The following is a 70,104-nucleotide window of genomic DNA, read 5'->3' as shown; positions in this document are numbered from 1 at the left end:
TATTGATGATCATGCCACTCTAGTTAAAAATATATATGACTAATATTTTATGCAATAGGTTTTTGGAGAGGTTAAAGTCTTATTGTCACAACAAATGCTATCCGAAAGGTTCTATTGCTAAAGGATATTTAGCAAAACAGTGTATGACATTTTGTTCTCATTATTTGGAAGATGTTAAAACAATATTTAATAGACCATTGAGAAATGTTGGTATACAGTATGCTAACTCTGCCTACAGTTATCTTTTTAAAGTTTTGGCCAACCAATAGACAAAGCTGAAATAGAGTAAGATGATAAATCTTAGACACAAGCACATCGATATGTTCTTCTTCATCATGACTCTATTGAATTGTTTCACACGTAAGTTTTTTAGCAAAAAAATTATTCATTACATTAAGCATAATTTATTGTATTTTTTTTATTGTTAATACTTTATCATGATGCTTTATAATGAGTATAGAAATTTAAGAGCTCTTGCACATTATTGACGATCAAATCTTTGAGAGTTTGATAAGTTGTTCACCAAAAACTTTTAAGTAATGCCATACTTCACATTATGAGAAATCTATATAGAATGCTTACAGTATAACTAGCATTAATAACATATATATATTTATTTCAATTTTATAGGTTTAGAATGGAAGGCTTATTAGTGAAGAGGTGAAGTGTCTTTCACAAGGTCTAAACAGGATTGTGAAATGATACAAAGGTTTCATCATCAATGAATTTAGATTTCACACTAAATCCCGTGAAAGATTTAGAAGTACATAAAATTCAGAAGTTGTTGTTACTTCATCAACTACAAGTCATGCTAGCGCTAAGGACATAAACCTTTTAAAGAAAAATATTGACTATTATGGCATATTAATGACATCATTGAGTTGGATTATTATGGCAAGTAGAAAGTTATCTTATTTCGATGTGATTGGGCTAATATGGATGTGCAAATGGTATTAAGAAAGATCAATATGGATTTACACTTGTGAATTTTTTTCAATTAATTCACACTAGACAACAACTCATCGATAAACCTTATGTTTTTTCATCTCAAGTCAAACAAGTTTTTTATTCTGAAGATCCCAAAGAATTGGGTTGGTTTATTGTTCTTCAAAACAAACCTAAAGACTTATTTGGTATAGGGTTAGATACCAGAGATGGTGTTAAACATGGAACTGAATGTTATCCTTTTGCTAAACAAAACTTGGATGAAAATATCTCTAGTTTCTACGTTCAGTGAGTCCACGAAGATGTTAATGAAGACATTTGTGAACCATGATAGAACATCTATATTTTGTAATTCAAATATTTAGACATAATGTAGTAAATGATTGTATGTAATTAATGTCGCATTGTTATTGTATATTTATTATATTGTAAATCATATATTATCTTTTGATGTAATTAAATCAATATGGTTTTTATATATTGTAGGTTATGATTTCTTAACTTCTTAATGTCTTTATATATGTTCTAAACTAATATCTTTTATATATTCACTTTTATTATGCAGGTAAGCTATAATGCGGAGGAGTAGATTAAAAGAAATACATATAAGAGATATTAGTTCAGATCCGTCTACAGCACCTACTGATATCGACTATAGACTAAATCTTTTAGAGGGAAATGAACATATTGTTGAATCTAACTCAATCACTTCTAACCCTTCAACTAATATTGGATCTAGCAATACGGGAGGTCTAGGTTTAGATAATATCCCGTCAATTGATTATGCTTTAAATTTGAATACAGGTATCATATAACCCATATTTAGAATTTAATTATAATGATAAAAGTATTGCCATTTTACAAATTTATTTTTTATTTTTTGTAGTTGATAGCAACGATCAACAAAGACCAAAGGCCAGACAACTTTGAAAGAATTATTTGCACTACCTCTAAATGAGTGTATTGTAGTATCTGCAAATTCTGATAGGCAACCAATTGGTGAAGAGGCTCAATTGTTGGCTGGATTTCTAGGCATGCTTGCCCATAATGGAATAAAATTACCTATTCATTATGAAACATGGCATAAAGTTTTAGCAAAAGTTAAGGCCGATGCTTTAAACTTTATTGAGGTATTGGTATAATTAATTACATATAAAAATATAATTATTATACATTTTGTTTACTTATTCAAACTTTTCTTATTATATTATTACAGTCAAGATTTGTACTTAAAATACCAACTTTATTTGTGCTTAAGTCATTGGGAAAGAAATGAAAAGATTATAAGCATAATTTGAAGAATAAGTATTTTAATTAAAATATTATTGTAGAGGCGATGATGAAAAATCTATCCCGTAATGTGATTAGATGGTAATATGAACAATGAATTAGATTTTGGTTCTTAAAAAGATGAGAGGTACTAATTTATAACTTTATATAGTAGAATGAAATAATGAAAGTGTTTTATGCTTTAAGTTGGTAATATTTATATTTTTATTATATACGTAATTATTTTTTATGATAGGAAAGTGAACAAATTAGGATTGGTAGTAGAAAGCAACTGAAATATAGCCATATAAGTGGATTAAAAAGTTTTGTAAGAAAACAAAAAGAAATAGTAAGTTTATGATTTTAAACTTATTCCAATGAATGAACTTTTTGTGCCATTAAAAGGTAAATATGCAAATTAACAATTATTGTTCTATTTTAATAGTTTTGATAGTTTCAATACATGATATTAAACTTATGAAAAGTTTTGAACTTTGTTGACACGGATGATATGTATGAAAAAGTTATTGTTTACATCTATTTAGGTAAAAATACAAATTTGTTGTTATTGTTGTATTTTAATAGTTTAGATAACTTTAATACTTGATATTAAACTTGTCTGATTGATTGAACTTGGTTTCTATGGTTGATATGAGTGAAAAAGTTATCGTTTATATCTATTTAGAACTATTTTTGCCTTTTGCCTTTAAAAGGCAAAAATACAAATTAAACTTTTGGATGGCTTTCAATAGTTTAAATGGCTTCAATTCATAATATTAAACTTGTCCAAATAATTGAATTTGGTTTTCATAGTCGATATGTGTGAAAGGCCAAAATACTTTTATTGTTTGCGTCTATTTAAGACTATTATGTTGTTAAGGGGCCAAAATACAAATACATGATATTAAAATTATTTGAAAATTTTGAACTTGATTGACAAGTTTGATATGCATGAATAAGTTACAGTTCATATGTATTCTATCAAATAACATATGTTTGTGTATAAGAGATTGAGATGGGTAGTAAAATTAGACGTGTGAAACTTTTTCGCTTAACACATACAAAAAAAGATGGATCTTATATGAATGTCGAAACACAAGAAATTAAAGTAATTTGTAACATCTATTTTAATAAAAAGTAAATATTTACTCTTTTTAACATATTATCAATTAATCATTAAACTTGTAGTTGTATAGGACTAATTTACAAGAAAAAGCGAAAGAGAAAATGGCTGTTGAGATTAAAATAGCATATGATGATTCTCTCAATATGTAAGAATTGGAAAATCAGATATTCATAAAAGTTGCTAGAAAAGAAAGGCATAGACGGGTCCGAGACTTTGGATTGGATCTAACACCATCTACCTACTATAGAGTAGCTCTAAGCAATTTACATTTTTAACAAGTCAGTCTTTGCAAGACATTTCAATATTGAGAGAGGAGTTACAAATAATACAACAATGTTTCTAGCAAATAAAAGCAGAAACAGAATAGGAGCATGCCAAAATTGAGGAAGAACATGCTAGAATAGAGCAAGAGCGTGCAAAATTTAACAGTTGCATGATCGATTTGATCATCTTATGAATTTTTTGCAACAATAATTTTCAAGAACTGATCTTAGTGGTCCACCAACTCAGGTATTATATTTAGTAAATATTTATATTTTTTAATATAAAAAAAACTTATAATGAAGTGTTAAAAATTGTATGGTATTATTCAGTAGGTTCATGAGCACGCTAGTGACTAAGGTGAAAAAATTCCTTCATCAATTGGCAACCTTCAAAATCTATGCAGTCATCAATTTCATACATTTTAATTTTTATTTTGTTAATGTATTAAAAATTTTGAATGTTATTATACTAATTATTAAACTTTGTGTTAATTAAATGCATATTTGAACATAAATTAAGTTTATATTTATTTTAGTTTTTGAATTTAAGCTCATTTATGAAAATAATAAATATTAACAAAAATTTTTTATTTTAAAAAATAATTTCTTACTTTCATGGCGTTTACGTTCAAAAATGTCGCTAAATAAATAATTTAGTGGCGTTTGTACCATAAAATGCCATTAAAAGTAATGGCGTTCTTATTAGAAAATATTGCTAAATTAGTGACAATTTTTTGATACAAACGCCACCAAAATAATGGTATTTTTCTAAAAAAAAATTACTAAATTAATGGTGTCTCAAAGATACAAATGCTGCTAAAATAACGACGTTTTCCAAATACAAATGCCGCTAATATAGTGACGTTTTTCAAATACAAATGCCACTAATATTAGTGGCATTTTCCACATATAAACACCGCTAATATAGTAGCATTTTATAGAAAACGTTATTATTTTTCGTGACACTTGTATAGCCAGCACTCTAATTGATATTTTTCGTAAATACCGTAAATCTTTTAATGACATTTATAAACATCATTAAACGTTAAAAAAAAATGTCACTAAAAACCTAAACCCCTATAGTGTTTGAACTTGGCCAACAAGTTTTGCTTTTTAATTCTTAATTGAAACTTTTTCTAGATAAGCTAAAATCTAGATGGTCAAGTCCTTACGTGGTCACCCGTGTATTTCCTTATGAGAGCATTAAGGTTATGGATAAGAATGCAAATGAGCCATTTAAGGTGAATGGGCAGAAATTGAAGCATTATTTTGCTAAAGCTATTGATTACCTCAAGTCTGTAATTCTACTTTCTGACCTATCTTGAGCTTTTAAAAAATGTTAAGCTGTAGACTTGATTTCAACTATTTTTGAGAGGCAACCCAAGTTTTCTATCATTTGTTTTCATTTTTTCATGATTTTTTTTTAGTTTATGTTCATTGATCCCTTATTTTCTGTGCCTTGTAGACATGAATAAAAACACCTTTTGGACTCACATGATCATATCCAAAACATTAGAGAGGGGTTTTTAAGTTTTTGCAATTTACATTATGTTTTTACTTGTTGCTTTGTTTGATGTTCTGTTAGGTTGTTGTGTTTTGTTTGTAGCAAAAATAAAAATTGATCATTGGAACTTCAAGAAAAGCCTTGGCCAACTAGAGGAGTATTTTTCATTTCATGTGCTTAAATTTATATTTGCCTACACATCAAGGACAATGTGCATTTTAAGTTTGAGGGTGAAAAAAAAATTGAGCCAAAATTTCAAAAATTTTCAAAAAAACAAATTTTAGGCTTAGGCTTAGTTAACTATTGCTTTGAGTTTTTGGTATGTTTCCCTTGGTTGATTGTTATTGATCCTATGATAGAAACCATGATTAACCTTGATTATAGCTTTAGGAAAAGAATAAACTTGGGTAAAGTATGAAATGAATTTTTTGAATTTGTTTATCATTGAATTACATTTCATTTAGCAATTATTATGTTAATCATAGAAATTGCATTTTATTTTTGAAATTGTGCTAATGTTCTAGAATTTTTCTAATCACTTCTCGAGGTGAAATTCTAAGCTACTATAAATTAAAGACATGACCTAGGCCATCCTTGGATGATTGAGCCTTTCAAGTTGACCTTAATGTATATATTCGTAGTCACCCCTTTTGAGCAGTATAGTACCCTTTTTTTGTTAAGCACCTACATTAACAAGATGATACCTTATTTTGCATTTTCATGCTCGTTGTACCTACCCTACGTGCATAAGGACCACACATGTTATAATTAGAAAGTTATATCATATTTGGGATTAAAAAAAAAAAAAATAAAGAAAAAAAGTGTTCAAAATAAAGAAAGTGAAAAAAGATCAAGTTTGGGGATACTATTAGTGTTAAATAGCTCTTTAATTGATTCTAAGATTGTAGTGCATGATTAAGGTACTTGAACTTAAACATTGTTTTCTATCCTACCTCTACGCTAGCCTAATATTACAAACTAGCAAAGACCTAAGGACCTTAAGTTTAGTGTTGGCCAACATTAGTGGAGTAAAGTGTGAAAGGCAAACCTATGGAATGTATGTACACTTTGATTATGTTGTGTTAATTTTATGATTGCACACTCATAGCTAGATGGCATGTGATATGTGATGAATGTTACAAACAATGAAACTAGCCCTTATTTAGGATTTACCTTAAGCTATAATCATTATGCAATTTTTGAGGAAACAATTTTTAATTAATCAAAGGAAATGAAAGTGGACTTTTAGAATAAGTTGATTTTGCTTGAGGACAAGCAAAAGTTCAAGTTTGATGGTGTGATAATTTTATTCTTCATAGAATTATCATAAGGTTTTTTTTTTTGTTAAATTATAACACTTTTATACTTGATTTTTGATTGAATTAATCCTTTTTCTACCTAAATATGTTAATTGTCCTAAATGTAGGTAAAATGAATGATTAAGGAAATTAAATTAAAAATACACTTGAAAGGGTAAATTCAAGGTGAAGTGTTGAATTAAAGAGCTAAATGTGGAGGCCAAATGGGATGCAAAATACTAGCCAAAGACTTGAAGAAAATAAAGCATCAAGTGGTATCAACATTGGATAGAATTGAAGACTAATTTTGAAGGCCATTTGTAATGATATTTGCCTTGAGTTCAAGGCTGGTTTTGAGCTAAGTTGGAGCTGCATTTGAAATGTTATTTTCTAGTTTAAGTTGCTGATTTGATGAGTTAATTTTGGAAGCAAACATGGTGCAAAAGCTAGCTAGAAATTCAAGTTTAAACAAAGCATCAAGTGGCATCACTTGTGGATTGGTTTTTGGGTTGATTCTTGCAAGACTTGAAGCTATTAAATGAGTTGAATTAGAGCTAAAATTAAGCCACATTGGATGACATTTAAATGTTCATTTTATACCAAGAAGAATCGATAAAAAAGGAGAAAGAGTAAAATGAACAAAGTGCAAGTCAACAAGTAGAAACATAATAAATAATAAAAGTCAAGCATGGTTGCTAGTTTGCATAGCTCAAGAAACCATTATGAGCTAAGAAAGGACCTAGGATAGGGCTGGAAAATAGGACATTTTGAGGAGACAAATGGAAGGGTCAAACTTGTCATTGCTTGGAAAATGATTTTTCTGTTGGCATTTTCTTACTTCAACGTGATTGGTAGGCAGCCTTTGTGAACCTTGTCTTGACTTTTAAGGGATCATTTTAGCTTGTTTTCATGTATTTATTTTGAGCTTTACTTAAGCTTTAAAGGGGACTTGGGAGGAAGCTTTGAATTTTTGACATTTTGCTATTATTTTCTTGACCCTTTTGGCAATGACTTTTCAGCTTTCATTTTTAGTTTTTTCTAGTTTTGGTTCTTTCTATTTTCTACTTGAGTTTGTTTTATATTTGAGCTTTAAAGTAAAGGAAGAGGATAGTTCAAGATATCCTTGGCTTCAGAAAATTCTCATAGGGGCCTAAGAGACTTGATTCTTTCTTTTTATTTTCAATTCATGCTCTTTCACTTTGTATTAATTTCTGCCCATTTTTCTTTTTGTTTTATGTTTTGCCTTGTGGTTTTTGGTGCATGTTTTTATAATGTTTTTTCATTGATAAGATGATAAAAAAATTATTGGTTTATGTTTGGTGAAATGGTTAGGGTGTAGTTTTGGTTTCCATGCATTTTCATGCATTTTGCTTTACTAGTTTCAAAATTGTTTTGAATTCATTTTTGGTTTTGTTTTTGAAGAAGTTCTCTTGCATATTTTTTGTTCATTTTCTTGTTTATTTTAAGATTTTAAGCTTAGATTTCCTATTACATTTATGCATTTTTTTTTAAATTTTGGGTAGCATTTAGCTTATTAGATTTTCATTTTAGGCCTTTAGTTTGCTTTCAGTTTGAAAATTGCTATGCTCATTTTTTGGTCAATTTTAGGCAAAGCTTTCCTACATCTTGTTTGCTTGTTTTAATGTCTATTTTAAGGTATTAAAACAATTCTATAAATTCCTTAAGTAAGATTACATTTGCCAAGCATTTTAGTTTATAGGTCTTAGCGTCCATGCATTCTAGTATTTTCGTTTGTATTTAATTTTCTGCATTTTGTGTTCTATTTTAAAGAAGGGTCACATACATCTTTTTGGTTCATTTTTTAGTCTATTTTAAGGTAGAAAAATGTTTTTTGCAAATTTCTTAGGTATGGTCAAATTTGCATACCATTTTAGGCCATAGGATGTATGCAGTGTGCATTTTAGGCCATAAATTACATGTAATGTGCATTTTTTGGTTTAGTTTTACATTTTTTGTTGGTCTTCCAACTAGCTTTCGTACATCATTTTTTGTTCATTTTAGGTCAATTTTTATTTAGTTCAATTAGTTTTTATAGTGCCATATAGATTACATCTTAGTTTTATAGTGCCATATAGATTATATCTTAGTAATTTTCATTCGGTAAAGTAAGTCAGGTTACATCTTAGTTTTAATTAAGGCGTTTAGCAATTTTTATTTATTTTATTTGTTGTTTTACATTTTTATATGTCATTTTCATTAAAGATTAGCTTAAATTTAATTCTGGTTATATTTTTTAGGATTTAGGTTAGTTAATTAAAAAGTTTGCATATAGTATACTAAGTCTTTGATGAAATGCCTCATATATAGTATACTAGGTGTTCGATGAAATGCCTTAATCAAAATTGATAGCCATTTCATTTATGATTTTAGTTTAGCTTTTAGGTAACCTTTAATTTTTATTTTGAGCACATCATTCCATGCATTTCCATGCTATTTTCATATTTAATTTTTGTTCCATACATTGCATGCATTATAGGCTAAATTAAGATTTTTAAATAAGTTCATTTGTAAATTAAAATGCTAATTATACTTTTTATATTTTGTTAGGTTAATTTTACTTTTTATTGCTAATTTCAAGTTCTGTTTTCCATCCCTTTGCTCTTAAATTTCAAATTTAAATTATACTTTTAATTATGTTTAATTTAAATTTCAATTTTGTTACTTTCCAGTTTTAGTGACCTACCATTTTAGGAAATTATTTTTTTTTGTAATTTTCCTTAGAGATCTTTAACCTCCATAATTTGTAGTTAAATTTAGGTTTTAATTATTTAGTAATTTTATTAGGTTAATTAAATCTTTAAAAATAATTAAAAAAATTTCATAGGATCAAATTTACCTAAAAGGTTGAATTGGTAATTACCCCTATGTTTAAAACTCCCAGATCCTTGAAAAGATGATATCCGAAATACTTTCAATTTTTATTACTTTTGTAACTTGTACACTTATGGTACTCTTCATGGGTAGCAGCAAGTTTTTGGCACTTTTACCGTACATTTAGGCTAGGGTTAATATCGGTAGAGACATGTTAAGGTGTAGTTTGGTATTTTTTAAATATTTTTTAAATATTTTAATTTTTCGTGTATTTTTTTTGTTGCCCTGTAACCCCATGATTGGTACATGCGTAAGTCTAGGAGTCTCAATCTTCTACCTTTGGACCTAGAAATAGAAAAGACTCCTAAAAACCTTAAGAAAAAAAAATTTGGCAACCCTATCCCTAAACAACCCATGGCCAACCCATCTGATCATAGAACTTTGCAAGATTATATAGGGCCCAACATTGATGGATTCCAAGCTAGTATTAAAAGGCCAACAATCCAAGCAAATACTTTTGAAATTAAGCATGCCATCATCTAGATGATCCAAAGCTTTGTCCAATTTGGGGATTTAGCTAGTTAGGACCCAAACGACCATCTTGGGAACTTCTTTGAAATCTGTGACACCTTTAAGTACAATGGTGTTTCTGATGATGCCATTCATTTTAGGTTGTTTCCATTTTCCTTAAGAGATAGGACTAAGAACTGGCTTATCTCTATGCCTCTTGGATCAATCACCACATAGGATGATTTGGGGCATAAATTCATGGTAAAATTTTCCCCTACAAAGATAGTAAAAATGAGGAACGACATTACTACTTTCTCTCAGTAAGAGTTTGAACCTCTATATAAGGCATGAGAGAGGTATAATGAGTTGCTCAAAAAGTGTCCTTATCATGGGCTTCCACCATGGCTTGAGATTCATATTTTTTACAATGATTTTTTGAGACACCATTGATCCATCGTAGATGCTGCTATCGAAAAAGCTTAATGAGCAAATCCATTGAAAAAGCTTATGTGTTGATTTGAGGAGATGACTGCGAACCACTATTAGTGGACATCCCAGAGGCAGAATCCTTAAAACCCTATTGGCATGTATGAGATTAATGCCATTACTTCTTTGATTGCTCAAATAATAGCTCTTACTAAGAAATAGACACTTTAAGATCTAACCATACTCAAAATTCAGTCCATTCTGTCAACCCAATTCAATCCATTAGTCCATTCTCAAGCTATGAGATGAGTAGAAGCGACCATTTAGTGGATCATTGTCCTATTAGGATAAAGCTTATCAATTCTTTCGCTCAACCTAGTAGGCAACAAAATAATCTGTACTTCAACACATATAACGCTAGTTGGAAGAATCACCTGAACCTTTTATGGTCAAATACTTAGGGTCAATCCTCTAGTTTTAAACTCCAATACCCTCATAGTTTTTCCCAACTCCTAGTGCCCTAGTACCCACCATATCCTTCCCTACCTTAAGAAAAGAAAAATTCCTTTGAAAACATGTTCTCTTCCATTCTTCAAAACCAAAACAACATGTTGATGAATTAAGCTAATCTCATCCAAGGGCAAGCCGCTACACTCGAGAGTTAGGCAATTGCCATGAAAAACTTAGGGTGCAAAAGGGGTGGATTGCTAATGCCCTTAACACTCGCCCTTAGTGTAGTTTTCCCAGTAACACAAAAACCAATCCAATAAGGGAAAAAAAAGAACATTACAAGGTAATTACCCTCGAAAATGGTAAGCACTTAACTGATCACACTACCACTACTATAGCATCTTCTAATTCACCTATCCAGCCTATCATTGTTGATGAGAATGAGCAAAAGAAGAAAGGATAATCAAAGAAAAAAGATAATATGGGTGATGGTGTGATTCTTTAGATTTCTCTACAGAGTAGTGTGTCTGTTCTTTCACCTAATAAACCAGACACCTATCGACTTGTGATACCATTTCCCTAAAGATTTCAAAATTAGAATAATGAAAAGCAATTTGTGAAAATTTTGGAGATTTTTAAAAAATTACATATCAATATCCCTTTTACGAATGCGCTCGAGCAAATGCCTAGATATACAAAGTTCATGAAGAAAATAATTTTAAGAAAAAAGAGGTTGAAAAGATTATAAGACCATTGCATTTACCAAGGAATACAGGGCCATTATCCAATGCAGCATTCCTTCTAAACTTAAAGACTTTGGTAGTTTCACTATACCTTGCACCATAAGTAATCTCTTATTCGATAAAGCACTCTATGATTTAGGTGCTAGCATTAATTTAATGCCCCTTTCCATCTTTAGGAAATTAGGCGTCTTTATATTTTAAATTTTCATTTACTTTTATTTGAGAATTTTTTTTAGGAAAGAATTTGAACACAATATAATTCAACCCTTTATTGATTGTTATCTATACTTGAATTAACAAGTTAATTAATTTTTAATAATATTTTTTAACTAAAATTACAATTATAAGTAATTAAGTATCTTTCTTTTTTTTATTTGATTTAAGATGATTTAAATCCATCCTTTTAAACAAAAAAAAGCATGCTCTAAGTCTTAAGTTAAATTTGTTCAAGTGCATAAGTAAATAATTGACTATATACTATAAATGGAAGTAAATGTTAAAACTTAACTTAATTGATCATTGATTCTAAGTTTAAAACCCTACTTAAAATTATAAAATTCAAAATACAAAATGATTGAAATACTAAATAGAGAAGTAAATAAAAATTTATTAAATGAAATTTGCTAATGAATGCCTTTAAATCACTTTTAAATTTAATAAAATTATAATTTATAATAATGTTTTTATATTAAATGTGATAATGATAATTAATTTGATGAATTTTAATACTTTTGAACAACTATTATGTGATATGGTAACATTAAAAATTTAGATACAATAATGAAAATTTTTTAACTAATATAATAGAGAAAATAAAGGATTATGTAAAGTTTTTCCTAATAAAAGAGTTTCATATTAATCCTAAAAATATTTGAAATCAATATATTTGTATATTTTTCATTGAAATACTATGTATCACTAACATTTTTTGTCATATGGAGAAAATAGAGTTATGTATAACTAATTAATCTTTTATCCCTTTTTTTTTTTGTTTAGGATAATATTTCATTCATGTGCTTTCACCAATTCATTGTAACTATATTCTACCTACTGATAGTTTAATTTTTTTATTTGAAATTTTTTATTATACATAAATTTTTATTATATAAAATATTAAAACTACAATTTTAAAATTTTTAAATAAAATAAATTCCTAACCCTACTACTTGTCACATTTTTTTCTTAAGAAAATTCCAATTCTCATAATAACGAACTTGTTTTTTAAGTATTTATATTGTTAGCCTTGAATTGATCCTTATTTTGAAATGACAAAACATTAAAGCTAAATAAACTTGATCAAGATTTTCAAAAAGGATTTATTTAGTACATGTTTTTTAAGTTTTATATTTTGGTACTAAATAAATAATATGATTTTCAAAGCTTAAACAAACCTTTCTTTGTTTTCATATTTCTCAAACCAAATCTAACTTTAAAGATTATTTATTTGAGCTTAAATGAAAGTTCAATTGTTGTTTTTAAGGTGAACTTATTAATTTTGGACTTAATACTATTTTGATAATATTGGTTTTGAGAAATAGATTAACTTAAGAAAACTGTTTTACAATAATAAAATTTTTCAACATTGAACTTGTTTTATTTTTCTGTATTAATTCACAAAGTCTTAATATTTGAATTTTGTATGGTTGGAAAGCACTTTGAGTCTACTTTCTACTGGATTAAGCAAAATCAAAATCCAAATTTTCTAAGAAAAGATTTTGAATTTTTACTAGACACTCTGTAGTTGTTAAAAAAATTGCATAAGGTGTAATTTTGAAAATTCACTATAATTCGTACACAATGAATTAGGTGATGAACTTTATATGGATAGAAAGCCCTTTAAGTCTAGTTTTTAAATATTGAAATGTTTGTGATTTGGATTTGTAAAACATAAGATATATTCAAATTAGTAAGTAGAGTGCATAATAGAATATAACCAGCCAATCACTGACAGGATCGATCCCCTCATGGAAGGGATTGATCGGCTCATGATTTTCAAAGGAAAATTAGTTCAAAAAATGAACCAATCGACCTCTCAAGGAAGGGATCGATCGGTTCTAGGCGAAAACACTCCAACGGTTACTTTTTGGTGCTTCCAACGGTTATTTTCTTCTCCCAAACACTTCCACAAGCTACCTCTTCAAATTTTCTATAAATTGAGCACTCCAACACACCAAGAAGATAGATGAATCAAGAGAGCAAGAGCCAATAAGCCACATTTTCATTCTCTCAAAGAATCAAGAGTTTTTAGAGCTTCAAAGTCCATATCTTTGTATTTATTGTATCCAATTTGTATTTTTTGTTCATTCATCATTTTCTTGTACTTAAACTTAGCAAACACTTAGCCTTAGAGAGGTTGTTCTATTGTTTGCAAAATTATCTTTGATATATAAGGGTGGAAGAGAACAAGAGGTGAGATATCCTCTTGAGAGCTTTGTAGTGAGATTGGGTAAAATACTACAAAGGGTAGAGGCTTCTATCTTAAGCCTTAGAAAGAAAAAGATAAGTTGTATTTTCAATTCAAGAATAGTGGATTGAAGCCTTGGTGTGGACAACCAAGAAGAGAGGACGTAAGTGCCTTGTGGAGAAGAACCAAACCTCTATAAATCATTGTGTTTGATTTCTCTATCCCTATCTCCTTCCAATTTATTGTTGTTTATATTTGATTTTAGATTCATTAATTATTATTGTTTGCATTACATTTTCATCAAACGTGCTTATTTTTTTAATTTTCATTCAACTATATTGAAATCATTTGTTTGGAAAGAATTTGGAGAAATCCAATTCACCCCCTCTTGGATCACCATCTAACCTATAAAGCTAACATATACAATTTATAATGATTTCATTTTCAACATTAATAATACTAATTTTCTAGAATGAATATAATTGTGGCATAAACACATTCAAAAGATAATTAACCTAAAATTTTCACACGTTGAAAAATTCACCAAAAACATTTAATCTTACTTCATTTTATAATTATCTACTTAAAATAATTCACGTTAGGTTATTCAATCACCTAGATGATAAAGAAGTAAGTAATTTAATACAATTGAAAAAAATTAAATTATCTTGAGATAAAAAGTAGTCAAAGTCAACAATTCTTATGACAATTTAGTCCTGACCTACTGTTAGCTCTATCACTCTTGAATTATCTAATTTTCTAAGTGAGGAGTCCAATTGAAGTATTCAAAGTGTTAAATTAATCACATAGTGTTAATTGTCGATGGAAGCTTTGCAATTGATTTGTATTTGATATTTTGTTTATAAAAATAACAATTATAAAATTTTAAAGAAAAAATTACAAATGAGAAATTAATTATAGAGGTTATTTCAAACTATAAGAATGATATATACTAAAGAATTATTTCAAGTGCTTAAAAATGATTTAATTATGTTATCAATGATCAAATGGTCAACTTATAAAACATACAAGCAATAAAATCATTAACATACATATATAATTAGTAAATCAATTAAAAAAATTGAAAGGCAAAAAATAGAAAAGAAATAAATATGCTTTAATAACTTAATTATGATTGTTTTTAATGAATTTATTTATCAACATAAACTACATCTACAATTGTTTTATAACAATAAAGAAACAAACTCGATATAATTGTCTTATTCCTACACACATTAATAAGTTTTGATATCATTATAGTATTTTTCATTTGATGTTGTTAGCCTTGAATTGATCATTATTTTGAAATAACAAAACATTAAGCTAAATAAGCTTTATTAAAATTTTGAAAAAGGTTTGTTTAGTATATATTCCTAAATTATATTATTTTTAGTACTAAATAAATACTAGATACATTTGAAATGAAAAATATTTTGGAAAATGATTTTAGAATTTGAAAAAAAATTATTTAGTACATGGTTCTTATAATTTGTTGTGTTTGTACTAAATAAATAATATATTTGAAATAAAAAATATTTTGGAAAATGATTTTGGACTTTGAAAAAGATTTATTTAGTACATGGTTCTTATGATTTATTATTTTGGCATTTAATAAATAATATGTTTTTCAAAATAATATTTGATTTGCTAAAACTTGGAATAAATTGCTTTGAATTAAAAAAAAATTTCAGCAATTTTTTCAAATGAAAAATGTTTTATGATAAAAAAACAAACTGTTTTCCTTTGTTGAAACACGTTTTATACAATTTTGGAAAGAAATGATCGATCCCCTTGTAGATAGGATCATCCCTTGGAAAATGAATCAATCTCTTAAAAAATGGATCGATTGATTTTTTTAGGCAAAAAGTTTCCAAGTTTGAAAAATGGAAAAATGGATTGATCCCTTATGAAAAGTATCGATTGGTTTTATGATTTGAAAAATAAATCAATCAATTTTTTTATACAAAAAGCCACAAGATTTCAAAAATTACAAAATAGATTAATCTCCTGGCAAAATGGATTGATCAATTTTTGCCTAGATAACCCCAAATAACTAGTTTTTCAAAAGAACAATGGCTATTTCCATTGTCTAAACTTCTCCAACAGCTATAAAACTCATTTTCTCTATAAATTGGGTATTCCAACACATCATTGAAGTTAAGATAAATAGGAGAGTAAGCACCAACAAACTTTACATTCATTCTTTCAAGAATTGAAGAGCATCCTTAAAATTAGAGTTTTAATTCTTCCCATTCTTGTATCAGTTATATTTGTTATTCATTTATCATTTTTTGTACTTAAATTAGGTAAACACTTAACCTTTGAAAGGTATTTCATAGTTTGCAAAAAGCCTTTGTATTCAAGAAGACTTGGTGAGCAAAAGGTGTGGTATCCTCTTGAGATTAAAGAGTAAGAGGTGTGATATCCTCTTGGGAGTTTTGTAAATGATTGGGTAGAATCCTAAAATGGGAAAAGATTGCTATTTTAGCCTTAAAAGATAGGAATTGTTTATTGAAAGAGATTTTCAGTTAGTGGATTGGACTTTTTGGCAAGTGGGGCTAAAAAGAGAACATACACGCCTTTGGAAAACGACCAAACTTCTATAAATTTTTATGTTTGATTTCTCTATCCCTACTCTTTTATTTTCATTGTTGTTTATTTATGCTTCAATTTCATATATTTCTTATATTTTCAATTTCTCATTTACATTTACATGAAAATAAATATTTGAGAAAGAATTTGGAGACAATCTAATTCACCCCCTATTGGATTATTATCTACGTTTGAGTTAACAGATGTTAAATTTATATTTTTTGGGTCTTAATGTGAGTCTAATTATAAAAAAAAAATTTACTAATGGTATTTTAATCAATCACTTTTAACAAATTTTAAATTAAAATTTTATTAAATGTATTTTAGTAAATCATTTTAGCACTTTTGAATCTAATTATAAAAATAGTATAATAATAAAAAAGAAATTTCATTTAAATTAAATTTTATATAAAAAAAATTACTTAAGGTATTTTAGTCAATCATTTTTAACACTTTTAGAATTAAAATTTTAAGTAATTTAATTTCACATAGACTATTTTAATTTTAGTTGATTTAAATTAAACTTAAATAATTTAATAAAAGTTAACTATTTAAAGATATATTTGTTAATTTAAAAATTCATAAGGATATTTTGATCGATCACTTTTAGTACTTTTAAAGTTCACCCTTTTCTATATAAATGATATCATTATAATTACAATCTCTAAATTCTTCCATATTCTATCTTTACTCTTGACCATTTTGAATTTGTTCCTCGGAGGATGGATAATGGTGCCCACTGCCCATCCTTCTATTACCCCAATGCTTTAAAAGTATAATGAACTTTGCATTTATTTTTTATCAGTAAAACTAATCGATATTAAATAGTATTTTTTGCAATCAATTTCTCTCTAGCTCAGATGCCATCTCGACAAAGTCACTTATTTTACACATTCTCCTAGTTGGGTTTTTAAAGTTCCATCGTCGTACTCTTTCATGCTTAAGCCTCACTATTTTAATTTGTCTACATTTATTTACATCATTCAAATATCTTCAAAAGTAATAAACTTAAGACATTTAAACAGTTGTGTAATGGTAGGTTTGCAATTTATTTTGGTTTTTGGTTACCATATACTAGTATGCTTTGCTCAAGATGACATAACATTCAACACAATTTAATTATTTATTTTTAATTTAACTTGGAATAAGTTTTAAGTTTAGAGTTTGCATACCAACTATTAGATGGAATGCTTAGGGTTGTAAATGATACATTGATGTTCGCGAGTTACTTAGGTTTAGTTCGAATAAAACTCAAATTCAACTCAATCATTGTCAAATTGAGCTAAAATTCAAATAGCTTAACTTATCAAGCAAGCTGAGTTTGAGCATCTTAATGCTCGATTCGAGTAACTCACGAACCTAATTGAACTTTTATAGTTTCATATATATTTATTATTTTAATTAGAAAATTATTATTTTAACCTCATATATCAATTCTAACTAAAGTTCAAGTTCAAACACAAATAATTGAGTTTGAAGTCAAGCATCAGAATTGAGCTCATTTTTTATTTAATAAATAAACCTAATCAAACGAACTCGAGTAACTTAATTTTTATCTCGAGTCGATCTTGAACTTAAAAATTAAAACTTGATCAAGCTCAAGTCAAATTTCAAGTTGAGCTCGAGTTCAAGCTCAAATTGTATCAATTTTGTTTGACTCGATTACACTCGAATGCTTATGAAAGTTTATTTCTAAACTTCAAGGTTGAATGATTTTTAGAGTAATTTTGTGTGTTCATTTTTGAACTTTATTTAGTTGAAACGTCTAATCAAAACCTCCAAATTGTAAATGATTTGTAATCTTGTTAATTGTAAATGTGCATTAACTCAATCACGACCTTCAAATTCAAAGCTCAATTTTCACACGAGCTTGTCAACCAAATGATTCTAAGTTTCAAAATGAGTACAATGAGCCTTTGTAAAAAGAAAAAAGAAGTAGGTGTTGAAGAGCATTATAAAACAAAAAAAAATTAAAAACTTAATTTAATAATTTTAAACACTATAGTAATATCATATGAAAAAAAATACATATCTACATAATTTAAAATTTTAACAAAATAGTTTATAAATTTGATAAAGATAAAAAAAAATTTTATTTGATATTTTAAACAAATTATAACATAATAATTTTTTATATTTGACACAAATTAAACTTAAAACAAACACAAAATTACTAAATATAACACAAAATTACTAAAACAAACACAAAATTACTAAAATTTAACTTCCTATCTACCTGAGTATAATTCTAGGAACTAAATAACAACCTAATCACCTAAAAATCCAAATCCATTAATATTTAATAGTTTAGATTATATAGTAAAAAATCTTGATTCTTCAACACTCCCTTTCAAGTTGGTGTATAGATATTAATCACATTGACTAGTGCTTTAAAACTAGGTCTAGACAAACTATTAGTTAGAATCTCCATTGCTTGTTGCTTTAAGGACAAATGGCATGTAGATTAATCCACTTCTAACTTCTCCTTAATGAAATGCCTATCAATATCGATATGTTTCATACAATCATGCTGAACTAAATTATTACCTATGCTAATTACTGCTTTATTATCACAAAACAACTTCATAAGAGGTTCTGATTCTAGCTTTAGTTGTTCAAGAACTCTTTTTAGCCACTTAGCCACATCATCTTACATACTTCATTAACCATAGCTCGAAATTTTACCTTTACATTGCTTAGGGCAACAATATTTTGCTTTTTACTCTTCTGAGTGACTAGATTACCCAAAAAAATGTACAACAACACAAAGTTGATCTTCTACTAGTGATTATGCCTACCCAATCTGTATCTATGAAACTTTCACATTTTTTATATGATTTTTCTTGAACAAAAATCCTTTTCTGGGTGTATTCTTAAGATATCTGAAAATTTTTTGTACTGTCTTAAAATGTTCTTCAAATGGTGAATGCATAAATTGGCTTACAACATTGACTATGAATGTCTAGCCTTGTGTAGGAAAGATATATTAGTTTTTCTACAAGATGTTGGTACCTTCTTTTTTCAACAACACTCTCTCAATCTTTCTTTTTAACTTTTGGTTCGAGTCTATTAGTGTATCATTTGGCCTACAACCACTAATTCCAATCTTTTTTAGCAAGTTTAAGATGTACTTCCTTTATGGTACAACAATTCCCTTTTATGATCTAACAACTTCCATTTCTCAAAAGCACCGTAATGGTGCCAAATCTTTGATCTCAAAATTTATTGCAAGGCATATCTTTAATCTAGCTATCTCAACTTCATCACTTTGTATAAAGATTATGTCATCTACATAGACAATCAAAATTGCAATCTTCCTACCATTAGTATGTTTCATGAACATTGTATGATTTGTTGTCCTTGACTATAGCCTTGATTCTTGACTGACCTTGTAAATCGCTTAAACTATGTCCTTAGAGATTATTTTAAATCTTATAAGAACTTTTTAAACTTTCATACTTTAGACTAAAATTGTCTTCAAATCTTGGTGGAGCATCCATAAAGACCTTTTATTCTAAGTTACCATTAACAAGCACATTCTTAACATCTAATTGTTGTAATAACTATTCCAAGTTCACAACCATGGACAAAAGCACATACATTATATTTAATTTTGCAACTGGAGTAAACATTTTTGAGTAATCAATTCGATATGTCTATGTAAAACCTTTAGCTACCAACCTTACTTTGTAATGCTTTAAAGTCCTAATTGATTTGGATTTTACTATGAACACTCATTTACATCCCATAGGCATCTTTTCTTTCGGCAAACTAAACTTTTTCCATGTGTCATTCTTCTCTAAAGCCTTCACCTTCTCAAAGATAACCTCCCTCTATTCAGAAACAATTAGAGCCTCCTATATATTCTTTGGAATATCCAAACTAGATAACTGTGAGGTAAAAACAAATAATAAGGGTGATAGATTTTTATGACACATACTTGGAAATTGAATGCTTAATACTTGTTTTATCACATTTCTTAAGAGCAATCACAATATCTACAGAATTAAGAATGTTAATTTTTGAAAGATCAAATTCATAAGAGCTACTTGGACTTGACAAAACTATATTATTTGAATATGGCTTCGTATTACATGTTTGGCTTTGTAAGGTTGTGATGTCATTTTTTTTTAATTTGATTTTTTCTTAAATAGACAATAAGTTTAAAACCTTTATTTAGTTCTTGAATTATTCTCTATTCTATTTTCTATTTCATTTTTAGGTAATTAAGTAGGTTATCGCATTTCCATATTTGAAACTCTAAAATCTAAACTCATTAAAGTATTTTGTTGTAGGACAAAATTTGTGTTTTTACCTTCAAATTCAAACAACAAGTCTTCATAACTATTCTATCTCTGAAGAAGAGTGTCAAATAAACTTTAAGATTAAAAAAAAAAATTACATTTATAGTTATAAAGAACTTTTTTGTTTAAGGATGAAAATAATGATACCCTTGTTGTGTTAAACAGTATTCAAGAGAAATATGTTTTATAGCTTGGTGGTCAAATTTACAGAGATTATGGTCATGCATATACATGAAAGCAACAATTTCAAATACTTTAAGAGATAAATCAAATAATAAACGTGACATTGGAAAACTTTTTTTAAATATTTTTAATGGTGTTTGAAAGTTTAAAACTCTTGATGGCATTCTGTTAAACAAGTAAGTAGCAGTAAAAGTAGCTTCCCCCATAAATATTTAGGTACTCTATTTATAAATATTAAAGACCTAGCTACTTCTAAAATATGTTTATTTATTCTTTTTGCTACTTCATTCTATTATGGAGTGTCAATAGAAGAGCTTTGATGAATAATCCTTTTTTCTAAAAACTATGTTCTAAGAATTTGATTAAAGTATTCCTTCTTATTTTCCAAAAACACTTAAAATTTTTTCTTGAAATTGTCTTTCAACCATATTATAAAAAGTTTTGAAAACATGTTAAACATTTTATTTTTCTTTGAGTAAATAACTTAATAAATCCTTGTATGATCATTAATTAATGTTAGAAACCATCTTTTTCTAAAAGTTCTTGTTATTTTACATGGATCCCAGACATCATTACGAAAAAGAGCAAATGGCTTAGAAGACTTATAATGCTAAATAAGAAATGTGCATGATGATGCTTAACAATTTGACAAATATCACAATGATAGATTTTTATTCTTAAATAAATCTAGAAAAAAGTACCTTAAATAATGAAAGTTAGGATGACTTAACCTAAGATGCCACAACATTATGTCATTGTTACTAGAGACAGAGATTGGCCAAAGAGAAGTCATTTGAGTTTTTCCACACATGGTACTTCCATCTTAAAAATAATATAGTCTATCACTTTCCTTAGTACTGCCAATCATTTTTCTGGAGTCCAATTCTTGAAATTCATATTGGGTTGAGAAGAATTTAGCACAACATTTTAAATCATGAGTTAATTTGCTAATAGATAGCAAATTACAATATAGGTTTGGAACATGGAAATCATTATGAAAAATAAGAGTTTTTAAAATAGCTATTGATCCTTTTCCAACAATTGCCAAAAGGGAACCATAGACAATTTTAGTTTTTTTATTTTCAGCACATGAGCTATAAGAAGAAAATAATTTAAAACTACCTATCATATGATCTGTTGCACCAAAATCAATGATCCATGGACAACTAGTAATGGAGGACACATCAAAAGTAATAACTTGAAGATGATTACCTTTTTAAGCTAAAGTATAAGAGGAAGACACATTCTTTAAGAATTGTGGATTGAAATAGTTTATACAGTTAGTCTAATTGTTCCTTACTAAAAAAAAAATACCTTTGTGATTCCTCTGGAACCATTCAGATTAACTTGCTCATCGACACCTATTTGAAATGCTTTTGACTCACAATTAGAAGATATTGATTCACATGCTTTGATATCATGTGAACAAAACAAATGAATAAGAGAAGATAACTTCTTATTGATTAATATAAAAGTTATAAAGATTTAAATAGACTAGAATTTAAATTTTAAAATTTAACTCCTTTTTTACTTGAGCATAATTCTAGAAACTAAATAACAACCTAATTACCTAAAAATAAAAATATGTAACTATTTAACAATTTATATTTTTTAACAAAAAATCATGATATTTCTACATTAGATATATTTTAAATATTAAATTTAAAATAATATTTTTATATTTTATGGTAATATAATTTTTTAGTTAATTTTTTATTTTTAATAGAAAATAGATTTTCAAAAGTAAAATTAAGTGAAACATTTTAAAATCTTTTTTTAAAAACTTTCGTATCATTTTAAAAAATCTATTTCATATCAAAACATTTTACTAATAAATCATAATAAAAAATTATTGTCTACCGAAAAATCTATTTTCTATCAAAAATATTAAATATCTTTTCCTTTTTCCCTTTCAAATTTATTTTATAAAAAAAGGAAAACAAAAAGAAAAATAAAAATAATTAAAGAAAATTTTAATTTTTTATATTTTAAAATATTACAATTTAAAATAATATTTTATTTTCATTATGAGATGATTTATCAATAATATTTTAAAAGAAAATAAATTTTTGAAAAATTAAAATTAAGTTAAAAATTTAAAAATCCTTTTTAAAAAAATGTCCTTATCATGTTTAAAAATTAAGTAAAAGTGTTTATATCAATTTAAAGAATTAAATAAAAAATTAATATTGCTTAAAAATATTAAGTACAATTTTCATATTATTTTAAAAAATAGATTTATTAATCTTCTTTTTATAGAAAAAAAATCAATTTTGAATTTATTTTCAATTAAAAAATCTCTATTTATATAAAACAAAAAATATTATTTTGAATTATTTGATTTGTTCCCCTTACCGGATTGACGAAGGTACGAGCAGTTATAATTTTTTTTTCATTTATTATAAATATAAAATTTAAATAAAGAATATATTTAAAATTGGTTAATAAAGAATAGATCTATAAAATTTGTTATAAATAGATTAATAAATTGATCTATAAAATTTGTTATAAATAGATTAATAAATTGATTTTCTTAAATGATATGAAAATTTTTATTTAATATTTTAAAATGATATTGAGTTTTTTATTTACTTTTGAAAATCATTATAAAAATTTTTACTTAATTTTTTAAAATGATATGGATTTTTTCAAAAAGATTTTGAAAATTTTAACTTAATTCTAATTTCTTAAATTTTATTTTTTATTGAAAACAAAAGGCATTTAACTAATTAATTGTATTAATATAAAGAACAGAAAATATTTTTCTAAATTTAATATTTTATAAAATATATCTTAAACATAAAAACTTTGAAATTGTGTTATATTTAATTTTTAAACTTTGAGCCAAATTTTAGATTAATCCCTCCGTGTGTTGTGAAAAAACTAGTTGATGCTATTCATATAAAATCAGTTGATATTTATTATCAATTTAAAAAATGTCGTAGACAAAAAAATAAAAATAATATTATTTGGAAAATTAAGATCTAATTAAAATTTTAAAAAAAAAAGAAACTAAAAGAAAATTTAGTTAAAAAAGCTTAGGAACCCGGCTCTTATTAATCTATGTATATAAAACCGTCATAATGACTCGTAAGCATCTTCCCAAACCGGTGGCAAACCACCGCAAACAAAAACCGCCCGTGCAATCAAATTTTCCTTTTTAGCGTGCTTCTCACGCGCATAAGCCCTAGATACTGTAGATTTTTTATCAATTAGATCGAAATTGGGCATAATCTTTTTTCAGCAAAGCATAAAAAATGGTGAAAGTGGTAAGGAGATGCATATAATCAATATTGAAGCTGGTGGATTCAGTTATAGGAAAGGTTGGTATGGCTATGATTCTGTACGCAATTTGGTTAATTAGGGCTTGGCAAAGAGAAATTGGGGATTGGCCTTTTGAAGGCTCTGATTATGCAGCTCCATGGTATGTTTCTCTTTCTTGGGGTTAATGGGGAAGCCTGGGATTTTGGAAAGGCAAAATTTTGGGTTTTCCTAAGGAATGTGTTTTGCATTTGACTTGATGAATGTTTGGTTGTTTGCTTTGTTTTTGAATTATTACTTGTTTCCATTTTCTGTTTGGTTGATGGGAAAATGAATGTAAGTAAAAAATATAAACAGAAACTTTTAGTTATTCAGTTAGTTTTCTTTTAATTATCTCTTGTTTTGGACAGACCACAATTGGATTTTACTGCTAAAAAGAAACTACATTCGTTTGGGTGAATTGCAGGTTTATCCACACTGTCCTTGGCCTTGGTGTTACTTTGTGTGTGATCACATGTTCTGGGCATGTTTCTGCTGAAACTGCAAATGGCTATTGCCTTTATTTCGTATCCTCTTTCTTGAGTCAGTTAAACTAGATATCACTGTCCCCTTCTTATGATCAATCTTACTGAAATTTTGTTCTGAAAATCAATATTATTGCGGAGTGTTTTATTCAGGGCATACAGTTACTTATTATTGTATCTAACTATCCCTTCTCAATGTTTTTGTTATTTGCTACTACGGATAGTGAATCTGTTGTACTGTTTCACAAACTCAAATCACAAGTTAATGGGATGGTAAGTTTGTTGTTGACCTTAAATGCAATTAGTATATGGCATTCATCTTTTTGCTTCTTATGCTGGAGGCTGCAGTGACCACTTATGTATTACTGGGAAGTGTTGTGTCACATACACGAGAAATTATCTAATCCACTGTCGGTGGAGTTTTTACACGTCACAAATAGGGTTAGTAGGGTAACGAATAGGAGTACCTTTTAAGGGTATATTAAAAAAGAGTTAATTAAAAAAATTAAACATTTGGTATTTTTTTAATTTCACTTGTGGACTTAAAAAATTGCACTGTCACTATATTAAAAAATAGCTCGACATACTAAAGCTTATAATTTTATAACTTTTACACGTCTTACAAAGGTACTGCTTACTACATACGTACACAACACTTAATGTGGTTTATATGCTAATTTTATACCAGGAATTTCCAGTGGATCCAAGTGGGGGTTTTAACAGGTTTAAAGATTTCGTCAGGTCAAACTTTGATTTTTGCAAGTGGATAGGCTTGTCTATCATGTCTGTACAGGTATGTCTCTTTCTTGGAATCAAAGCGATGGTAAATATACACTGCAGTTCACCTATAACTAAAGTGACATTAGTATGTTGGGTTGCAGGGTTTAAATATGCTGTTTGGTTATTGCCTTGCAAATGATTTGAAATGTCTATAATTGGCCTGTATGTCACATAGACAATTAACGTGTTACTCCAAGAGTGTTCTTAACTTTATCGATGCTGTTTCACTGATAGAAGCAATTTCCTAAATGCTTTTTGTTAAGTTGGAAAATGAGTCGGAATCGTATGCTTCGGGTGCAGTTGAGGGTTTATATTTTCATGGTTTGTTTTCTTCTGTGCAGTATTGTTTTCAAAGCCTCCCTCCCTCTTGCCTCTTTCTTATTTCCCGTTGCTACTTACTGCTTTGCACCTAAGTATCAATATTTATGTTGGGGTAATCACTTAAATTTTTTATAATTATTATTTTGATTATTAATTATAAAAAGGTAGTGATTTAATTACTCGCATTAATAATATTATATATTTTTTGTCAACCTTAAGAGCAAACAAAATAATGATATGGCTGGACACATTAACAAACTTTAGCACTTGGCATTCTCATGTCAGCTCATAATTGACATTACAACTTTGATTAATATATACATAATGTATAAACCCAAATTATAAAATGATTTTTCTTTTAACTTTCTTTTTTTTTTCTTCTTTCATTAGCACATCTTCCTCTCCCTTTCTACCCCTTTCTTCAATTAAACCAGCCACCACCAAATCCAAATTCCCTAAGGTCACTTTAGCTGCCGCCCGGAAAGAATAAAAAAAAAAAAAGAATAATTTGTTCTATAGTCGTAATAGATTTTGTTATATTTGAAAGTGAAAACTTGTTTGCGTTTCTTGTTTGGGTTCTTATTTACTTGGGTTTGGGCATTGCTTCTAGGTTCTACTTCTTTGCTTACTTTTTCTTTTCTTTCTCACTCACGTTGCTTATGCGGTTTCTATTGATTTATGGCTGCTTTTTTGGTTTTTAACCTTGATATTAGTTGATCGAGTTGTTGAATTAGTCGAAGAGGTGTTTGATTTCTTGTTGCTTTTTCAAGTAATTGAGTTGTAGAACAATATATATTAAAATAATTTTACAATTAGGCTAGAGAAGGGAAGAGGGGCTAGTGAAAGAAAAAAAATCATTTTACTATTAGGGGACATTTGGTTAAGGGGAATCCACATTTTTTTTTTTGAAATCTTGATGGTGAGTATTTGATTCTCACGTTTGGTTCAAGATAATCCAATTACAGGGGAAAATGACAGATTCTCAACAATACCCAAAGTCCTAGAATCACAAACCCACCTCTTCCTATGGTATTCTAGGATTCCTGAAAAAAAAAGTTACGTTATTTTCAAATTTGACATGAATAAAAAATTATGAAATAGACGTTACCCTTTTAAAAAGTATTTCTAGAAATAACTACAACTCAGTTGTAGATTTTTGCTACTAAAAAAAAAAATTATTGCAATTAATGGCATTTGGCATGAAGAAACGCCTTAAATAATTCATCATTTAAGGCATTTGGGTTGAATAAACGCAATAAATGATGATCATTTAAAGTGTTTTCCCCTCAAAAACACTTTAAATGATCATCAAATATGGCGTTTTCTTCTTTAAACACCCCAAATAATCCTTATGTAAATTATTTAAGGCGTTTTCCCAACTGAAACACCTTGATTGATAATTTAAATCTTTTTATTTTCATAGATAAGAGTGTTATGACATGATCATCTTTTAGACACGTCTATAAACAAATAATTAAGGCATTTGTATGGAAAAACTCCTTAATTGATTATCAATTGAGGCGTTTCTTCTTACAACTACCTTAATTGCCCCATATTAAATTTTTTCCCTCTTGATGATTGTGTTCTAACAATATGAACATTCTAACATCTAATCATGAAGCAGAAGAGCTTACAATTTATATATATATATATATATCAAATATGGTGTTTATATATATGGAACGCCTTATTTGATGTCTTCATCATATTTAAATAACTAATACGTTTCTAATTTATATTTCAACAGATCTTAGCTTATAGCATTTACTTTTCTCTTTGAAAAAATTTCAACTTCCTCATCCGTCATTTAATCTTTATCCTGTTAAGTTTGTCTTTGTTTTTTATACAAAACGGTGTGAATGCTTTCTTATTTATATTGTATAATTGATGTTGCCTTCTAATGAACTTATTTTTCATTTTTTTAGATGTCGTTTAGATTTGGATTTATGTTTTTGATATAAACGCCTTGTTTTGTAGTTAATTTGTTTTAACTCCTTCTACTCTTTCAATGTTTTGTTTGTGATTTATATTTTATTTGATGATGTTTGATAGATTCCATTTACCATATGCCAAGATTTACTTTTCATTATGTATTTGAACTTTAACGATATTCTATCTTCTAAATAGTTATGACTAGTTTACCATTAAGAAAGAAAATGCAATTGGTTACATTGCTTATAATGCACTTGAACCATATGGAGATTTTGTTGCATATGTTATATTTTGTTGCTATAACTTTATTAAATATTAACGTAGGAAAACGACGTAAACTATCTTATGATGGAACATCTTATGATAGGCTACGTATTATAGAGTGAAACTTAAATGTAATGATCTTTGATACGATATAGTGTTTAGATAATACTAGAATGGATAAAAAAGTTTTTACAAAATTATGTTATTTGTTTAAAACAGAAGATGGATTATAATCATCTAGACATACATCAATAAAAGAACTAATAATTATTTTTGTCCACATCATTGTTTATCAGACAAAAAATTGGGGTTATGAAGCTTTAAGTGGTCAAATTTAGAGAGATGATTAGTAGACAATTCCATTCTGTGTTGAATTCTATTTTAAAATTGCATATGCTGTTGTTTAAACAACCCAAACCCGTACCAAACAATTCAACAAATATTAGATAAAAATAGTTCAAGGGTTGTTTATGTGTCTTAGATAAGACATACATCATAGTCAATATAGACGCAATTGACAGGTCTAGATACAGGATTACGAAAAATGAAATTGCTACCAATGTCCTTAGTGTTTACACTCTAAATATGTAATTCATATATGTTCTACCAGGATGAAAAGGTTCTACAGCAGATATATGTTCTACCGGGATGGAAAGGTTCTACAGCAGATGGCAGAGTGTTAAAAGATACCATTACATGTAGGAATGGATTGAAGATCCCACAAAGTATTATTTTTATTATGTTCGTGTAATGTTAATAACGAAACACCTTATTTTCATATTATTAATGTTGTTAAGCGTTCTAATAGGTAATTACTATTTGTGTGATACCAGATACACAAATGAGAAAAGATTTTTGACACTTTATAGAGGTCAACGATACTATCTTAGTGACTGGAGGGCAAGATTCCAATTGTCGAATCCACATAATATTTCAATATGAAACATTCTCAAACAAGAAATTGTATCGAGAGATGTTTTGATTTATTGAAAGTTGGATGGGCAATTTTAAAAGAAAAGTCATTTTATTCAATTAAGGCACAGTGTAAAATAATTTTTGCTTGTTGCCTTCTTTATAATTTTATTAATTTTGAGATGATTTTTGACCCTATTGAAGGGCATATTGCTGAATGAAATATTTTCTAACTAGATGAATCTGAACATCAAGATTTGATTATGCATGTTGAGCATCTGATTGTTGGACTCAGTTTAGAGATAATCTAGCTAATAAGATATTCATCCATTGGTTACAATCCTAAGGATAATAACATTATAGATATGTTTTGTATTTTATTATTTGTTTCCCTCATGATTTTTATTGTATGTATCATATGGTTGAGTGTAGAATTTGCTTTATATCAATGTTGAATATATGTTTACAATAAGGCATTCTTGAGTGTCCAATAATATTAAATTTTGAAGTACATATTTTTTTGCTTTCTTTTCATGTGTATTTGTTTATTTCATTCTCTTGATTTTTTTTATTTATTATATTGATATTGTTTCATAATGTTTAACCTTGTGGTTAGAAATTGAACATGTCTTCATCGCATGTCAATCTATCTCAATCTGTTCGAGGCATATTCTGAAAAAGATTGGACAGTTTGGGCATTGGTAACTATTTATGAGCTCGAGAGGAAGATTCCAATTTGGTTTAATGTTTACACTCGACTGAAGATTCTAGATGGAGAGTGGATAATGGGATATTTCATGTTAGATATCTATGTTATATTGAACGAATACTAAAGCAACTCATTCTTACTTTACAACTTAAAACTATCCCTTTATCGAATCCAAGGTTAAGTTGCTTAAAAGACAATATCACGTAATTTGTTATATGAAAAATTCTAGCGAATTTGGGTGAAATGATCAAGAAAAATGTATCACAACTAAGAAAAAAGTATTTGATGAGTGAGTATGAATAAGTTTTTTAAGATTATATTATGGCTTATCTATCTTTTTTATGATTTTTTTATGGGTTTCATTTGATTCGTATTTGCTTTAATTTATGCCAATCACACCTACATTTAAAAGGTTAAAAAACAAATCTTTTTCATTTTTTGATGATTTTAAAGTGATTGGGATCTTATAAAGCAATCAGTCAACGAGCTGAAATAGCAATCGATGTGGTTAAATTATTGAATGTCAAAGAGGATGCTTATTTCTCTTATGAGTTTGATATCAATGCTGAAGGAAATGCAGAGAGAGGAGACAATAATGAAGAAATTGGTTTTGCTACTCTAAGCAATGCTAGGACGACGTTGTTAGGTAAAAAGTGTTCAAAAGCGAAGATGGACCAATCGTTAAGTTGGTGCATCATATTGTCAATATTGGTGCTTCATATAATAGGGCTGTGAATGTGATGGAGGGTATTTCAGCTTACTTTCAAACATAAGTAAAAAATATGGATAGAAGAAAATCACTTTTCAATGAAATAATGCAATTCGAAGAATTCACGTCTAATGAAATACTTGTTGTTGGTGAGTATATATTGAAAAAAAATCACAAAGTTGAGTTTTTCTTTACATTGTCAGCTATATTGAAAAGTAATTACGTTAGGAAACAGTTAAACGAATGTAATACATATGGACCATCATTTGACTTTTCTCTTTTAAAACACATATAGATCGCATTACATTTTATATACAGATTCATTGTATAATTTTGTAAACCTATTTATTTAATTAATGCAAAAAGAAAAATATTGTAAATATGCAAATTATGTGGCACGTTAAACATAGGTTTATTTATAACGGATATTATACTTGTATGAATCAAATATATATATTTGTAATACTATGAATTTTATTTTTGTATTTAAATTACGAACATTATAATACTTCAATATTATGCCACAATTTGAATTTATAACTATAACATTGACGTATAAAAATACTTTTTACAAATTGGTGTTTATCGTTGTATATGTCTTTATATAATGTGATTGATAAACAAATATATATATATATATCAATAATAATAAATTAATACTCCAATCAAAAATTTAAAAAATCCAACTAACATGCCTTTGCAAAAAAATTAGAATCAATGTAATGCATATATTTACAGCCAATCAACATTCTCCAACCTCAAGGTGTAGCAAATGATAAAACATAGTCAGACCACTCTTTATGGACTTTATCATATTCATCTTTCATGAAAGCTTCCTTTACTCCCTTACTATAAACTAAAAATCAGAAGTCAATGTTATTAAACGAGTACAAAGTTTAGCTTTTTTTATTGAAAGATATTCTTATTGTATGAAATTAATGCTAACCTTGAATAATGTGCTCAAAAAATCATATAAAACTATCTTCATCATAAAATGAAAGACATAATATTCACATTTGGTAACCCCGAGTTGATGATGTATTTGAAAAATAGAATTTAATGGGTTTAAGAAACATTTATCTAAACAAACTCAGTATAAAAAAAAATATTTCACATTTACTGATAATAACACCCAATTTATCTTTCTTTTCTTATCAATTACAACCGTTCCCTTAAATTGAATAGAAAAACAATAGTAAATGCAAAAATAAAAGTAATTATGAAGAAACACAATATAATCTAATTACCTCTTATTAATAACATGTAATACCTCTTTATTAAATTATTAATATCAAGGTTAGGCATCGCTATTGGTTTAGCAGAGTTAAATAAGTGTGACGTCTAGGAATTGGTATCAATTGCAATAAGCTACCAATGATACTTGCAAAATAATAGGCATGATATACAAATATTAGACATCATCTTAGATATCATAAAAGTTGGAATTTTAGTTGTACGAATAAAACTTATACAACATTATAAGGCACCAGAAAATAATTAGCCCATTTTTGCATGTACTGACCCACATGACGATCATGAATAATGACAATGTCACTCTCTTGACTAATCACATTTGGGTAAACGAATCTGAATCTATGGGTCATTTGTCTTGTCTTGATCTCTCTATATAGACATCATCTTAGATGTTATAAAGGTTGGAATTTTAGTTGTACGAATAGAACTTACACAACATTATAAAGCATCAGAAAATAATCAGTCCATTTTAGCATGCATTGACCCACATGACAATCACTAATAACGACAATGCCACTATCTTGACAAATCACATTTGGGTCAACGAATCTAAATCTATGGGTCATTTGTCTCACCTTAATCTCTCTATATAAGAACTGCATGATAACACTCAATAGTACCAGTTAATAATAGTACCAGTTAATAATACACCCTAATATGACTTATAATAGATATTGACTTTGAATATTTAAATTAATTAATGAGTTAACCTCATATAAGCAATAATATTATAAGCTGATAAACAAGTGTGTGAATACTTACAAGATTATGTTTGACATTTGCATAATTTTTTCGATGTTTAATGGTGATATACTTATTTTGCCCTGAATGTTCAATTGTTGTTCTTTGATTTTTTGAAAAAAAAAAGAATAAGGTAAATCACATATTAAGATATCAAATATATTACACAAAATATTATAAATAATTAATATAATGGGTATGCATATAAAAAATTCTTTTGATAGACAATCTCAAACAAAATGCGTCCACTCTTGATAATTGATAACATTTGCATATGACGATGGAGGATTAGTCAACAAATCACTATTATCAGCGACGTAAAATATATTAAGTTGTCAATATGCTTTTAAAAGTTTTTGAATGTTTTCCTAGTTAATTGTAACACAAGCTTTTTTATACTTATTTGAGACGTCAAACCGTTCCTAATAAATTTAAAACAATTAGTATGAACACATTATTTCAATTAAAATTCCAAATTAACAAATTTTTTGGTATTGTTGAATAAACATACCATAAACCAACTTTCATATATGATCCTTTTGATCATCAGAAACTCATCACTATTTATGGTATGTAATAGAAATACTACTACGAACAATTGCTCCAATGTGATTAGCCAACTTGGCAGTTTCATCCAACACAAGCTGCCTATTTTGATTAAGTCAACATGAATTTTTATATTAGTCGCTTTAATTTGTTTACCACATCCCTTTGCTTTTTTTTTTTTTCATTACGGGTTTGTCTTTTTTATGTTTAGTAGCAGGAGACATGTTTTTCAAATTTTATAATACTTGCGATTTTGATCATAATTATATGAAATACACCAAACTATCTTTCTAAATATCACATAGTAAACAACCAATATCCATCACAGTTACTAGACCAATATACATAAGCATCCTACAACCAATAATATTTTATATGTACAAGTCATACTGTGATTCCCATCTTAAATAAAAGTTCTATGCAAAATAAATGATGAGTACAAATATAACAACTAATTTCTACAAAAACATCTAAACAAACCACAATACTTAAACCAAACAATGAAGAAATACCATACATGAAATGGAAGGAGGTTGGACCACGTAGGTGACGATGGAATATGCATAAAAATACAAATATATATAGTAAGGAAAAAATACTTATATCAAAGAATATAAATGGTACAAAAAAAAAACGTACATACCAGTAAAAAAGAGGTGCGATAGTGTTGAGTGATTGATGAACGACAGTGATGAGAGAGATGAAGAAACCAAAAGGCAAACTAAATGGGTTGATGGTTTAGGGGTTTACACGTAATACACCTTTTTATCGTTCATTATATTAGCCATTTGGTTTTTAAGGTTTAATAACGGGGAATGAACCTTTAAAAATGATCATTTAAGGCGTTGGTTTATAGAAAAACCTTAAATGATCCATTTATATTTTAATAAAATGATTATTTAAGGTGTTTCTGTATGGATAACGCCTTAAATAATTCTTTTATATTTTGATAAATGGAGTATTCAAGGCATTCAGAAATGCCTTAAATAATCCATTTATAAAAATATAAAAGGATTATTTAAGTCATTTTTTAACTAGAAATATCATAAATAATCCCTTACAAAAAATATTATAGGATTATTTAAGGCGTTTCTGGTTGGAAAACACCTTAAATAATCATTTTTTAAAAAATATAATAGGATTATTTAAGGCATTTTTCGTTATGCCTTAAATAATCCCCTTTAAAAAATATCATAAGATTATTTAAGGCATTTCTGATAAGAAAACGCTTTAAATAATCTCCTTTAAAAAAATATAATATGATTATTTAAGATGTTTTCCAACCAGAAACATCTTAAATAATTCATTTAAAAAAAATAGAATAGGATTATTTAAAACATTTTTATTGAAAAATGCCTTAACTAATCCCTTTTAAAAAAATATAACATAATTATTTAAGACATTTTTTCACTAGAAATGCTTTAAATAATCTTTAATAAAAAAATAGAATAAGATTATTTAAGGCGTTTCTAATTCAAAAATGCTATTGTTTACGGCATTTTTCAACTAGAAATGCTTTAAATAATTCCTAATAAAAAATATAGCAGGATTATTTAAGGTATTTCTTGTTAGAAAACGGCTTAAATAATCCCCTTTAAAAAAATAGAATATGATTATTGAATGCATTTTTAGTTGAAAAATACCTTAAATAATTTCTTTTAAAATAAATAACAGGATAATGTAAGGCATTTTAATTTAAAAAATGCTTTAAATAATCATCTTTAAAAAATAATTATTTAAGGTGTTTTTCAATAAAAAATGTCTTAAATAATCTTTTAAATTTTTTATAAAAAAATTATTTAAAGAGTATACAAAAAACGCCTTTAATAATCATTTTATAAATAAATAAAATGAACATTTATTATTTGTTCCATGATATAAAAAAAGTGGCAAAGGCATTAATTAATCTTTTTTCTATAACAATTTTCCTTACCAATTTTTATTATTAAAAAAAGTGCTAAACGCCTCAATTGATGATATTTTATAAATAAAAACAGTGATTAAATAAAATATTTTATCTTCATTTGTTGCTAAAGGCATCATTTGTATTTTGGATATTTATTATTAATAAAAGCTAATGAAAAATTGTTATTGTATATGTCAAAGAGATTATGATAATTATTCAAGAATTAATATACGTGGATTCCTCTAACTAAATAAATGAATTTGAATACGGAATGCCCTGAAAATAGAAAAAAATCTTGCGTATCGTACTTTTCTTAGGGATCACACTTTTTTTTAGTATTTAAAATTTCATGAAGTAAACGTCCCTTTATGATTTATAGATTAGTAGTACATGCTACATTAGTGTAGGGGTGAAAAAAATAGAAAAAATATAAAAACAATTCAAAATTGTAGTATTCGATTTAATTTAGTTTGATTTTTTTTATTTGGTTCGAATTAAAGTCGAATATTATATATATATTAAGTTCAGATAAGATTTTAGATTGAAATGTGAAAAATCGAAAAAAAAATAAAATTATATATTTTTATTAGTTTTTATAAATATTTTAAACTTTTATAAAATAAAAAATTATTTTATATATAAATCTATTTAAATATATTAAAAGTCTTACTAAAATAATATATAAAAATTTTAAAATTTTAAAATTAATAAATCGAACCGAATTGATAGAATTTAATTCGAATCGATTTCAAATGAAAAATAGTTCAAATTCAAATCGAATTTTAAAAATTTATAATATTATACATTATTTAAAAAAATTAAATCGAATCAAACTCAAATTATTATCATCATTGCATTAGTGTTACCACGTGACTTACGAGGCAATGTCACGTGGCATTGTTAGTTGATTTGCGTGTTAATGTTATTATTTTGTTGCTTTTAAACGATTGGACAACAAAAATATAATATCTTTAATATAAGTGTTTAAATTGTTATTTTTTGTAGTTGACGGATGACTAAAATAAAAATTTTTGAAAAATTAGTTGATTACTCATGCAATTTAACGTTTATACTTCTATTTAAAAAAAAAGATAAAAAAGGGTTAAATATTAAATTTAGGCTCAAATTTTGATATATTTAAAAGAATAGTAAATTAATAATAAACAAAAGAATATGTCTTAATATTTTACACCCATTTGTAAAATTTAAACTTGATAACGTATAAAATAATAATTTTTTTTGCTTATTGAAATTTTAAGCATTTTTGCCAAACTTTTTAAAAAATTTTTTACAGATTTTTTTAAAAATTTCTATGAAATATTTTTTAAAGATTTAAAATTTTTAAAGGTGAGAACCACTTTATCTTTTTTTTTTTTCATTTTCTTTTTCCTTTTTTTTAGAATTCACCTATTAAATAAAATTTACTCTGTACGGAGTTTAACTTGAGTGCTATGTGCGCATCTCTAAATTTTATTTTTTTTTGTTTTTTTGTGTTTTAAATTCCTTTTTACTTTTTATTGTTTTTTATTTCTGTTTTTACTTTTTTATATCTAATAAATTTTTTTATTTAAAATTTTTAAAGGTGGGATACGTTTCATACTAATATTTCTTTTTTTTTTTTTGGTTTCTAAAATTTTTTTCTTTTGCAACTTTTTTATAAGCATTTTTTTAAGATTTTAAATTTCTTTTTGTGTGGAACCTACTTAATACTGACATATATGGTTTTTTTTTCTTATTTTTTATTAATTATATTTTTTTAAAATTAATAAATATTTTAAAGAATATTACGTAAAGAATGTGATAATTTTGCATGGCACCTCATTTAATTTTTTTTTAATTTTTTAATTGGATAATTTTGTAACAAAAGATGTCAATTGATAGAGATATCAAAATAATTTATACACAATGAATTTTGATTTATTTCAATTTGATGGAGGATACCTTTTAAAATTGAGATTAAATTAGGACGTATCAATTTTTTTAAAGAAACAAAATCAGGATAAAAACACATTTAGAGTGCTTTCTATTGATTCATTTCGAGGTATGTATAAAAATATATATTTTATTATTAATTATATTATATATTATATATCAATAAAATTATTATTGATTATATTAATTTAAAAAATTAATATTTTAAATTCAATAGTGTCAATTTGACACTCTCTTATTTTTATTTTTACTTTTCCTTCGTTTTTATCTTTTCAATTTTTTTTTTCAATGTTTTCGTTTTTTATTTTTTGAATTAGATAAAATTTATAAGAAAAAGAGATAATTGAATTATCCACGTGTCATCTTTATTTATTATTATTTATTTTTTTAATTAGATAAAATTTATGATAAAAAATTAATAAATAAAGAGGACAAAAAATTATTTTTTTTAATCTGTGGTAACACGCAAGTAATCATTCTAGTTTATAAAAATATTGCATGAAATTCATATTTGTCAGTGAAGAATTTGTACATATTTTTATTACAATTAAATAATTATAAAATTATAATAAAAAATTTACAGGTGAAACATTCTTCTCAAAGCAGCTACCATACCTTCTCCAACAAGGCCGATTTTCGCTGTTTCACAATTAGTTAGGCTGTTCTTTAAATGCAAAGGGCCTGAAGCTATGCATCTAATTGCCCAGTTCAAGTTTGTAATTTGTTCTAAATCGAAGATGGCTTGTGAAATATTGTCGTTGATTTAAAAATTTGAAAATAAAAAATTATTGAGAGAACCCAAAGGCCACACCAATCATAAACGGGAAAAATGTGAAAATAAACTCTTCTCAAAATTAAAGGTGGCTCTTTTTCCCCAAATAATAAAAAATAAAAATAAAAATAAAAATTTAAAAGACGAAAGTCTGTTTGCATCTTTGAAGCTTTAACTAATGATTTTAGTAAATGCCCTACTCGAGAAGGCCCAATAAATTTTCAATGAATAACTGGAGATTTCGATTTCATTGATCTAATCAATTAGTTTGTTCATTAAGTGAAGATTGAATCAGAAATCATATCTTTAAATTTGTTGCGTTCATAATTAAAGAACAATCACTGGTTCTTACACAGCTATTACATTTGGATAATCATTTATAAATCATTAAAAATTACTGGCATGTGCTAAACAACTCATAACAAAGACATACACAATCAGTAACACCGGCCCATCCACTATCAATTTTTCATACAACCCGTAAACAGGCTTTAGAAAAAACATGAAACAAAATGTAAAATATTAAAAGTAATTGAAGCAAGCATTTATTTGAGCTTTTCCCTTCCCCCAGGACCAGCTCCGTGGATATATACATTTACATTTTTGCCTTTTCAAAAGCATGGTTCGAGTTCTTATTCTCTGGACACCCATGCTTTATTCTTGAATAAAATACTAGTAAATCGAGGATTCACATTCAACGGTAGGAGCTGCTTTAACTACCAAATAATCATTCTTTATTAAAGCATAATTGAAATTATATTTCATTTATATAAAAGCAAACTTGGGTTTAAACCCAGAGGAGTGAAGATTGCAGAAGATGGAGCGTTAACATCGCCATATTTTCTGACCATAATGTTATGTGTGCTCTTCTGTTCAAAAGATTTCATAATAATAAAAAAAAAAGTTTCTCTCCGGGAGAGTCAAAGAATGCTTTTCATTCTTTTTTTTTTCTTTTTCTTTTTATTTCTTTTATAAAGATTCATACTTCTTTTGAGAGCGCTAATAACCCTTTATTTAATTAGTTACCTGCAAATTGCTTTTTATTCTTTACATTACAGTATTAATTCCAATGCACCAACAGTCAAATGACGATTATCAATGACTTAAAATAACTTATCATTGGAATTTAAGCACGATCACATAGAGCATTATTTCTCAATTAATTAACAAAATATAAGTTTTAATTTGAAAGAAAAAATTTAATTGCTTGATTGAGTTTGAAGTTTGAACATGAACATATTATCAAAAGCTCTACATGGAGTCAATCACTGTTTATTAATTCGTGTTTTGCGTGAGCTTAAGAAATTATGATTGCACTTGCAATTCAATAAACGATAAGCCATTTTATGAAAATTCATATTGTAAATTAACTAGAGAATAATATTGGTATGATTTTGTCAAATAAACATTTCAGAAGTTATTTTTCCTTCTATAGTTTGTTGTCAGGTTCACATTAATCTTCAAAGTAGATGGAACTTTTTTTTTCTTTTAAAATAGCATAACCCATTTGAAAATCTTTGCAAAATTGTCGGAGTAATCAGAGAAAAAAAATAGTATGCTGATGTTGAAAACATTCAATTATCGGCCATGGATGTGATTTCAGAGTTTATCTCTGTTAATAACTTCAATGATTAACCTCTCCTTCGGGGTAAGTTTATTTGGTGCAACAACAGTTCTATATATGAATAGGTTGGATCAATTTTTGATTTCTGAAGTTTACTAATATCATGCCATTCCTACATCACAGCTGTTTCCAAAATCTGTCTCCGATCACAATCCTGTTTGTCTATCTCAAGATAATCAAAATCGGGGCCCAAAACCTTTTATCTTCTTCAATCATTGGATGGATATGACAAATTTCAATTGATGGTCTCTTCCTCTTGGAATCAGAACCTCTCTGACAGCTCATCTGGTTCTGAGACTATGACTGTGTTCATAAAAAATATATGAACAAGATGAAGAGTGAAACTATCACGAAAAAAACAAAGTAAAGTGATCATTATAGATATTATAAAATAAAACAATTTGTAACAATTGTACAAAGGATATATTTCATGGTTAGAATTACTATTTAAAGAGTGTTCTTTAACAATAGAATAATGTACATACATGATAGGAGTGTAGTGTGATGTTTTAATCTTATATTGAGAGATTTTGATTTTATATTGAAAGATTTTGAGGATTTGTTATGATATATAAATAAAATTTTAAACTCAAATTTATGAAGAGCTTTTTTAAGATAAAATTATGAGATCTTCAAGTTAAAGCAGACAATATCTTAAAAATTGGGTTTGAATCTCCATAAATGACGTTCAGAACAATTATCAATCGAATAGAAACTAAGTGTTATATCATGGGAGTTACCTTTAGAATTTCGAGGAAGCTAAGTGTTACATGGTAAGATTTACTTTTAGAATCTTAATATCTGATACGATTATAATTCTATCAAATCTTACATCGATGGAGAGATTTTGAGGATTTACTATGATATATAAGTAGAGATTTAAATTCAACTATGATATTTTCAGGTCAAAATGAACAATATTTTATAAGTTGAGTGCAAATTTCACATGTAAATCTTGTGAACCTTCAATATGCAAATACGAATAAAAGTTTTAATATGTGATATGAAAAATTAATCTAGCTATGCTGTAAATCTCTGGATGAGATTCAAGCTCATAATACAAAATCACCTATGATGAAACTTGACTTATCATTTGGTATAAAGTCAAAACAAGTCAGGTTTTGAATTCAATGAAACAAAATACATTATCGATATGTGACTAATAAAATATTTTCATCCCACATAATGTGTTTGGTACTCATAATGATAAAGAAACAATAAGTAATATATTCTTAATAGACTCATAATATAAATATGTTAGAGCTCATAATATAAATATGTTAAAGTGATAATTATGAGAATACTTTCAATGGGATTAGGAATATCAATCTTACTCATATCCAATGAGGAATCTAACTTTTTACCCAAATGGAGATGAGAATGTATATTATATTGTGGGTATGAATTTAAATTTTTATTAGGTATGGGATAGGGATAGGTAATATAACACATGTCTCATACTCATAACCTACATATATATATTTATATATATTTAATAAATAAAGTTTTTTATTAAATAAAATAAATTATTATTTTAGATTAATTAAAATAAATATATTTTTATTGAAAAAAAATATATTAATATATATTTATAAAAAATTATCTAAATATATAAGATAAAAATAAAAAAAATAAAAAAATGATTTTTATTTTTTAAAAAAGTTATGAGTATGAAAATTATTTATATCAATTAAATACCTATAGGGATAAATATTGAGATAAATTTAAAATACCCCTTAGGTATAAATACAGAATGAGTACAATACAAAATTTTAAGGATAGAGATGAGAAATGTTTTATCCTCCCTATACTTTATCCATTGACATCCTTAGATGGGATCTATTTATATGAGTACGAAGTGTGACGGTTTTTAGAAATTTAAGGGCTTGATTCTAATAGCACATGAGAAAAAGATAGATATAGACACATGACCAAAATAGTATCCCCAAATTCTATGCATTTTTTAAGCGTAGAAATCTTTTGCGTGAGATGTGTTTGATTATTCAAATGAATAGTTGGTTCAAAGCATAATTTGTCATGTAATTTTAGTTAACTTTAACATGTTTTAACTAAATAAAGATTCATTCTTAAAACACCTTTGTTTATGCAAAAGATTTTCAAAATTATTAAAAATTTGGTTTATTTTGAAAATGATAAGGGTTTATTAGAATATTTTCAAAATAATAAGTCTATGACTTACGTGGTGAAAAGTTGTGCCTTTTTAAAAGATAAAATTATTTATTAAGAGTTGTGTTTCTTGAAATGTCTCTTGCAAAGAGACTTAAATTTTTTAAAGTTACAATAATGATAAAATATTAATCCATATAATCAATTATTATATCATATTCAAGTTACAATCATTAATAGTTAACTAACAAATTATAATATAACTAAATAACCAAAATCAACTATAACTAAAGAGACAAAATTAACATTGAATAAGGTTGTGTATATGGAACAAAACCAAAAAAGTTCCCTTCAAGTTTTTCATAATCGATTTAGATAATTCTATTTTTCCGTCAGTAAATATTTAATGAATTGATTTCATTAATTCAAAACACAATCGATTTTATTATATTTTTAAAATTTATTGCATACAACTCTTTTTCACACTTACTAAATACTATGATAGAGACAAATATAGATGAAATTGATGTTAGCCTTGAAGACTTTTAAAATTAAGTTTTTCAGTCCCTTGTTCTAACAAATAACTCCTTTGTGGATGGCTTGGCTAAGAATGGTGCTAAAAAATTCCAAGAAATTTCCGCTTTCTTTTAATTTGATTATCTACTCCATTATCATTTCTGCGTGCTATGGTTTCCCTGTTTCTTTTACAAACTTTTTACCTTGCCTTTTGTTCTATTAATATATCTGCCTTTAAAAAAAAATAAAAAATCTACTAGGTACTAGACAAGAAGATCGTAGCACTAGAGTTCAAAATGAGTGAACAGAGCAGAGTCAGCAGACGATCCCTGTGAATAAGACGTACCCGGCAAGAGGTCACATGCAATGTCTAAGCTTGCTGAGAAAGAAGAATTTTTATGCAAAATATAATCCTCTTTTGAAATTTCATGAGATCTTTTTTTGTACCTATTTGTGTTTTAGAGAAATTTGTGGAGTAACTCAAGTTCAGTTTTCCTCCCCACCCAGCCCTTGAAATTTGCGGAGATTTTTTCTGTTCCTGAATTGTTGGGTCTTGGATCAGCCCCCAAACAACCCTCACTCAAACAACACTTACAAACAAAAGAGTTTAAAACTTTTTTTTTTTTACTTTTTTAAACTCAAAGCGATTGGAAGGCGGAAGCTGCTTTTTCAAACAAATAAAAGTTGATTAATCCACTAAATTACATGTAACTCCAGTAGAGGGCAAATAATGCCTAGCCCCTTTAAAACTTTTAAAAATGAGAAACAATAGTATATAAAATTATAGAATTGGAATATAAGTACTTGATCTGATTTCTAATCTTTGATTTACCCAGCGGCATTTCGATTAGAAACCATCATGCAGTTTACAATTCCACAGCATTGGCAATTTCTAACTACATTGACTGGAGTCTGGAGATGCACTGTGTCGTAAGGAAATGAGTCAGAGTCATTACAGTGTGTAGCATATGGGGTTCGCATCATTATTTTCGTTACAAACTAATTTAATAGTTGGGCATCGATCCCCACATGATCAGTTCAGTGGTCCATACTTGTGTAACAAGATAAGGTATTCACACAAACTCTAGACATTGTTTTTGGTTGATAGGGCCACCAATAATTCAAGACTTTCGCATGCCACAACTCCCTCTCAAGTCTCTGATACATCTCTGGTTTTTAAGAGCTTGTAATATAGAAATTATTTCTTCTGTTACAAAAGTAGAATATATTTCTTTTTGTTTGTTAAAAAAAAAAAAAAATCTCTTTAAAGACTAGTGCGTTGAATGTCTATCTACTCTAGCTTGAGGGCACGTTTTGAGAATTAATAAACAAAATATTCTTTGAGATTGAAGTTAATATTTGACAAAGAGTTACTGCATAAATATGGATAACAGAGATAACAGAAATGACCCAATTTGCCCAAAAATACAATTGCTTTGTTGTCGTCGTTGTAATTGGAACTATTTCGGTACAAGCAAATCCAATATTGCCTTTGGCGGAGAATATTTTCATTTCTTACAATTTATGAATTTTACAGGTTAAATTCTTGAATTCTCAAAGACAAATAGGTTAACAAAATCAGGCTAAACACTTTCACAGTTCAGGACACAATACTAAAAAGAAAACAGGTTCCCAAGTAAAACATTGTTGCTTATGGTACAAAGGCAAACGAACCCACTTTTGGCATGTTGAATTGCCAATACGACATAGTTTCAACCACATCAATAATACCCTAACGACTAACCATCACATGGCCCTGAATTAAAAAAAAAAAAAAAAAAAAAGACAGCCACAACAACAAAACAACATTAACGGTCGAATACCAAAATGACCAAAACACCTCTCAGCCTCTCTCCAGGAATTATCACGCGGATTTAACGCCTTAACTGTCGGTGGACCCTCCAGCCCCAATGGCACATTCGTAAATAATTCCAAAAGTAGTGGATCCCATAGTCACATTGAACTTTTTCCCTACTTCTTCTGCTGCTATATATGTATGGAGCTCTGTACACTGTTTTCAAGTTCATCAATATTCAATGCAAATAAAAACTGTCGGCAGAACTAGTTAGCTATATTACCTGCATTTTCCTAGCTACTTTTTCTTTCACTTTTCTTTTCAACTTAATTTGCTCCGTCCAAGGCTGAACAAGAGGTGGCGCCGCCAGTTGACAAAATGCAGCGCTGCCGTGGATTCATTGGGAATGGTACATTATGTTGTCTAGTGTTGTTGGTGTGTTTAAAGGTGTCTGGTGAGATCCCAGTGCCGCGCAAGGTTTCTGACCTACATTGGCGTCCTGCCACTGCCACTTGGTACGGCAGTCCTGACGGTGATGGTAGCGACGGTAAGTGCCCACCAGCGTGGCTTCTATTTCCGTAATGTCACATTTTTTTTTTATGTATTTTAGATCTGTAACAGGGGTTTTATATTAGCTGATTTACGGTTTTTCTCTTTCCATAGTAGATTTTGTTTGAGTCAACTCAAGTTAATCAAATTAAAATGTTAAATGTCGTGCTCAATTTTATTTTTCTAGGTTGAACTATGTCAATTTTTTTTCTTCAAGAAGTGAAGTTTGTTGTGTATGTGATTTTTGTGCAGGGGGAGCATGTGGGTACGGGTCATTAGTTGACGTTAAGCCGCTGAGGGCCAGAGTGGGAGCGGTGAGCCCAGTACTGTTCAAGAACGGGGAAGGGTGTGGGGCATGCTTCAAAGTTAGGTGCCTAGACAAGAGCATATGCTCTAGGAGGGCCGTGACCATCATTGTAACTGATGAGTGCCCCGGAGGGTACTGCGCCAATGGGCGCACCCACTTCGACCTAAGTGGTGCAGCCTTTGGCCGCATGGCTATAAACGGTGAGAGTGCACAGCTCAGGAACCGAGGCGAACTCCCGGTGATTTATAGAAGGTATGTGCTCTTGAACTGGCTAGCTCTGTACTATGTTGTTATTCATCGGTTCCTTCAACGGTCTTTCTTTTTCATTGTCACTTCTATTTTGTCACTTTTTTCTTTCATGTTTATTATTTACTACCTTTTTTAATAGGATGGCTTTACCATGTGGAAATTACCATCATCCTATCGCACCATAACATTGGAGTATGTTTCATATTTTAAGGAAAAAGAATGAAATCTTATGACAATGTATATTTTTTATGACTATATCTCTATAGCTTTGTTTGCTTGGTTTCTTTGTGAGGGAATTATATATATATATATATATATATATAAAAGACTTGAGTCGTAAATAATTACGACTGTACATCTCGATTTCACAATTCACACATAAATGGATTGACCATTGACCGCAGTTTAACCTTTTACCACACATAAATGAGGAAAGGACAGGAGCCGAGTCCTGTTTGGGCTTCTAAGGCAATTGATTCAAGGCCCAAAATCAAAATACATTCAGTAGATTTGTTACATTTTGCTTCAATCTTTTTTCTCGTCTCCATATTATTGATTTTATTTTATTTTATTTTTTTGTTTTTGGGTGGAAACTGATTTTCTAAACTTAGCCGTTGACACTGTTTTTTAAAATTTTAGGACCCCATGTAAATATCCTGGGAAGAACATTGCTTTCCATGTTAATGAAGGTTCAACTGATTATTGGCTATCTCTTCTGGTGGAGTTTGAGGATGGAGACGGAGATGTTGGGTCAATGCATATAAGAGAAGTAAGCTATCTTCTCTTTTCCATAAATTCTACTGTTCATATGGTTAGAAAAAAATTATAGAAAAAAATAGTTAATTTTATTTAAATGCAAAAAATCATTGTGACTTCCATGGCCCAATATAAAGGCAAAATCAGAAGTAAAAAAGCCCTCTTTAGGCTCCACAAAATTCAGATATGACTTGACTTTAGGAAAATTCGTAAGTGCTACATCAATAAAAGTGCAAAAGGCATGCCTGCATCTTCAAAACACAAAGCACTTTCACATTTACATGGGAAAAAGCTACGTAACTCTTGTTCAAAAAATTAAAATCCATACAGTGTCCATACCTTAAAAAAGGTAATGGTAGAATGCTTCGAAAATATTTTTTTATTATTAACCCTTGTTTCAAGGTAGCCTCTTCCTATTATCCTGGATTTGTCTGCTTAATCAGGTTCCATTAGGCAAACATATGGACACTTTATTAAGAAAACATTGCCTTGGTTTTCCTAATGGCGCCAACATGCAAAGTGCTCGAAGGCACTTTTTCGGCTGTTACTTTTTCTTCAGTTGAATAATGTTTAACCATTTATTGAATGTTGACTCCATGCATGTGATGATGATATAGGGGCCAGGCCACAGTAAAAAAGTCCCATACAGCATGTTCAACATTATATTTTCCTGTCATTTCTTTTGTTTTCCCTCCAAACCCATAAGTCAAAAGAATATCATTTGGACATTATGACATTAGCATGTGAGTTTCTTTTAACTACCAAAATGTGATCAGAGTATCCACCAACTATGGACAAATAATCTTATTTAAACCAAAATTTCAGCTACATCTTGTTATTGTTTCTTACCCTTTTCTTCCCAAGTTTGAAGGTGAAAAAAATGCAACATGCATAAATGGAATTGCTTGAACAAACTTAGAGAAGTACAGAGACTCGAAATCCACAAAACTAAATTAAGAGATGAAAGAAGGTTATATTTGCTGTGGTTATTATATTCTAAAATGCTATTAATTAATAGCTTTTGAAATTTGGATGTTGGCAGGTAAGTTCTAGTGAGTGGCTAGAGATGAATCATCTATGGGGAGCAAATTGGTGTATTATTAGGGGACCCTTGAAAGGACCATTCTCAGTGAAACTAACAACACTATCAACAGGAAGAGCACTCTCTGCAAGGGATGTCATTCCAAGAAATTGGTCGCCAAAAGCGACTTACACCTCTCGCCTTAACTTCTTCTAAATGTGAAAGTAACAACTGGTCCACGACAAAGAGGGAACTAAGCCCCTTCTTTTTATGTCAAAAGGCTCCCTTGCTAGTCCCCATGACAGAAAAAGTATTCCTTGTCTTTTTTTTTTTTTTTTTAAAAAAAAGAGCTAGCCCATTGGGCGGCATAATGGCATCCAAGGGCTCTTTCTATTCCTTTTTTTATTTATCTTAAATAGTTTTCCCTACTTTTGTAGTGTGCAAGTGCTTGCAGATCAATGTAGCCCTCTCCAAAGGAGAGAGTGCGTTTAATTACTATTGTTGCTGCCATTCATGTTTGAATGTAATTTGTGGTCTTGTTGGATTTTAATGAAATTTGAAGCATTATTGAATGTAAAATATTAATTGTGTTGTCAGTTTGTGCACGAACTTTCCTCCCATGATGTTATTGCAAAAAACCTCCAATATACTTACAATTAGTCGATTGAAGTTAACTCTTGCGAATGAGAATATAAGACGGTTGAATATTAATCAGCAGGATTGTCAAAATAAGAAATGAGATCACTACCAAGTTATTTTTTTTTTTTACATTAAATCTCTCAAAGACCCATCGTAGTAGTACTATTTTAATGGTGAGGTGGATCACACTAATCTATTCACATGCAATGTAGTGTTCTAATGCCGCAGCAAAGTAGCTCCGTGAAATGGGTAATGGTGAGTGCTGACACGAGGTATATATGTGACCCCACACACGTGGAGGAGATCCCTTCGAATCCTCATTGAAAGACTCTTGTCATTGAAAAAGAAAAACCAAAAAAAAAAAAAGAGGAATCTTATTCGGAAATTTATTGTCATGTGGGAGACCACTTATAAAAAGAAGAAAAAAAATTCGAATCTCTAAAGTTCCATAATGTAAACTAAAATGCATTGTCGAACTACTTGTAGAAAACTGATTCAACTTTACCTTTTGGTTCTTTCAGCCTATGCTTGCTTTAACCGTATTTTTTGGAATAATTTGAATTTCACACCTGGAAATTATCATAGAATCTTGTTAATGAATTTCTTGAGCACTTATTCGATGTGCTCATTTACTTATTCGATGTCAAAGCTCGTAATTCAGTAAAATCATATAATTATTGGGGAAAACCTCAACCAAGAGTCAAGACAAGGGCACAGTGGCACACAGAATAGATGAATGTAGTGCCAAGGAAAAAAAACACCTTGCTATATAATTAATTTCCTAACAAGAAGCACTAGAAAATCTTCCCTTTACATATTGCCCACAATTTTCAAAATCAGAGGAAAGCTCTCTGCAGCTCATGCTACAGCCTTGAAAGCCATCCGAATTCCAAGGTCTCTGCTCTTAGTCTCCGTTAAGAATTGTTAAGCGAAAGCTTGAAAATAAAGAAAAGAAGTTATAAACACGAGAAAACGAATATATATATATATATATATATATAAATATATATAAATTGTTGTTATCACTTGGAAGCATCAGGATCGGATTTAGCTGTCTTATCAGCAGTCTCAACTGAAGCTGCAGTCTGTGGTTTTGGTTGTTCGGGAGCACCATTAGCAGCAGCACGCCAGCATCTTTACTTGGTGAAGCAGGTGCATTTTCAGCAGCGGTGCCGGAATCAGTTGGAGTTGAAATTTTGCCATTCTTGGCGGCCTTCCCTTCCTTTGCATCTTTTCCATTCTTGTCTTTCTTGCCATCTTTGCTTTCCTTTCCATCTTTGCCATCTTTCGGTGGAGGCATCATATGAGGTGTAGGGTTTTGTTTCAGCTTCAGGAAAATTTGCATCATTCTTGAAAGATCAGAAGGCTTCCCAGGCTTTGGACCTTGAATGATGAAAACTGAAGGTTTCTTGTCAGTATCTTTTCTTCCTCTTTCTTCTCAATATTAGCAACCTCACAAGGAATGAGCTGAGCAATTGCTTTCCGGTACTGCTGGTGAGCTTCTTTGTTGAACTTTTCTTGATTAGCCGAGTATAGCTGCATAACAGTACAAAATTGATTTAGTTTAGTCTGGTAAAGAGAAGAGAAAAGAAAGGCTGGAAGGCTAAACCAGAAATCATAATGCTGATTAGTTTCCAAACTTTCGAGTTTCTACCTTCTCTCTTTCTCTGTCGTTAGCCTTGTTAGTTTCACAATTTTGATTCCTCTTCTCATAAAAGGATCGTCTGTATTCTTCCGCTTCAGCAATTATATTGTTCCGCACCTCCTCTCTTTTCTCCTTTTCCTCAAGATGAGTGGCATTGAGGCTGTCAAAGGAATTTAAAAGACCAGAATCAACAGATTTCATTTTCCATACAACCCCAGAATCATACAAACCACTGAAGTTTTAAATCAATTGATAAAGATATCATGCGCAGTGTACGTACCATAAAATGCAAGTTTTCATTTTCTCATGTGCTTAATCTAGAAGCAGGGAAAGCATCTTTTATATTGGAAATTAAGGGAAGTATGCAGACGGGAAGGAAGAGAATGGTGGAGCAATGGATCTTTGAAAAGGATTAAAACAACCAATTACATGATCATGAATGAAATTAGAAAGATGGAAACCTAAGTTTATATCAACCTAGGTTTAGGGAATAAATAACAAAAAAGGAAACATGAAACATCCATGTATATAAATTTCAAAGTCGTCATATTATATAAGACTAAAAATTCAGATTAATGCATTGCGAATGTAAGCACTGTTCACGTGCTATTATATTTTACGCTAGCGTCTCAAAAGATGTTTCATGTACTATTATATATAGCCGTTCTTTAAATCACACATAAATCCCACTAATTTTAGTATCCTCAAGCTTATGTGCATCTTATTGGACAAAAAGCCTCCAATCAATCACGCCAGCCGAAGTAAAATCAAACAATCGATCAAACACACAAAAGATAATAATTTAACATGATTCGACCTAATTGACCTATGTCAACGGATGAGAAAAAAGATCCATTAAGTGTAAAGAATTACAAACATACAATTCATATAAATCAACACTCAATAATCAATACTCATAAAACCCTCTTAATCTCTTATAGTCTTATAAAGTATTTTTAACCAAAATAAACATATACCTATATACACTCATGCACCATTACTAATGTAGACCTTCTCAATCTCCTATGGTCTAGGTAACATACATATATATACCTATATGGACTTTTTCAGTCTCTTGTAATCCACTCTAACATACACAACCATAAAGACAGTAATTTCTTCTAGTCCTATAGAGTGTCTATCCTATAAAACCCTATGACTTTGTTACATCTTTTTCTCATACCTAACCTTATAGAGACTTCACTTATTTATTATAAGTATACAAACTTGCCTATCAAGAATCTCTTTCCTCTTAGAATTCTTCTTTTGCAAGTCTTCTTATCCATCAAGTAATATCTAGCTAATCCCAAATAAAATCTCTTATGGCCTTTGAGTCATTATTTCTAACAATCTCCACCTTGAGTCAAATTCCATCAAATCATCTATTTTTATGCAAGACATGCTTGGTTCCATCTGCAATGAAAGTCTCATAATTATTTTTTCTTGTTTCTTCACGTTTTACGTAAATTGATCTTCAATCCTCAAAACACGAACTCAAAGTCTTCTTTTGAATCAAGCTCTTCTAGGTTTACCTCTTCGCATTTCTCAAACCTTCAGTTTTGATATCATTTGTTAAGATCACAATAGCTTTGATACCACTTGTTAAGGATGATACTACTTGTTAGGCAAAAAGCTTTCAATTAATCAAGCCAACCAAAGTAAAGTCAAATAATCAATCAAGTACATAAAAGATAACAATTTAACGTTGTTCAACCTAAATAACCTACGTCTACGATAAGAAAAAAGATCCACTAATTGTAGAGAATTACAAATATATAATTTATATAAATCAGCACTCAACAAACAATACTCATAAAATCCTCTCAATCTTTTCAGTCTTATGAAATATTCTCAACCCAAACAAATACATACCCATATATACTCATGCACCATTATCTATATGGACCATCTCAATCTCTTATAGTCTACTCCAACATTCATACCTATACCTATGTGGACCTTCTTAGTCTTTTGTAATCCACTCCAATATACACACCTATAAAGATGTTAATTTCTTCTAGTCTTATGGAGTGTTTATCCTATAAACCTTACAACTCTCTTACATTTTTTTCTCATACCTAATCCTATAAAGACTTCTCCTATTTATAAGTATATAAACTTGCCCATCAAGAATCTCTTTCCTCTTAAAAATTTTTTTTTGCAAGTCTTTTTATCTATAAAGTAATATCAAGCCAATTTCAAATAAATTTGTTATGGGATTTGAGTTATTATTCCTAACACATATAATGGTTATATCAAATTTCAACTATATATAGATCTTACATGCAAATGCTAGTAAAAAAAGATGTACTTATATTTTTTTTGTAATTACATTATACATTGAAAAAAAACAAAAATAATGTAAAGAAAATGAACCAACACCATTCACATCGTATAGAGCCTTCCTCTCGCATTTGTTTAGGCAGAGGCAACAACAGCCCATCAGAGGTAAAAATCTCATCATCATCATCATCATCACCATCACCACTACCACCATCAATACTAGTACCATTGATATCTCCACCTTTATCCATCACAATCATCTTAAAAAGAGTCATGTAGTCAGGGTTGGGCATGGACATCCCAAACCTATAAACATCTGAAGAAAGTAGCTCATTATTGTGGTTGTTGTTATTATTGGTAGTATTAATATAATCATTGTTATTATCATTATAAGAAGGATTAATGGTGAGATCATTTGAAGCAAAAGCATAGGGATGAGGGAATGAAGAGATGTTGTGGCTCATGTAGGAATTGTTGTTAAAAGGGTAAGATGAATTAATGTCTTCTCTTTCGTCATTGCTCATTTTGTAGAAGGATGCCATGGTTAAAAGAGAGGTACAAAAAGCTTTTGTTACCTTAGTGGGCTTTTGTGGTAGGTTTTAGCTTTTGATACAAAAATCATTGTGTTCAGATTGAGAAAGGGAAAGGGGAGTTTATTGGCTTAAATGGTAGATTTAAGATAGTTTAGAATGGAAAAGTCTTCTCTTATTTTTTTTTTTATTACCACTCTTAACTTTTCCAAATTCTTTAGTAAAGTCTAATTTTTTTATACTATTTACCCAATCATTAATGCAAAGGAAAAAATTGAAGAAATCAACAAACGTAATTTCCAAAAATCAATTCAAACACTAAATTCCTCCAATAAGCATTCTTGTAGAGGAAAATGTCATTTATTAATTAAGAAAAACATCATTCTATATTTTCACCCACCATATCTTTTTAGGTTAATGTAAAAGTCATTGAAACTCATCGATTATGAAAAGAAAAAAATGACTTCATTTACTCTTACTAGAGTTTTCAAAATTTCACAAAAGAGATTAGTCAAATAATATGTACTTTTAAAATATATTTAAAAAATAAAATGTAATTAAAAAATAAAACATGTATTAATCTCTTGTTCCATTTGTGGTATTAACTGAATAATTTTATTAGTATTTATGTTTACGGTAAAAAAAAAATGCCTATAAATCATAGATGGTACCTTAAAAACTTTTCGGGATGAAAATAGAACTCTCTCTCTTAAAAAGAAAAATAATTGCAATAAAGCATCAAAAGAATCAAAGAACAGCATTCTGTTGAGTCCAATTGTCATGGGTTTCGATCTTAAGCTTAAGTTCTGTGTGGCCTTAAATAGGAAATTGACTTCGTATACCTAAGTCAGCCTACAAACACTTAAAAAGAGTGAACCACTCAAAGAACACTAAAAAGTAATACGAATAAGAAAGTAAAAACATAAAAAGATAAGCTAGGATACTCTGATAACTCTATCACACAAATGTATGGATAGATACAAATAAGGGTGGGGTGATCCTCTATTTATACTTGAAACCCTAGTATATCTATAGCTAATCTTAAATTTATGGGATTACATTAAAACACAAGATTACATTATATCTCCATGATTTTAAGGGATTAACCAGATTTTCGTATTAAATCCCATGATTTAAGGGATATGTCTAGCTAACATCACATATGAATATGCTTGGGCATTGACTCTGTTAGAACATTCTGAATTGGTACCCCTTTCCTAGGCCTTTCTAGAAATTATGCTAACATGGTTTCAGCCCTAATGCTATGGTGCAGGCAAATTTGGATCTGGATGTTGTTATGCAGGTAGCCTTGATGTCTATTACCTAATTATTGCCTAAACCTTATGACCTCCCCTTGGTGCACAAGCTTTAACCCCTAGTGAGCAAGCTTTAGCTTTTGGTGCACCTACACAGTGTATAACATTCTTCACCCATATGATTTCACAATACCTTCATCGTGTCTTTTGTATGGAACTGTTTGATCAAGTCCTCAAACTATAATAGATCTTTGACTGGTTCCCAACTAACCTTATCAAGAAATCTCTTCATTGCACCTAGTACTTCTGTGTTGGTTTGTAACTTTGCTACCTTACAACCTAGTTAGCAAGTATGTATTGGACTTTCTTATCATATGAGCCTTTGGCTCCCAATTATGCACGCCGTGACTTTACTTGTCTTGGATCCTTTTCGTTTTTATGGAAGGCTTAAGCATGATGACATAAAAAATTAAATGTACCTTCAATTTTGATGGCATATCTAGCTTGTAGGCAACCTTGCCTACTTTCTTAAGAACTTTAAAAGGTCTATCGTACCTTTAAACTAGGCCTTTGTGCAAACCTTTATTACGCATGATAAGGTGTAGCTTTACCAAGGCAAGTCATTCACTTGAAACTGCACGTCTTTTTTCTTCTAGTTTGCCTACTTTTTAGACTTCTTTGATGCCTTGTGTAAACAAACCTTAACAAGGTTTACTTGCTCCTATCAAGCTTTAGCAAACTTGTATTTACTGGATTGGACCCTATGTAACCTATTGCAACTAAAGCTAATGTGAGTGGATGCTGCCTATCACTATCTCAAATGGACTCTAATTCATTACCTTGCTTCACTATAAGTTGTATGAGAACTGGGCAACATCAAATGGTTTGGGCTAGTCTTATTGTATGCCATTTACATAGTGCCTGAGGTAGACCTTTAACAATCCATTAACTTTTTCAGTTTGCCTATCAATTTAGGTATACATACTAGTGAAAAAGTTTAAGTCTGACCCTAACAGCTTGAACAACTCAACCCAGAGTTATCTTCTAAACTGTTTGTCCTGATTACTAACAATAATCTATTGTACTCATCAGTATTTCACCATGTTATTTAAGAACAAATAGGCTGCATTCTCATTAGGCACTCCTTGGTTGCTAGAATAAAAGTCCCATACTTTGAGAATTTATCCACCACTACCATGATGTTCCCAAACCCATTAGCCTTGGGTAAACTGACTATGAAATCTAATGAGACACTCTCTTATAGGCTCTCTAGTATGGGTAATGGCTCTAAGAGACCAGTTGGTGGCTTGAACCCCACTTTGTCTTATTGGCACAAAGGTAAGTCTTCACATAGACCTCAATGTCATCTCGTATGTGAGGCTACTAGTATCAATCTTCCAATAAAGATAAGGTATGGTGCACGCCTAGGTGGCCAGCCCACATTAAATCATGGCATTCTTGAATAACTTCTCTGCGAAGCTTCTTATACTATAAAAAAAATAACTTGTTACCTTTGATGTAAAGTAGATCATCTTATAGCCAAAACCTTCTAGTCTTACCTTATTTGGCATATTTGGTGAAGGGTTTTACTGTAGGATTATGGGATAACCTTTCTCTAATGTAAGGCACCAAGGATCCTTCAAGTTGGCTAATGGTAGCTATGTTCATCTTTCTGTTGAAAGCATCAACCGCTATGTTCACCTTCTTAGGCTTTTACTCCATACTAAAATCAAACTTTGCAAGAAAATCTTACCATCAAGCCTACTTGAAGAATAACTTATTCTGTGTTTGAAAGTAACTTGTAGTAACATTATTAGTTCTAACTATGAACTTCAACCCCAATAGGTAGTGTTACTATGTGCACAAGTAGTGTACCATTATTGTTATCTCATTCTCTTGGATCATGTATCAAGGCTCGATCTCATTAAGCTTTTTGCTCTTGAATGCAATCAGATGGTTATCTTGCATTAACGCACCATTAATAGCAAAGTCTGATGAGTATGTATGCACTTCATACAACTTTGTATGATTCGACAAGGCTAGGATAAGTTCCTTAATCACTACACGTTTTAGCCATTTAAAAGTCTATTGGCACTTAGAACTCTAGTCTCACACGTTCTATTTTTTAAGCATGTCAATCGATAGTGTGGTGATGGTCTAATGGCCTTTGATGAATCACTTGTAGTAGTTTAACAACACAAAGAATGATCATAGCTCTATGACCTTAGTTAGCAGTTTCCAATCAAGAGTGGCTTACACCTTATTTGTATTCATGTGATCTTGCCACCTCTCACTATGTGGCTTAGAAACAGTACCTCTTGCTAGGCAAATGAGCATTTTTCTTTCTTTACAAAAAGTTCATTTTCTCACAAAACTAGAAACATTTCCTTAAATAGTCCATATGCTCCAACAATGATAGACTATATATCATAATGTCACCAAGATAAACTATAATAAAATGATTAAAGAATGGTTATAATACCTTATTCATGAGAGTACAAAATATTGCTAGTGCATTGGTGAGTCCGAATGGCATGAGCAAAAACTTGTATGAGCCATAACGGATAACACAAGTTGTTTTTGGCTCATTTCCTTATCTATCTTGACCTAGTAGTTCCATGACCACAAATCCAACATAGTGAATCCCTTTATACTTCCAAGTTGGTTGAATAAGTTAGTAATGAATGGGATAGGATACTTATTCTTCACGATTAGCTTGTTAAGTGCACGATAATCAATACACAATTGCAATGACCCATAATGCTTGTGTTGGAAAAGAACTGAGGCACCATAAAAGGCTTGATGTAGTTAGTATTAATTAACTCCTTGAGTAACTTTCTCAACTTTTCTAACTTTGGGGTTGATATTTGATAGGGTGCTTTAGCTGGTGGCTCAGCATTGGACACCTGTTCAATCTTATGGTCCACATTTCTTTTTGGTGGTAGCCTTTTTGGCAATTATATGGGTATCATTTCATGAAAAAACTTCAACACCTTTAGCACTTTCAATGAGGTATTAAATCATGGCTCATTAGGCTTATTCAACTTTTGCATGACCAAAAAGATGTCTTCATTCTTACTCACATCCTTAGCAAACAATATGGTAAATACTATCAAAGTCCCAGACTTAGATGCACATCTTATTGGTACAAGGCATCGACATTAAAAATCCAATATGCACATGCTATTGGCAAAAGACACAAGTAAAGCATTAATATGTTTAAAGAAATCCATACTAACCATAAATACATAGTCATCAAGTGAAATTACCTCTAATGTTTCCTTGCCTTTCCTGTCTCTAAGCTAAAGCTCTCTTTTATATGCTACTCCAATGGTAGAGACCTTATTAAAGTTAATTGTCTTGATTATACCAATTTTTCTATGAATATTTAAGTTGAGTTTTTGGGCTACATCACCAGAAATGAACAAATAGGATGCTCATGTGTCTACCATAGCATTTATCCACTTACTCATAACTATCAAATCCATGAACATAAATCTTTTATGCTTATGGCACTGCTTTGCTTTGATTGAATTGAGCACAATCGAACCAAGTTTTGTAATCTCTTTCTTTGGCTCCCTATCTGACTTTTTGATAATGATTGATAGCTTGGTTCATTTGAAACAATCTCATGCTTTGTACGATCCATCACATAAGAAGTAAGAAAATGGCTCACAGTATTTCCTTTATCTTTTAGGCTTCCACTTCCTTGGTAGTGGCTACCCTTAGCCATCTTTGGATGAGCAATCTCGATCTTCATCTTTAGCCTATCAGTCACAATCTCCATCCTTAGACTATCATTCTTGATCTCTCATGCCCTTACCTTTGCCTTTAGGCTTGGAAAACCCAAACTTGTTTTGTGGTTTAAACTCCATCAATGACTCAGTAGTTGTTATGACATTTACCCTTTCCTAATCAAACTAAGTTTCCCAGTTTTCTTCTCTAGCTCTTTATCTGACTTTTTTTATTACGGTTGATAGCTTGGTTTGTTCGAGGTAGTTTTGTGCTTTGCGCAGTCCATCACATAAAAAGCAAAAAAGTCGCTCACAGTCTTTCCTCTACTCTCTAGGCTTCCACTTCATTGATGGTGGCTTCCCTTGGCCATCCTTGGGCAAATGATTTTGATCTCTATTATTGGCTTGCCTATCACAGTCTTCATCATTAGATTGTCATTCTCGATCTCTCTTGCACCTATTATTGCCCTTATTTTAAAAGACTCAAACCTGTTTTATGGCTTAAACTCTACCAGGGACTTACCAGCCGTTATGGCCTTGGCTAAATCATGACTCCTTTCCATTGTAGCTCATGCTTTATCCACAGCTTGAGTCCATCCATGAAATAGAAGAGAGCTTTGATCTTGCTTAAAACTGAAATCTGTAGCATCAATTTCGAAAACTTCTGAATATACTCTTGAATCTCTTCCTATTGAAAAAGCTTCACAACTTTGCTTGCACCTCATTATTGGTATACTCAGGGTAGAATTGTTACCTAAACTTGATTTGAAACTTTTTTCAAGTCCTAATCAAAGCACCACCACACCTCACATCATTGCACCTACATCTTCATGAATGCACTTGAATTTAGCTTTTTCATGTTTATTTTTAGTGTAATTTGAATCATATTTTAAGTTAGGATTTTTGACAAAATTACTTCTAAATGCACATTTATCTCATGTGTAGGTACAAATAATAAAATTGAGGAACTTTGGACATTTTTTATTCAATTTGGAGGAATTTTTGGTGTAATTTGAGCAAATGGCCTAAATTAATGTCAATAAACAAAATTGTTAGAAGAGTTGCTTGATTTTTTCATGATTTTTTAATAAGATTTTCATAGTTTTTTTGTTGATGAATTTTTTGTTAAAAATATTCATAGAATGTTCAAAAATTTTTGCAAAAAAAAAAGAAATATAAAACGTGCAAGAACACATTAGAAGTGTATAGGTGCATGGGAGAATGATTTGGCTTTTAGATGTAACAAGTTAGTTGGAATGCATCAAGGCTATGGGCTGATATGGCAATTTAAAGAGCTATGATTAAATACTAAATTGACTTCTTGAATCATTAATTCCACGTGAAAGAAGAGCTCGTAAAATGTTGAGAATGAACAATAAAGCAAACCCATGTGCACCAACCTTGTACCAAAAAAGAGCCTAAAAGCTTTAGAAGACCAATTGCTTGAAGATTTTTCTAGAAAATTTTAGGACCTTATGCCCCTTCTCTTTGCCTATTAATAGGAGGTGAGGGCTGGCCGTTTGGGGAGAGTTAGTTTAGGATTTAAATTTTTATTTCTTTACTTTCTTATATTTTTTTTTATAATTTATATTTTCTTAGTTGCCAAACATTTTATTTCCAGCATTTTCCCTTTGCATTTCATTGCAATTTTATCATTTCTTATATGTTTTTTAGTGCTTTTTCAGAATCTTTAAATAAAATTTAGATTTACATTTGTTTTTCAGCTCAAATCTACTGATTTTTCATTAATGTTCAAATTTATTTTTAAATTTGTCTACTTTAACCTATTTGTTTTTTTTGAATCATATCTGTGTCAAATCTTGCTTGTTTTTTCTTTAGTTTTTTTCATAGTTCCTAATTCATAGAGCTACAACATAGTTGAATTCCAACTTCAAATTCATAGCACATCAATCTAGATCAAGATTAGAAATTATGTATGAATGTAGGTGATAGGTGTAGGCTAGACATAAAGATCAATTTTGGCATGGATCTTCTCTCCACGTTGGTGATATGTTTGGCTTTTTTCTTCTTTATATTTTTAGTTCTATGAGTTACCTTACTTAGTTTAATTTTATGCAATTTATTTTATGCTTTTAATTGTTGTTTGGTTAATTTTTGTTGAAAATGTTTTATTTTTTTAGATTTTGCACTGTTTTGAATTTTGAGTTTATTGAGCTAATTTTTTGGTTAATTCATGCTATTTTCTTGTTGATTTAGGTATTTAATTCATATATCTATGTTGTTCTAGTTTAGATGAAGTTCATTTTCATTAAATAATTGCATATTGAAAATTTCTTTTGCACTCTTCATGTGTTTCCAGCACATATTAGAATTGGAGTTTTGTTCATGTGTTGCTATAATTTTTTGCATGTTTTCTTCTACAATTTTAATTTTGCACTTAGTCCTTTACTTTATCATAAAAATTTCAATTTAGGTTTAGTTTTATTTATGTCATTTTGTGAAGTATAAAAATCAATTTCCAGCTTCCTTGTTTCTAGTTTATCGCATTTATATGGTGGATTTTTTTTTTTTTTTGCATTCAGTTCATGTATTCCTCTTTAGATCATGTGTTTGCATAGGCAACTTAATGATTGGATAACTTCTAATTTAGGTTTAGCAAGAATTGTGTGTTTACCTTTGTTTACATGTTGCACATTTTAGCTTTCATATCTTGATCATGTTTAGGCGTTAATTTCCAGTTTAGATATGATTTCTAGATTTTTCAGCTTTATGTCACTATTATACATGTAATTCAAGCTTTATTTTCCATTTTCCATTTTAGTTTAGCTTTTACTCATTTTTACATTTTAGGATTAGTTTTATTGAAATTAGTTGCACTTAGATATGGGTTGATTTTATTTCATGTTATGGTTTATACATTTGAATTTCATATAAACAATGAACTGTTTTCATGAATTGTTTCTTTATGAAGTTTTAGCTTGTTGTTTGCATTTTGAATTTTCATTATTTTTCATATTAGTTTTTCTATATTTGTTAATTTTGTTTTAGTTAAATTTTCATGCTTATTCTTTGATTGAGCCAACTTTAGTAAGAAGAGGGTGATAATCAATACTTAGCTTTAGAAGTTCTACCTAATCCCTATAGGATTGGCATTCTGACCTAAAGGTCACTTTTACTACTTGTTCAACCTGTACACTTATAAATTTTCAATTTAAGTTTTTGCAACCATTAGCAAGGATTAAGATTTAAGAGTTCTAGGTTAATATCAATTTTCATCATACTCTTTTATAAATTGGTTCCCTGTAATGTACATACCTTAAGCTAGAACTTAAGCTTGCTTCAATTTTAGGTATATATATCCTAGATTCCCTTTGTAGATCATTTGTATTCTTTAGCTGTATATACTTGGGTTTCCATTTATAGGTTGATCTTTATGTCTAATGTTCTTGTGGCCCATATATGCATTCAATTAGAAATCGTGAGTTGATCTTTTTAGATTTTGAGCTTAAGGGTACTCATAGGATGATTAAGAAAGAAAGACAAATTGATCCTACCATTACCATAACTGAACAAGACACTAAAACCTTTAAGGATTATGTTATACCTACTCTTCATAGTTTTCAACCTAGCATTTGGAGGCCAACAATTCAAACGAACAATTTTGAGATTAAACCTACAATCATCCAGATGATACAGTAGTTGGTGTAATTTAGTGATCATTCAAGTAAGGATCCTAATGCTCATATTTAAGATTTCTTAAAGATTTGTGATACATTTAAATAAAATGGTGTTATTGAGGATGCCATTATGCTTAGACTATTTCCATTTTCCTTTAGAGATAGAGCCAAGAGTTTTTAGTCTTGATGCCACTAGATTTCATCACCACTTGGGATGATTTAGTGCAGAAGTTCATAGTTAAATTTTTTCTTATGGCTAAGCTTCGGGTTAAGATTACTACATTTGCCTAGAACAACTTAGAGACCTTTTATGAAGCATGGGAAAGATACAAGGAGCACCTAAAGTGGTATCTAGACCATGGACTATCAAAATGATTGAAGATTTAAATTTTCTATAATGGGTTATGCCTAATATGAGGATTGTTTTAGATGTTGCATCAAGAGGTGCTTTGTTAAGTAAGACTTCTGATATAGCTTATAAGCTTATTAAGGATATGATGACTAATAATTGTTAATGGCCTAATGAGAGATAGCATTCGAAGAGAGCCTTATGGGTGTATGAGGTTAGTGAGCTTATAACGTTTAGAGCTAAAGTAAATTTTTTAGCCAAATTTGCAAAGTGTTTACATAGTAAGCTTACACCTTCAGAGTTGAGTCTTAGTCATTCTAGGTTTACTCATACCTATAGTTCCTTAGCTATTTGTGATTTATGCGAAGTAGGTCACCCAAGGGAGTCATGTCCGAACACCCATCTATAGAGTATCCATTATTTAGTATAAATCCCTAGACAACCCAATAACCTTATGTTCCCACATATGACCCAGGTTAGAGGAATAATTTTGTTTCAGTCTAGTTCATTCAAGCACCACAACAACCTTAATACACTAGACCACCTCACCCTCCAAGTTTCAGCAGCTATCATATTAATAATAGCAGCACTTATAGCACATACCTACATGTCTATCTATGCTAACCCCTGAGAAGAAACCTTCAATCAAGGATCTCTTAAGTATTATGATTAGAACTTAAATTTCATTCATACAACCCAGAACACCATGTTTCAAAACCAGTTTCTATCCATAAAGAACTTAAAATCCTAGATTGGTCAGTTAGCAAGCCTCATTAGTACCCGATTTTAAGGTACCTTATCCAGTAACATAAAAGTGACCTTAAGAGAGAGGATAAAGAGCATTGCAAGGTAATCACACTTAGGAATGGAAAGTAGTTACTAGTGGTAGGACTTGATAGGTTCTCAAGATGTGGCAAATGAAGAGTCTGATGATTATGAGCCTGATAGAGACCTAATTCATGATGGAAAAAAAAAAGGTAAGAAAAAAGATGATGGTGTAGTATTTGTTCCTACCCAGTTACCACAAACACCATCACATATTACTTTACCCAATTCATTTAGCCTTGTTCCTCCTAGAGTTGAGTCACATAGACCTTATATTCACTTCCCTTAAAGGTTTGAGAAACAAAAAGAAAAGAAGCAATTCTCCAAATTTCTTGAAGTGTTTAAGAAGCTACTTATTAATATCCCATTTGTAATGCACTTAAGCAAATACCTACTAATATAAAATTTATGAAAGATATTATCTCTCAAAAAAGAAATTAGAGGATTATGAGACACTTGCATTCACTAGTGAGTGTACATTTATGATTTAAAGAGGACTACGTATAAAGCTTAAAGATCTTGATAGTTTTACCATCCCATATACTATAAGTAATATGTCCTTTGATAGAGTCTTATATGACCTAGGTGCTAGCATTAACCTAATACCTTAGTTTATTTTTTAGAAAGTAGGCATAGAAAAGGCTAAACCTACCTTAGTTACTATACAATTTGTCGATAGGTCACTAAAATATCCTAGAGGGATTATAAATGATGTCTTTGTTAGGGTAGAAAAATTCATTTTACCTCTTGACTTTATGGTTATAAAGATGGAGGTGAATTATGAAATTTTAATTATTTTCAAGAAACTCTTTTTAGTCACTACTAGGACTTTGATTGATGTAAAAAAAGAGAAATTGATCATGTAAGTTCAAGATCAAAAGGTCACTTTTCATGTTTTTAAAACTTTGTTAATCTTTGATGATTTTAATGTGTGTTCAAAGGTAGAGGTTTTTAGTGATGTGACTCATGATGTTTTACACCTAAACCATCTTGTTTTGTATTTTGAAGACTTCTCTGTAGTCGATGAAATAGAAGACATGGTTTTAAGTAAAGATGATAATGAGATATTGATAGCCTCTACTTTTTTATTTGTATTACCTTCTAGTGGTAAGCCTTTAGTTGATCCTAACATTCTTTCTATAATGATTAGACCTTTAAATTTAGATTCATCAGATTATGAGATATTTTATTTTGATGATGCTTATCGAAGTCTAATGAAGTATAAAAGTGATGGTCTAGTTATTATTGATGGAATAACATTGTTATTTGATTTACAGATCTATGAGCAATTTCAATTTAATCATACCTGTCATAGTCTTTCTTGGAGGAAAGGTGTAGATATAATGCAAGAAGGATATGATAAGGTTACTATTGATGATAGGCAAGTTGATTGGATTCAAAAATCATAACCACTTACCTTAGTCTTTCTAGGTGTAAGTTTGAGGGTTTTGTCAAAAAAGTCAATGTTACTTTTGTTGCTTGCCCACATGATCCACCATTAAACCACATTTGTGATGAAATAGTAAAATGAGAAGTTTTGAAATGGTTGAAATCGAGAATTAAATGTAACGTGATTACTATGAAGTTATATGGTTAAGCTTATTCTGATAGTCTAGCTTTTGACTTTAAATAAAGCACTTTTTGGGAGACAACTCAAGATTTACTTTTCATGCTATTTCTTTTTGTGCATGCTTGTGTACATATGCGTTTTCATGATTGTTTTCTTTTGCACATTCAATTTTTTCTCATTTGTACATAGTTGTTACTTTGTTCTTTCGGTTAGGTTATATTTACTTATTCATGTGTTCATTTCTTTTTTTTTTTTTTTGGTTATGTTTTTCTTTGTACATATTGACGTAGTTTCTTTATATAGTTGTTTCTTTGTTTTGTAGGTTGAATTAGAGCTTAAAGATGATGCACTAGTTTTGGCCAACCATTGATGAAAGTTTGGTCACCATGTCTCCATGTTGATAGGAGAGTTTCCTTGTTCCTATCTCTTATGCTTTATTACTTGATGGTTCCTCATTGAGTATAATATGTTGTTTAAGTTTGGGGGTATGGAAAAATTGTTCAAAAATTAAAAAAAAAAATAATTTTTCTTGATTTTGCCTTGAAATGAGCTTAACATGTGGTAACTTGAATTATTATTGTACTTTCTTTGATTAGTTCTTTATGAAGCAAGTGATGGGTAGTGATTAAAATAGCTTTAGGAAAAAAAATAAATATTGTGTGAAATATGAGATAATGCTTAGATTTAGTGAAATCTTGAATATGATTTTCATTTGACAATTAATGTTTTTGAACATTGAATTGTATTTTTTTATCTAGTATTGATTATGTGAACATGAGATTGTTTATGCATTGGTCTTTAGAGTTTTGCTTCATGATTCTATAATTTGTTTTGATAATTTCTCAAGGTTAAATCCTAAAACACACATGATTAGGAAAATAATATAAGTCATTTTTAGATCGTTTGAGCCTTTCAAGCCAACATTGATATAATTCTTTCATAGTCACCTCTTTTAAACCTTATGATATCTTTTTTTTTGTTTTGAAATTACATTACAAGTCTATAGCTTTATTTTGATATTTCTTATCTTTTTAGTCTCTTGCCTTATATACATTAGGACATTCATGCACCATTTATGAACTATGCATCATTAGGAAGAAAGGGTGGAGCTTGGATAAAGAATGAGAAATTGAAAAAAAAAATGTTAAGCTAGCTTGTAAAAGGAAAAAAAAAAAAACAAAAACAATAAAGTGTTGAAAAGCAAAAAAAATAAAAAAAAAATGGGTACAATCAAAGTTTGGGAGGTGATTTTTTAGTCAAGCTTACCTTTCTTACCTTGAAAGCTCAACTATGGATAATCTTAAACATGTGATGCATTGTTAGGATACTTAAGCCTAAATAACTTTTATCATACTCTGACCTTGGCTTTACATTACAAGCTTATTAAAGCCCTAAATGATCCTTAGTCATGTGTTTATCTACATTAATGAGGAAAGATATGATAAAAAAAACTTATAGAATATGAGCATACTTTATTGATCCTTGTTATTAAAGTTTCATGTTTTACATAATATTACTAAATTTCATATAAAGATATATGAGAGGTGTTGTTTGCTTATGGAACCATGGTTATAAATGATCTTAGCCTAGGTAGATTCTTGTATATTAGCACTTATTCATAATTTTACTTTAGTGATATCCATTGATCAATCCATGAGGTATTCATGTTGAATGAAGCATTAAGAATATATGATGATTCTTGCTCAATCTTGTCTTGCTTGAGAACAAACAAAAGCTTAAGTTTAGGGGTTTGATCGCACTTGAATTTTAATTTTTTTCATGTTCATTTTTAGTGCAATTTAAATCATATTTTGGCTTGTTCTTTAGGATTTTTGGCAAAATTACTCCTAACTACACATTTATTTCATGTGTAGGTACAAATAATCAAATTGAGGAATTTTAGACAATTTTGATACAATTTGAAGGAATTTTTGGTGTATTTGAGAAAATGACCTAAATTAGTGTTAATAAGTAAAATTGACATTGAGGGAGTTGCTTATTTTTTTCATGATTTTTTATTAGTATTGTCGTAGGTTTTTTTAGTGAATTGTTTTTTAAAAAAATTCATAGAATGTTTGAAATTTGTGTTGAAAAAATAAAAAAGATATATGAAAGGTGAAAGAATACGTTAGAAGTGTATGGGTGCATGGGTGCATAGGAGAGTGATCAGGCTTTTGGACGTAACAAGCTAGTTGGAGTTCATCAAGGCTAAGGGCTGATATGGCAATTTAAAGAGCTATGATTGGATATTAAATTGACTTCTTGAATCATCAATTTCGCAAGAAAAAAGAGCTTGCAAAGTTTTAAAAAGACACAACAAAGCAGACCCATGTAATAAGAGTAAAGCAATAATTGGGAGTATACCATCTTTTCGTTTAATACAAAAATTTTTGAAGAAGAATTGAATGTAATTATTGTGAATATAATTTTTTTAAAATTATTATCAGTTTATTTTTAGAAATTTTATTTCTATAAAACTTATCTTAATATTTACTATTTTACCATGAACTAAAAAATTTTAAAAATATCTTAAGAATATTATTTGGTACTTGTATTATAATAAAACTTATGATTTTAACTTATTATTACATGTTAAACTATAGATAGCAAATTAAGAGCATTTACTCATTGTTTTTTAAATTGTCTACACTTAAACTTTTTCTTACTTTCTTTACTTTACAAATTATATAATATAGCATATATTATGGTTACTTTCTTTCTGAATATATGCAAATTAATAACAACATAGTATTTGATAATTTATAACTTAGTAATTAATCATTAAAAACTTAAATGTAATTGGTATAACTTAATAGTTAGCTATTGATAACTTAATAATGAATTATGGATAACCAAAAATTAAGGTATCATCGATAAAATTTTTTGACAAAATACTTCTATTGGTAATTACTGACTACTTACAAAAGGATTATCGACAGACCATAATTATAAAAGAATTCGATAATTATTGACAGCATATTGGCAGAATGCCAAAAGAATTTGTTGATAGAAATACTTTTGTTGATATATCGTAGGTAAATATTTAGTAGGATTGAGAAAAATTGGTGTAGGAGTCATCGAAAGGATAATTCATTAATAACATATTTACCGACGAATTATTTTGTTGGTAAAAAATTTTGATAAAAAATAAAATTAAAATAAATTAAAGTTGTTAACAAATAAATAAATTTGCAAAAAACAAAATGTCTTTACCGACAAAATTTCCATCGATAATACGTCAATAACTAGTATAAAATTAAAATCCCTAAATCTCTCTATTATTTTCTCCCTTAGAATCTTTAAACCCAAACCATTTTCTCTTTCCTCAACCCCTGCCATTCTGCCCTCATCTATATTGCATCGCGTTCCCATTGCCAAAAGACCATCAAAGTTTCAATAGGTACTATTAATCGTCATCTTTTATTATCTTCCTATCATTAGCTCCTTGCAGCATGTATATTGTTTCTCTTCCCTTCTTGCATGCGTTTGATGCTATTTCAATTTAGAAAATTTTTTTATTCTTTAATGTGATTTTAGTTTTCAATTAGAAGTTAGTAGTCTTCGTATTCATCTTTATTATCTCATTAATTTTCAAATGGCTGACTATGGATAAATGAGGTTGATTAGAAACAAGGTGTCTAAAAATACTATACTAAATTACTATCTAATTGAAGTTGAATATTATGGAAATTAAAGTTGAATGGATAATGAAAAAGGTTGGAACTTGGTAAAAAAGATAGGGTAGGGTTATGGTAGTTAATTTTCAATTTGGAGGAATGGGCAAATTTGGGGGTGTATGATTGGATACGAATGCCTAGTAACTGTCAAGCTTCATATTCATTTTGTTCTTGTTAGTTTGGAAGAATATTCTTAATAACTTTACTAATTTTATAATTCCCGTTTCTTTCATAATTTCTTATATGCATGGTTTCAATCAAGACAAAGATAAGTAGCCATTAAGAAAAAGTTAAAAATGAAGGAAATAATGCAAAAAGTGTAGTCAGTTCAAGTAACATGTGTACATAATATAAACTTATCCCTTATATCCTTCAAAACAAGTGATGTTTTAGAATTGATGCTCAGCTAATTAACTATAAATTAACAACATACATTTTAAATAATATATATTAAACGTCAAGAAATTTAATCAAAGAATATAACTAAAATTATAATAACTAATTGACGAGATTCGTATCTCTTTGCATACATAAGCAATGCATGTATTGCATCTTTGATTAGATTATTGATGTAGGCATATTTTAGGGGTGGGGCTTATTTGTCAATTTATTCATGAAAATTAAATTTTACTCTTATATATGTTTAAGATTAATTAATTACTCTTTGGTTACAAAAATAATTTTATAAGGGTGAAAAAATGTAGTCGATAAAAAAGATTAAAGGGACCAATGATTCATACATTCATGTAATAATAGTAGTATAACATATATCGGGGATTTAGATTAAGGCATCTTTTCTTTTCTCAAGTAACAAGAAATATAGAAATGATGGGTCAAAATCCCATGACACCCTAACAATTGGCTAACCTTGAATTTGAATGCTTAGTTGTGAAACCCATGTTCAGAATAAAATATACTGAGAAGTTAGCTGCCATATTGTATTTTCTTTAGTCTTCTTTGAACTGTGTAATAGTATGATTTTTCTTCATGCAACATGTGTTATACTTGTGGTTAAGGCTATTGTTTTTGTTTTTTATTTTCCCTTTACTTAAAGATCCTTTCTGTTCAATGAAAACTATGCACTTGTAGGGGACTTATGTGCAAATATGGTATAGTTTCTAAGTTTAACTAAATTTAAAATATTGAAACTTCTTAAACTAATTAATATATTGATATCATTTTCAGAAATATAAACTTATTTAATAAGGGAAAGCTTGCTTTCAATACTTTTCTTTATATATCTATTTATACACGTGAAAGACATACATTTCCTCTTTGATTCTCTCTTTCAAATTCATATATTTAAGATGACCATGCATGCTTTTCATTCTTTTCTTTTTAATGAACATACTTTTTTTATTCATTTTCATAATACTTTTATTATTTTTCATTCCATTGACTTTGAAAGTAAAATAAACTCCGTAAAAGTGTCTCAAAGAAAATCTTCTATATCGCCTCAAATTGCACTAAGAAGTCAAGTATTTGAGGTATTCTTTGGTCATTAATATAAAAAATATATTATGTTTATGCTAAACATTGGACTTGGTTATGAAAGTGTTAGTGTATAATGGAATTTATTAGACATTTTTTTATGTCTTACAAGGGTAATTTGTAATGTATACCAATAATTACTAATATGGTCATTTGGATAACTTAAGTTAATCATTTAAAAGTTGTTCATACTTTTAAATTGTTATTGTTTACAAGTATGTTACTTTTATAGTTTGCATGCTAGATTTTTTAAGATTTTTTGTGCTATTGATGGAATATTATGTAAAATAGACCAATTATTGCTCATGTTATCCTTTAGATAGCATAAGTTAATCATTTAGAAGTTATTAAAAGTTTTAAAATGTCATTGTTAGACTTGATCGTGAAGATGTTAGTGTATAATAAAATTTGTAAAACTTTTTAATATCTTACAAGGGTAATATTATAGTATAAACCAATAATTATTAATATAGTCATCGAGATAGCTTAAGTTAATTATTTAAAAGTTGTTCAAACTCTTAAATTGTTATTGGTTAATTAAATAATATTTTTGTAATACACATGATTGATTTTTTTAAGATTTTTTATGTCATTGATAGACTATTTTGTAAAATAAACTAATAATTACATCATTTTATCATTTAAATAATTTTGTATAGTATACCAATAATTACGCATATGATCAACTAATAAAAATGTTAAATACTTTATAAGACTTTAATTGCTTATATTTTAATTTAAGATACTAAAGAGTGATATATTTTTAAAACTTTTATAATGATTTTAATTATGGTTGAAAAAAATAGACAAAGATCGCCCTTAAGTGTATTCTCGTTTAGATGTAAATGGATATATTAAATCAAAATTTTTACAATGGTATGAAAAAATTTATTGGATATGCTTTTTTTCAACTATACTTTATAAATAACGAGAAGATTAAGTGCCTTGTGCTTTGTAAATAATAGGAAGATTAGGTTCCTTATGCCTAATGTGAGAACAAAACATTGTGGTTAGAATGTACAAAGCACACAATCCTTTCTACTATATTGCAACTTTTAAATTATAAATTAGAGTTTAATATGAGTAAATCATGTTTTGATTGTCTGATGAGTATAATAAAAGATATGTTGTAGGTGAATGCAAAATTACTAGAAAACTTCTATAAAATGAGAAAAAAAAATGATAAAAGTTGGAATTGGTTATAAAAATTCATGGATGCAAAAATAATTACATGTTTTATAATGAAGCGACAAATTTAACATATTGTTGCTTATGTGGTCATCTTCGATATTTAAGGAATAAGTCGGTGGTAAGATAAAAAATAAATTTTTTTATAAAATCTTATATTATATACCCCTGATACTGAGACTTCAAAAACTTTATATGTCAACTAAAACTATTGAATATATAATATGTCATTCCTATAACCAAAGTCATGATTGTGTGCTTTAACATTCTGTTGATAGTGAAGCTTGAAAACATTTTAATCACAACCATGAATGGTTTGCACTTAACTTCAAAATATAAGACTAGGGTTATGTGTGAATGTTTTTGTTTATTTGATCCAAGTAGGAAACCATACTCTTGTTGGCCAATAATGCTTATGGGGAATACAATTTGTGTTTAAGGTTATGTATGAAGCAAAAATATATTTTGTTGAATATAGTCATTCCAAAAAAGAGTAGTTTGAGATAAAATATAGATATTTTCTTGAAAACTTTAATAGATGAGTTTAAAATATTATGATCAAATGGTATTGTAACATATAATGCTTATAAAAAAAAAAAACAAAATTTATGCTTGAGAGTAGCCTTTTTATGGACAATTAATGATTTTTCTACATATGATATATTGTTCGGATTAAGCATTTATGAAAATTTATCATGTCTTTATTGCATGAGACAAGAAAAGTCTTTTTGATTGGATTATGGTAAAAAGCCTTGCTTTTTTTATTGTAATTATTAGTTTTTGCCTTATGATCATCCTTTTAGAAGGTAAAAAGATAAATTTCAAACAAAAATTAAACATGACTTTCTTATTGTTTCGTTATCAGGTGAAGAAATTTTGGCTTGATTAATAGCTTTCGTGATATCATATTTGACACTAAATGT

At 28.9% G+C, this 70,104-nt stretch overlaps 2 protein-coding genes, 2 non-coding genes and 1 pseudogene across 14 annotated transcripts; 2 read left to right on the top strand and 3 right to left on the bottom strand.

Annotated features, from left to right (window-relative positions):
* Positions 1 to 10,035: 10,035 nt before the first annotated feature.
* Positions 10,036 to 10,142, bottom strand: LOC149520002 (small nucleolar RNA R71). Its single transcript, XR_016335639.1, has one exon. It is a non-coding gene; the product is annotated as a small nucleolar RNA R71 (small nucleolar RNA).
* Positions 10,143 to 23,912: 13,770 nt separating this feature from the next.
* LOC111309283 (tetraspanin-19-like) lies at positions 23,913 to 29,869 on the top strand. Of its 10 annotated transcripts, none has more exons than XM_089750191.1 (6): positions 23,917 to 24,273; positions 24,577 to 24,676; positions 24,859 to 24,907; positions 25,323 to 25,427; positions 28,542 to 28,629; positions 28,765 to 28,792. In XM_089750191.1, exons 2-6 carry the CDS (start codon positions 24,636 to 24,638, stop codon positions 28,788 to 28,790), a joined length of 309 nt encoding a protein of 102 aa, XP_089606317.1. In that variant the 5' UTR covers positions 23,917 to 24,273; positions 24,577 to 24,635; the 3' UTR covers positions 28,791 to 28,792. The 10 variants fall into 10 exon arrangements, 8 of the variants coding, with proteins under 8 accessions (XP_089606324.1, XP_089606312.1, XP_089606317.1 ...); XM_022908317.2 differs by having other exon boundaries at positions 23,919 to 24,273; positions 28,542 to 28,656; XM_089750177.1 differs by lacking the exon at positions 24,859 to 24,907 and adding an exon at positions 24,940 to 25,075 and having other exon boundaries at positions 28,542 to 28,792.
* A 13,829-nt stretch (positions 29,870 to 43,698) lies between these two features.
* LOC111308446 (expansin-B3-like) lies at positions 43,699 to 46,963 on the top strand. Its single transcript, XM_022906770.2, has 4 exons — positions 43,699 to 44,021; positions 44,276 to 44,582; positions 45,219 to 45,348; positions 46,378 to 46,963. Exons 1-4 carry the CDS (start codon positions 43,853 to 43,855, stop codon positions 46,570 to 46,572), a joined length of 801 nt encoding a protein of 266 aa, XP_022762505.2. The 5' UTR covers positions 43,699 to 43,852; the 3' UTR covers positions 46,573 to 46,963.
* Positions 46,964 to 47,638: 675 nt separating this feature from the next.
* On the bottom strand, positions 47,639 to 49,259 carry LOC111308445 (clathrin light chain 1-like; annotated as a pseudogene). The gene is made up of 2 exons (XR_016327097.1): positions 48,650 to 49,259; positions 47,639 to 48,531 (listed from the first exon to the last, which is right to left on the bottom strand). The product of XR_016327097.1 is annotated as a clathrin light chain 1-like (transcript).
* An 11,080-nt stretch (positions 49,260 to 60,339) lies between these two features.
* Positions 60,340 to 60,446, bottom strand: LOC149520001 (small nucleolar RNA R71). The gene has a single exon (XR_016335685.1). It is a non-coding gene; the product is annotated as a small nucleolar RNA R71 (small nucleolar RNA).
* Positions 60,447 to 70,104: the final 9,658 nt, after the last annotated feature.

Source organism: Durio zibethinus, chromosome 2 (assembly GCF_047325235.1).
Source record: "Durio zibethinus cultivar Kanyao isolate XHJ-2024 chromosome 2, ASM4732523v1, whole genome shotgun sequence".
NCBI lineage: Eukaryota > Viridiplantae > Streptophyta > Magnoliopsida > Malvales > Malvaceae > Durio > Durio zibethinus.
This window is presented reverse-complemented; position numbering and strand designations above follow the sequence as displayed.

Coding starts and splice junctions, on each gene's coding strand:
- LOC111309283 (XM_089750173.1), top strand. CDS start 24,636: ATGTTTCTGCTGAAACTGCAAATGGCTATTGCCTTTATTTC. Junction 24,677..24,858: donor ATGGCTATTGCCTTTATTTC/GTATCCTCTTTC, acceptor TACTACGGATAG/TGAATCTGTTGTACTGTTTC. Junction 25,428..28,541: donor TGTCTATCATGTCTGTACAG/GTATGTCTCTTT, acceptor ATGTTCTACCAG/GATGAAAAGGTTCTACAGCA.
- LOC111308446 (XM_022906770.2), top strand. CDS start 43,853: ATGCAGCGCTGCCGTGGATTCATTGGGAATGGTACATTATGTTGTCTA. Junction 44,022..44,275: donor TGACGGTGATGGTAGCGACG/GTAAGTGCCCAC, acceptor ATTTTTGTGCAG/GGGGAGCATGTGGGTACGGG. Junction 44,583..45,218: donor CTCCCGGTGATTTATAGAAG/GTATGTGCTCTT, acceptor TTAAAATTTTAG/GACCCCATGTAAATATCCTG.